General features: G+C 35.9%; 3 protein-coding genes and 1 pseudogene across 4 annotated transcripts in view; 2 read left to right on the forward strand and 2 right to left on the reverse strand.

The window, feature by feature from the left end:
- The window catches only part of LOC143566874 (protein disulfide-isomerase 5-3-like), a 6628-nt gene extending 119 nt beyond the window's left edge, over positions 1 to 6509 (forward strand). Inside the window, exons 2-14 of the mRNA XM_077053449.1 lie at positions 58 to 148; positions 2540 to 2634; positions 2871 to 2928; positions 3071 to 3258; positions 3340 to 3397; positions 3486 to 3601; positions 3679 to 3738; positions 4770 to 4839; positions 4921 to 5022; positions 5091 to 5315; positions 5482 to 5631; positions 5723 to 5800; positions 6432 to 6509. Coding sequence (XP_076909564.1) covers positions 58 to 148; positions 2540 to 2634; positions 2871 to 2928; positions 3071 to 3258; positions 3340 to 3397; positions 3486 to 3601; positions 3679 to 3738; positions 4770 to 4839; positions 4921 to 5022; positions 5091 to 5315; positions 5482 to 5631; positions 5723 to 5800; positions 6432 to 6509 — 1369 coding nt within the window. The remainder of the gene's footprint in view (positions 1 to 57; positions 149 to 2539; positions 2635 to 2870; positions 2929 to 3070; positions 3259 to 3339; positions 3398 to 3485; positions 3602 to 3678; positions 3739 to 4769; positions 4840 to 4920; positions 5023 to 5090; positions 5316 to 5481; positions 5632 to 5722; positions 5801 to 6431) is intronic.
- Positions 6510 to 6931: 422 nt separating this feature from the next.
- Positions 6932 to 7411, reverse strand: LOC143566871 (early nodulin-like protein 12). Its single transcript, XM_077053446.1, has one exon. The coding sequence runs from the start codon at positions 7409 to 7411 to the stop codon at positions 6932 to 6934; it is 480 nt and encodes a 159-aa protein (XP_076909561.1).
- Positions 7412 to 18601: 11190 nt separating this feature from the next.
- On the forward strand, positions 18602 to 24247 carry LOC143566876 (rab GTPase-activating protein 22-like). Its single transcript, XM_077053450.1, has 12 exons — positions 18602 to 18701; positions 20011 to 20106; positions 20253 to 20356; positions 21078 to 21250; positions 21328 to 21408; positions 21964 to 22086; positions 22169 to 22257; positions 22359 to 22464; positions 22558 to 22655; positions 23425 to 23679; positions 23757 to 23840; positions 24200 to 24247. The coding sequence occupies exons 1-12, from the start codon at positions 18603 to 18605 to the stop codon at positions 24224 to 24226; spliced, it is 1335 nt and encodes a 444-aa protein (XP_076909565.1). The 5' UTR covers position 18602; the 3' UTR covers positions 24227 to 24247.
- Positions 24248 to 26571: 2324 nt separating this feature from the next.
- Positions 26572 to 45168, reverse strand: LOC143566877 (putative multidrug resistance protein; annotated as a pseudogene). The gene is made up of 8 exons (XR_013141303.1): positions 44976 to 45168; positions 44816 to 44870; positions 35741 to 35928; positions 34750 to 35207; positions 32684 to 33223; positions 31563 to 32479; positions 27437 to 28448; positions 26572 to 26944 (listed from the first exon to the last, which is right to left on the reverse strand). The product of XR_013141303.1 is annotated as a putative multidrug resistance protein (transcript).
- Positions 45169 to 72089: the final 26921 nt, after the last annotated feature.

The following is a 72089-nucleotide window of genomic DNA, read 5'->3' on the forward strand; positions in this document are numbered from 1 at the left end:
GATCTTTCCGATAACTTATGTTTTTGAGATTTTGTTGTTTTTATTTATTTGATGCAGGAAAACTCCAAGAGATTTGACGGAGGCATCATTATCAGGTGCCGGGATTTCGATTATAGCCGCCATTTTCATTATCTTTCTGTTTGGAATGGTAAGAAGCCTTCGCTGGTTCAAGTTTTATATATTTCATGCATATTTGTGTGTGAGTCGCGTGCAATTGTAATGTATATGGGCACATATTGTACACAAATTGTTGGTGCATGTTTTGTAACAGATGATCTTTTGTGTTTGTTAGAATTGAGAGACACGGTCAAAGGGGAGTCTGTTGGTGCATTTTGTAACCGTCGCTATGCAATTCTGTTCAGCAGAAACGAAGTACGAAGTTAGAACAACTTCGCCATAGGCGAAGTTGTAACAACTTCTGCCATAGGCGAAGTTAGAACAACTTCACCTTAGGCGAAGTTATAACAACTTCGCCTACAGGCCCAAGCCCATGCCCGCGAAGTTGTGTATCTATATATAGGTGTGTCTTGTTTAGAGTTGGGCATCCAGAAAAGTTAGAGTGTGTTTTGTGTAGTTCAATTGTCTAGAGAGAAACAGGAAGGAGAGTCGTGTGGGACGACCCGAGGTAGAGCTCACCTCGGGTCGGCCGTGTCTTTGTTTTCGTGTTTCGGTTATTATATAAAAGATCTGCAGATGTGTTTATCCCATTCGTGTGTTTGTTCGTGTGTTTGTATGTGTGTAATCGTGTTCTTCGTCTTCTACACCATTAAACGAGTCTAGGAGGATTCCGCACTCCTAGACCTCGTGCGGATCTCGTATCGATCAGCGACGCCCCGCGGGAACCTACAAGTGGTATCAGAGCTTTAGGCTCTTATGCTATGGTTTGAGATCTGCGTTTTGGTGTTTCTGGCACGTTTCTGATGCGTTTTTGGCCGAACAGCCGCCGCAGGCGAAGTTATGGGGTTCAGGCGAAGTTGTCGCTTAAATTTTAGGGTTTAGGCGAAGTTATCAGTCAGGCGATGTTATGGACAGGCGAAGTTATGGATAGGCGAAGTTAAGGAGGGGCGAAGTTGACTTTTAGGCGAAGTTGACTCTAGGCGAAGTTAAAAAAAAAAAAAAAAATTGTTTGGAGTTTTCGTCTGTATGGCCAGGTGTACACGATTATTGTGAGACCGAAGACGTTGTTCCGTCAACGAGTGAAACTTGTTATCTCTTGGTCTTACGTGTGAACAAATACGTGTCAACTCTGGATATGGAGTTGAGGTTGTGAATGGGATATTGATTGAAACTGGATATTGACACATATTTGGGTGTTTGTGGGCAATGAAATAGTTGTTGTTCGAGGTTGACCAACTGAAGAAAGTCAAATTGAACTGAAGGTTTTTGTCATTACTGGATTGCGGTCAGAGCATATTATTTATGTTATTTTCAAGGCGTTCGAGAATTGGATCCTGAAACGTGATGCTTATTTATTAAAGTGAAAATTCTGGAACAAGTTGGATTTAATCGGGAATTAAAGTGTTTATGTTCTTGATCGTTATCCCTGGTGATTGAAGATGCTTCGGATTAATTAATGGTCATGTGTGTTAGATTCTGTCAAGGTGGTTTTGTGATGAAATTGATCACTTGATGTTGAGTAGTTGAAGATTAAACCTTATCGTATGCCGACGTGTTGGTGAAGTTGTGGAGGGAGCCCAGCTTCACGTGTTGGTGACTCACGTGATTGGTTGAGATGATCAATTAGGCACGGGGATGCATGCATTTCAAAGACCTCAATCTATATAGTCGGAGAAGCTTACACTGAAGGGGAGATCTGATATAGAAGACGCTGGGTGATTGGTAGATTTGTGAAGCTACAAGACAGTTTCAGACACGGCTGGTTGAAGAGCAAACAAAAGATCATCAGTTAAGAGGGAGTCTGTTGGTGCATGTTTTGTAACAGATGATCTTTTGTGTTTGTTAGAATTGAGAGCAACGGTCAAAGGGGAGTCTGTTGGTGCATTTTGTGACCGTCGCTATGCAATTCTGTTCAGCAGAAACGAAGTACGAAGTTAGAACAACTTCGCCATAGGCGAAGTTGTAACAACTTCTGCCATAGGCGAAGTTAGAACAACTTCACCTTAGGCGAAGTTATAACAACTTCGCCTACAGGCCCAAGCCCATGCCCGCGAAGTTGTGTATCTATATATAGGTGTGTCTTGTTTAGAGTTGAGCATCCAGAAAAGTTAGAGTGTGTTTTGTGTAGTTCAATTGTCTAGAGAGAAACAGGAAGGAGAGTCGTGTGGGACGACCCGAGGTAGAGCTCACCTCGGGTCGGCCGTGTCTTTGTTTTCGTGTTTCGGTTATTATATAAAAGATCTGCAGATGTGTTTATCCCATTCGTGTGTTTGTATGTGTGTAATCGTGTTCTTCGTCTTCTACACCATTAAACGAGTCTAGGAGGATTCCGCACTCCTAGACCTCGTGCGGATCTCGTATCGATCAGCGACGCCCCGCGGGAACCTACACAAATCAATTATATTACATCTTTATATTGCAGGAGTTACATAGTTATCTGACTATTAGCACCTCAACCGCTATCATAATTGACAAAAGCTCTATTGAAGACACCGTGCGCATAGACTTAAACATCAGGTATGGTTTATGACATTTGTGACAATCTTCACTATTTATAAGTTAATTAAGTACATAGGAAATAAGCATAATACGGAGGACGTATACTTAACACGCATATATAAATAGAGAACCAAGAACTGTGACAGGCTTAGCTAACGAGCCTGATGGCTTACGCTAATACATATTCTAACAATTATAATCAACATCATTTACTTTACTTTTGTTTCTGACATGTGTTGAATTATTTTATGCAGTTTCCCGGTCTTATCATGTGAGTTTGCATCAGTGGATGTGAGCGATGTCTTAGGCACCGTGAGTTCACATCATTGTAACCTATAAACTGCTAGTTAAGTATTATTTCACATGTGAAACAATACTTAACTATGGTTTAAATAATGTCCTTTGATCTTAGATATACACTTAAGGCCTGAAATTGTTTTTCTTGTATTTGCAGAACAGGCTAAACATAACAAAAACCATTCGCAAATATTCAATCAACCGACACTTAGAAGGTAGTGGCACCCAAGAGTTTGATGTTGTGCCAATTACGTACGGCATTAAGCATGATGAGATGGTTGAGGAGACATATGGTGAAGGATCTCTCGTACTAAATTCACATAATTTTGATAAACTCATTCATGAGTAAGTAAAGTAATAGCTCTTTAATAGTCATCATCAAATGATCACTTGTATTTTAGCTCATTATGCTTCGGTCAAACGCAGGCATCCGATTGTGGTTGTAAACTTTTTTGCTCCTTGGTGTCACTGGAGTAGGCTTCTGGTATGTTTATTACCAAAATCTTTTGGTTTTTGTTCGTTGTTTTTAATTATGTTAATTGGTTTATATTCAACTTTGTACTGTATTTTAGAGACCCGCGTGGGAGAAAGCGGCCAAAGTTATGAGACAAAGATATAATCCGGAGCATGATGGTCGTATAATTGTTGGATGTGTTGATTGTACTCAAGAACCTGACTTGTGTCAAAAGTGATTATCTAGTTTTTATTCTTACTTGTTTATAGTTCATTTAATCTTATGTTTTACTTAACTTCCACTGGTTTCAGGCATCATATACAAGGGTATCCATCAATTCGCATCTACCGTAAGGGCGCCGATGATGTTTGGTAAATTATCATTCTTGTTATACATGGCTAGTGCAGTTCACGAGCCAAGCCAAGCCAGGGCCCAGTCAGGCTTGGCTCGAATTTAAACCAAGCTGGCTCCGCTCAGATTGGAAACGGTGCTGAAAATTTGAGCTCGAGCTCGAGCTCGGCTTGGTTTTAAGAAGTTTAATAAACACCTTTAAAGTTAGCTACCATTCAATAGTTTGCTAAAAAAATATGCAAAAGAAGTTCAATATAATGCATAACAAGTCCAAAATCATGTTCAACGAGGCAACTAACGAGCGAGCCAAACCCAGTCAGGCTAACGAGTGAGCTACCGTTTGCTCGGGCTAGGGCTGAAAGAATGGATGATCGTCATTTTAAGAGGGGTTAATTTTCTTCAACATTGTGTGTGTGTACGGAGTGGTTCATTACAAAAGACTAAGTTATTGCGAGAACAGTAAGAACAACCATACTTCATTTAACTTTTTCTATTGTGGTTCATATTTTATAAAAATTTCACTTCTTACATACAAATGCCTATGTTATGTTCATAAAAATAAACTTCTAACTAAATTGTTTATAAGATTTTTTTACATCTTTAAACGCTTACCTACATGTGTTGGTTATGGGTAGGAAACAAGCCTACACATGATTTAAACGTGTGTATGTTCTATAAATAAACAAATTTTGTTTATATATTTTTTAGAATGAATAAACCTTGCATTTTAACCATTTCTTGTATTTTAAAACCAAAAACATGAATCACATATTTTGTTCTTTCTGTTCTCATTATTAAATTTCTTCTGCGTCGCCACCCTTGGCTTAGGCCCGACTTGTTTACAAACCGAGCCAGTTCGAGCTAGCTCTGAGCCTCAAGATATTGGTAATTCGTTTATCTTGGACCGATGCTTCTGAAAAGATTTTATATTCATCATGTTGCTGCTAGCTAGTTTAATCACGAGATTGTTTAGTTTGAGTTTTGTTTTTTCCCCTTTTTACTTTTAATTTCCACGAATTGTTTTACGTCACCTTATTTTTTGCTGCATCAGGAATAATAATCTCGGTATGAACGTTCATGAAACATATTATGGGGATAGAGATACCGATAGCTTGGTTATGGTAAGAAAACCAAAATTTATCCCAATTGTGTTTAGTGAAATATACTATCTAATTCTTTATTTGAAATTTATTTCATTTCAGAAACTGGATAGTTTGGTATCATCTATTGGAATTAATTATGCTATAGTTAAACATGTGCCTCAAGAAGGTTGCAGAATTGAAGGATTTGTATGGGTCAAAAAGGTAATTAAGCATGAACATAAAATCATATATTGTAAACCTTAATTTTTATGTGACATATACACGTACAGGTTCCTGGAAATCTGGTTATTACAGCAAGTTCACGGTCACACTCGTTTGATGCTTCACGAATGAACATGTCACATGTTATTTCCACCTTTTCTTTTGGTTCAGCAATTACTCCAATGATGATGAGTGCTATGAAGCGGTTAGGACCGTACCTAGGTGTAGGCCATAACAGGTTAAATGGTCAAACTTACGTGACCTATCCAAGAGGAGATCCTGCAAATGTTACAGTAAGATCTTGAATACTTACTATATATATATATATATATGGGCAAAGGTTGAAATACAAAGAGGGCTTAACCTTAAGAGCTCTTTTATAATAACATGTCCTATATATGCCTTTGTCTGTATTTTTCGGTTACAAAAATTTATGAATCAAATGAATGTATACTGCAGATAGAGCATTATCTTCAAGTTGTGAAAACAGAGGTGGCAGGAGTGTCACAGAAGTGGATTGAAAACTATGAGTACACAGCGCATACTAGTTTGATACACGCTCCTTCTATTCCTGCTGCAAAGTTTCATCTTGAGTTTTCACCTATGCAGGTCTATAAATTAATTAAATTTGTTTTTACCGTTTATTATGAGGCGGAGGCGGGTGTAGTTGGTTTTATTCTAATCTTTGGTTTGTTTTCAGGTTTTGATAACTGAAAACTCGAAGCCCTTTTCCCATTTCATTACCAACCTTTGTGCCATCATTGGTGGTGTATTCACGGTATGTCTTTGGTGAAAACTAAAACAGTTTAACATTTTGAGTCAATATTGGCCAAAATTAGGGTAGGGGTTGCAAACGAGCCGAACCGGGGTGGGGTCGGGCTTGGCTCATTTATCATGTTGAGCTCAAGCTCAGTTCATCAAAAGCTGAAGCAAGCTCATGGCTTGTTTATTCTTTTTAACTTTTATGTTTTGCACATACTGATTTATATAAAAACAAAAAAGTAATGTTTGTAACATACATATAATGCATCAATGCATTAAGCTACAAAATTCAAAATTTATATATATTAAAATTTTGGTTACAATTTATACAAACTGAGTTTTGAGTTTTCCTTTTAAACGAGCCAAACGAGAATTTTAAAATTATTTAATAACCAAAAATATTTTAAGAATTGCGAGAACCGCATAACACATTTGCAAATGGTATATAAGTACATAAGACGATTACCTAACTAGCACACTTTCTCTCTAACGCCACTTTAATTATCTTCAATGCACACTATCTGCAAGTGCATTATCATATATTTTTGGTTCCAAAAAGAACTGATTCCTATATATATATATATATATATATGCTATTTTACACATTGCCTTATTTGTTTTATTTTTTACTTGTGTACCACTTTCAGGTTGCTGGAATATTGGATTCGATTCTTTACAACACGTGTAAACTCGCAAAAAAAATTGATCTTGGGAAAAATTATTAGCTCAAACCCTGGTGTCTACGAGTTTGATAAATTAAAAGTCTGATTTTTCTAGACATTTTTATCATAGAAACCTACCTAGTGTCAGGTCAAGGACTTTAGTAGTTTGCCATTAGTCCTGACCTAGATCATGCAACAAAATGGTTACACTCACCACTTAGATTGACAGTTATGACAGTTATTTTTCCATTCATTCATTCATTCATTCATTCATTCATTCATTCATTCATTTTATATATATATGTTCAATGCACTACACTTTTGAAGTGTTCTTCTTGGACTGTAAATATACGTATCTTCTTGAATTGCTTCACTTACAAACATTGTTAACATACATATATAATATGCAAATAAACACTACACACGCGTGCGATATAATCGAACTTATTTGACCAAGTGTTTAGATAACAAACGAATTAACAAACTCAAAAATTGAAAATAACAAAACCAACAAATGCTCCAAAAAAGGAAAAGAAATTCACAACCATTGAAGATGCACCATTTGGAGTGGGAGATGGTGGAGGGTTTTCATCCGAATGGGCTGGAGCCGGGGCAGGATTGAGGTCGGGTTCTGGTGCACTCGGGGCGGGTGGAGGTGAGGCAAATTGTTCACTGGTGGGAGCTGGCGGCAAAGCTGGTGGAGATGCAGATGGAGGGCTGGAAGTGTGGTTGCTTCGGTCTGCCAGCACAACGATTACTAGTTTTTCGTTGTGTTTGCAGTGATCTACAACGCCGCTGATGAAATAATGAGGGCCGGATTGGTTTAATGTGATTAATGTGTGACCGTCGCTATATTTTGCGATGGGTGAAGCCGAGCTACAGTTTTTGTAGTCGGGCTCGATTACTTGAAGCACTGAATCCTCATTTGCCTTGTAGCTAAATACTGTATATAAACCCCAAAACATTTCAATTAGAAGCTGCAGTAGCATACAATGGGATTAGTAATGGTAGAAAGCATATTAATTTAGCTACTAATTAGCGACGGATATAAAGGCCACAAAATTACCAACTGTTTAAATTCCTTACAAACTAGTATGTATGGTCACTGCTTAAATTCGGTCGCAAAGCTTGTCACCGTTTAACACGAATAATTTAAAATTTAAATTTATACGTCCGATTTGTGATTGTTTCAATCCGGTTGCAACATTTAAAAAAATAATAAATTTATAGTATAAATATAAACGGTCAAAACAGGTTTTTTGCTTGTTATCTTAAGGATAACAGGTTTTTTCCTCGCAACAAATCCTTATGTTCAAGTACTTTTACTTTCACTTTATACAAGCACCTAGTCCCGATTACTAATTTGGTTACGAAATTACAATTGTCAATTTTTGACTAAAACATTCCCTCACCCACTATTTGTCCTCCTTGATTTCCAGTGAAACCGACATACCCTCCTCGAAAGATCTAACATTTTCGAGTAAGTGAAGGGTACCCGTCATGTGCCTTGAGGCTCCACTATCTATAATCCAACATGAGTCGTGGGATCTTGGAAGCCCCTTCACAATCAACAAACGGTATAGTGAAACAAGGAAACCCAAGCCTTCTTGGTCTTAGGTTGCTTAAATTTCTTAAACAACATTCTTACATCGTCTATATCTGATTCACTAGACAATAGATCACAATTTGATAAATGTGAATCAGATATCGGTGATTTTTCTTTTGACACGACTTTTGCCACCCAGTTCTGACCGACACTTTGTTTCTTGATGTAAAAAGTGGATGGTGGAGTTTTAACACTTTCTTTTCTCTCACACCCACTCTTTACAGTCTCTTCACATTTCAAAATCCAAACATGCTCGAATTTTAAAACAATCGATGGTTTTTCCACATGACCAAGTCCACATGTCTTGGAAACAAACTTCTGAGGCTGAGCGTGATCATGCCTGAATCTATTGGGACAAGCAAAAAATACATGCCCGACTTTAGTGTAGTTGAAACATCGCCTCCTATCAATGAACTTAGTGATCTGAGGTGTTGTTTCAGCACTTTCATGCTCGGATTTTAAACGATAGAATTCTTGGTTTGATTGCTTTCTAAAAACAGCCTTCTTCTCGGACTCAGAAGTTTTTAATCAATGTCGGTTTGTTAACACAATGAGATTGCTTATGGTAAAAACTGGTTTTAGCAAATCTCTTTGACTCAACAACATTCTCTTTTTCCGACACATGAACTTTAACCGGTTCCTAGGTTAAAACAGACTCAGCAACCTTAATCCCGGTTGAACCATCACAACCTGAACTTTCATTTTCAATATTTTTAGAAGCAACAATATCTTCATCAACGAACATTGTGGTATCATGAAGTGGAGTTTTGACTTCCACATTCAACGCCTTTTTGAAACCTTTCGGTTTCTTAGGAACATAAGCGTTCCACATGGGTGATGGGGCAGCATGATAATCCGCATTTTATTTTATGTTCTTAGTCACATCATCCTCAGTTTTTGAAGAGCTTCTAGGCATGATATGATCAAGAATATATGATGAGGCAGCGTAACTAACAAGTTTCAAGTTTACTCTTTCGGTCTCAATCTTGAGCGTTTGTAGCTCAAGTTTGAGAACTGCATTCTCATCAATAAGTCTATTGATGGCTATTTGCTTATCTTCAACCATGTGCTTAAGCATCAAGATGGTCTTTTCATCTTGTAGGATTTTCCCCCCAAAGCTTCTTTTCACACATTTGTAGTTTAGCATATGCCTCTTTTACATATTTAAGATCCAACAAAACATTATCATAATGTTTTTTTAATTCTCTAATTTCTAGATCTTTGAATTCACATTCATCACACGGTAACTCGCATTTTTCACACACATTAGAGTTTAGAGTTACCTGGTTGGCCATGAATGCATGTTCTGTTGGTAAGCTTTCTTCATTCGATATCTCAGAATCTTCATCTGTTATCTCTTCAACTTTTCCTTCAACAAGTTCCTCTTGAACCTTTTCTTCAGCTACCTCCATTAACTCCTCCACAGCAATTTGTTCCTCCACAGTAGTTGGTTTCTCCACATCTTCTTCTCCAAAGTCAATCTTACCGTGTGGTACTTCCTCGTCATTGAACCACCCTACAAAACTCTCAATAATGTCAAGGGAAATAAAGAAGTAAGGTAATCAGAGGGAACCATATGAATTTTGTCATAAGTTTGTGGAAGCTCATCGTCTTGATCTACTTGATCAAAAACAACTTGATCATCCTCCTCACATTGTTTGTCCCAGTAACAAACACCTCATTCATATCATTTTTCAAACCTTTATCCTCATTCTCAACCATCACAACCTTGTCCTCATCAACCATGACCTTTTCCTCTACCTTTTCCACCTTTTCAACCTGTTCACCAGAATCAACTACTTTTGCCACATTCGCTTGAAATACGGAGTTCCAGTTGAAACCTTCATTCATTTGAGCTGTAGCAGCTTTCAGTTGTGACGTGGACGCTTCAGTAGGTTTCTTGCCTCTGGATGTTTCAGTCTCGCTCTGTGTGGGACGATGATATATGGCCTGCTTGTAGTAGTCCCTACCAAAAGGATTTTCCCTGTTATCATCCATAATCTTTCTTGTACACTCCTGCTTGAAGTGACCTTTCTCCTTGCATCTGAAACATGTAACCTTTGATTTATCAAAGCCATGCTTCGAAGTTGAACCATCCAACACTTTTTTCCTGGTAATCTCTTTGAAACGTTGGGCTCTACAGATTACACTTGCCATACACCATCTAATGTCAATCATCTCCATTTCTTCTGGATCTATTTGGTCGTAATCTTCCTTAGTCATGTTATAGTTGCCTATCCTCTCAGCAACCAAACATTCATATGACTCCAAGACCGATCCCAGAAAAGCCATATGTTCTTTGACAGATTCAGTGGTTAGGCCTCTCGTATTCTTCAAATTCAAAGCGATATTGCATTGGAGAACATCAGGATTCGATGCTTGTGTGTTTAAAGTTGATGCTTGAGATACAGGAACAGTGCCAGAATAGCTACTACTGTATTGTGGAGTAGTGGGGACATTTGTTACAAAGGCCTGTCCTGTTTGTTCAGCACAGAAAGCGGTTGGTATCTTAAGACTGGAAGATACTACTGATTGAGAACTCTTGTAGTAGAGTCCTATGTCTTGAGAAACCGCAGTAGATTTCATCTTCTATTTCTTCCTCAACTCTAGTTCATGTGCTTCGAGCTTCTCGATAAACATTGCAAGATTGAGGTGAGCAATAGCAGTTGGATTTGATTGCTGTATCATAATGAATGTGCCTCATTCTTCTGGTAATGCATCAACAAGTTTATCTATATACTCGTACTCTGGCTTGTCAATTTCAAGTCTTTTCATCTCATTGACAAGAAGACAGTAACGCTCAACCAATTGAGCAAAGGATCTCCCTTCACCAGTGTGAAAATATCAAACTCTTTCTTGAGTAGAGCCATTTTTCTCTTCCTCATGTCGGGATTGCCTCAATCCTTTTTCAATAAAGCCTGCCAGATCGAGTAACATGAACCATTATGCTATAGAACCTAGAAGATTTCAGCCTTGATAGCTTGCTGAAACAGATTCAACATTTTCTTTTCCTTTAAGAATGAAGCCTTGTCACGCTCCTCGATTTGTGACAAACAATAGTTGCTTCCATTCTCATTTTTAGGAATAATGTACTCCTCTTCCACCGCAGTCCACGTTTTATAGTTCAAAGCTTGGACATATGTTTCAAATTTATCCGCCCACGATGGGTAATCTTCCATTCGGAGAAGCTTTGGGGGTTTGTTCGTGTAAGGCCCCGTTCCCGGTAACCCTACTTTGGTGTTGGATTTACCCATAAACACAGTTCTAAAATCAGAGTTAATTTAAACTTTCGCGGAATAATTTAAAACTTCAAACATCACATTACAAACATTCATTTTTCTGTCTTATCATACAAATTGTCTTTTCATAACATAACATAAAATAGTCTTGACACTTCTTCATAGATGCCAGTCTCTTTAGCTCGTGCCATGTGTCCCTCCTCAAGCCAGCTGCCTCAACCTATCTGCCTGCGTGCATACTAAAAGTCATCTACGCTGAGTGAGTTCTAGTTAATCAATTTAACATACAATACATTCCTATCCTTACTCATACGCGTCCGAAGATACGTATTCTTACCTTACTTTGCTATTACTTCTTTCACACATACTTTATATACATGCATATGTACTTTCATACTTTCTTTCATAAAACCCTATGGTATACCATAAGCTATTCTATCTTAAACATCTCAGATATTATAAGGGTCTGGTCCCTAACATCTCAGATATTATAAGGGTCTGGTCTCTATCATCTCAGATATTATAAGGGTCTGGTCCCTATCATCTTAGATATTAGGAGGGTCTGGTCCCTATCATCTCAGATATTATGAGGGTCTGGTCCCTATCGTAAGCGCATACTTTACTTGTCTTATGTATATAATATTTACATACACATTCATTCACATAACTATCATATAGTAATAACATTCAATGCACGATCATATACGTATCATATACCTATCACTTAGGATAAGCATTTTAACTGCCACATAGGAGTATGCACACAGCCCCGAAAACATAACTAGGAAATGGGGCTAGAACTCACCTGGAGTCGGTTTCTCTCGCCGTTAATGGTAATGCCCTTCCTTAGTTGTGCACGGCTAACTGTACAATACATTACGCGTGTCAATTATCCATTACTACTACTTCCTACATATAAGCTAATGAAACTCTCAACTAACGGTGGTCCGGGGGGCAGCGCCCCTGGTAGCGGGGTCTAGGGGCGGCAGCCCCTAGCAGGGCCCAAGGGGCAGAGCCCCTGGCTGGGGTTGAGCTGACCTGGGAGGAATTTCGCATAGAATTTCGCTTCGCATAACCTGTTTTGCTTCTCAAGGCTGAGCGAAGCGAAATGCCTGTTTCGCTTCTCATGGCTGAGCGAAGCGAAATGCCTTCATTTCTTCTTTTTTACCATTTTAAAGCCATTTTACTTCGTGGCTCTACCTCAGGACCTGATTTTTTTTACCCTTTCTCAACTTTCGACACATTCTGACCCCATGCACCTGATCCTGAACCCATCTCTCAAAGTTCAAATGCCACCTTTTTATCTTAAAGTGCACCCGAGAGGTTATAACTTACCAAGTTTATATTTTTCTTACATTTCACAACCCGATCTACCATTGTATCTGTTTGCATGCCGATTCTAACCATAAAACTTAACCATTTAAACCGAAACCTACCTTTTGCTTCGGGTTCGAGTTCAGATCCGGACAATACGTAGATCTGGACGTGATTCTTGTTATTTGATGATGTCTACACACGAGATTCTTCCTCTTTTTACACGGATTTGGATCCGGAATGTAGAGAGAAAGTGTGTGTATGTTCTTGAGTGTGTGTGTGATGAAAGGTAACGAAATGGTGAAAAGGGTGGAGAGGTTAGGCTTATATAGGGGGCCATGGGTCCCACAACCCACTCACAATTCCAAATCCAAATATTATCCAAACACTTAACACTCGACTAACTTAACGACACACAGTTAATAACAAAACTTTCCGTCATTTATTATTTAACAAAAAGTTGGATGTTACAGTTCGAAGTCCCCATTTCATTCTCTAGGTTGATGTTTTGAAGTAGAGCAGAGGGTTGAGACACAAAAGCACTTATGTTGTCCATGATAGTGAAATCAATGAAAGAACAATATAGTAATCAAACACCGGATATGTTTTGAAAAGAGTCAGCGTATAAGTGAAAGGCTTGGTCAACGTGTATGTCTGAATAGTCAACAGATACGTCTTAAGTCAATCAAGATTAGTCAACGGATATGCATCCAAACTTATATGTTTTCAACGTATAACATATACGGCGTATATGTTATGCGCCATATTTGTTATACACCAAGAACACATCCGTGAAAATAACATATGCGCTTAGAAAGTTCATGATGAAATTTTGACAATTTGGTTAAGCAAATGATGATGAAATTGAATGAAATTTTGAAGGGTTTGACACAAAGGTATAAGGAACACTTGGTGAAAAATTGAAGGAATTTGGATGGTCAAAATTGAAGATAGAAAGAAATAAGTAGAAAACTTGTGATATCCAAGTGAATAACGAGCCAAAATTCTCTGGTACCACTTGAAAGAACCGGTGATGTTGTTGTAAACACTCCTAAGGATCCGAATTGTTATCGCTTATATATCGAGGTGTGGAAAACAACGAGATTGAAAGATCACAAGTAACATTAAGTTTATCTTTCATTAATAAACTCAAAGGATTACAAGATATGACAATGTTAAGCACTTTCTCTCTCTAGTATCTGACTTGAATGACTAAAAGCTCTTAAATAACGCATAAGTTCACCTATTTATAGGTTTGACTTGGAAGCACACTTCGGGCGTATAAGATATACGGCCCATATGTTATGCGTCGCATAACATGTGCGGACCCAAGGACTTTTGCGTTATCATGATAACTAATAAATACATATGACATTTAAAGGCTACTTTCTAATACAAATCCTAGCTATAGACGTCTTGAATAACACATAAGTTCACCTATTTATCGGTTTGACTTGGAAGCACACATGGGGCGTATAAGATATACGGCGCATATGTTATGCGCCGCATAACATATGTGGACCCAAGGACTTATGCATTATCATGATTACTAGCAAATACATATGACATTTAAAGGTTACTTTCAAATACAGATCCTAGCTATAGACGTACATGATCTAACACTCATTTTTGATTGATTGTTACTGTTTTCTGCGTTCTCATGTTAAAATTATTTTGTACACGAACCCTCCCTTAAATATATATATATATATATATATATATATATATATATATATATATATATATATATAGGGTGGAGTTATAATAAGAAGTGGAATGTGTCTAAAAAGTGTAAGAAGTAATATAGTGCGTTAGATTTGGTGATTTGATGATCTAGATAGAAATTGTGTTTTGTAGGCTGTGTGTTTAATTTTAATACTTTTTTTATAACACTCCTGGGGCATAATCGTCTAGTGTGTTATATTATATATGGAAACATTATCAATCTATAAATATTATTTTTAATCCAAACTTAAAACACAACACTAAGAATATCACAAGATACATTACAGTGTGTTTTAAATCAAATAATAATCAAAATTAAAAAACAACACCAAATTATCAAATTCAAAACACAACACCAAGAACAAAAACACACTTTCATAAGTAGAAACACACTAAAACACAACACGAAGAACAAAAACACACTTGCATTAATAGAAGCACACTAGTAACCAACATTCATTAAAAAAGCTCGAATTAGAATGAAGTAAATCAGATATTGAAGCACTAATAGCGGTTACATTAATGGCCGGAAACACGTCAGAAACTTCAAAATCTCAATCGGAGATCTAATTAGGAATGAAATTTGACTCGAATTAATCCGTATAACAAAACTAAACACTCCTCAATATCAAACAACAACTGATTTTGATCAGAAAAGTGCGCCGGAAAAAAGTGAGTGACCAGGAAATTCTGTTACGTCATCGGAATAACGGTTACTCTCACCCGAAGTTTATTCTCCATGGCTCCTCAATCGTTTCACGCCTTAAGCCCATAACAAAGGCTCAGATCTAACCGTGGATTTGGTTTACGGCACCTTGTTCGTACCCAGATCTGGAGGTTTATTAGTTTGTTTTTATTTTTTCAAGCCATAATTGCTCGCTGGAATAATGGATTATCACGGCATGGAGGTGGTGATAGACGGTGATAGTGATGCTAATACGGCGCCTTGTTCGTAACCATATCCACTGACGTCTATAGTTCATCACAGGCTCGGATCTATCATGGATCTTGTTTGCGGCTCCCTGTTCATAACCATATTTGAAGATTTATTAGTTTATTTTTCTTCTTTGAAGCCATGAATCGATCACCAGAAACAATGGGTGGAAGATGGATGTTGATCGGTGATGTTGGATGATGAAGTTGATCGGTTAACAGGGTGATGTTGCCGGAGAAGTTGACTGGTGGTATTGAGAGAGAGAGAGAGGATACATAAATACATTCCAAAAAAAATAAAAGATTTCATTCCAAAAATAATAAAAGAATTATAGACGATCATACACATGTGTGCTATAATCAATTCAATGGTTCAGATCTTTTCTTACACTTTTTAGGAAAAATTCACTTCTTATTCTAACCTTGCTATATATATATATATATATTTATATATAGGGGATGAGTCAAAAGAGAAGTCATCTTAGTGTGAAAAGTGTGAGAAATAAGTTCTTACCATTGATTAAGATTGATCAATTACCTACATTGATTATGACATATTTGTAACTATTTGTAAATGATTTTAATGACTTTTAATAAAAAGGGACAGTGAAGTAATTTCCCAAGTATGCTAAAGTAACTTGGCTCTTGTCAACTATAATGCTTAATTATTTTTATAATTTTCCCTCAATGCATTTGATTTTTTAAAATGAGTAACTGTTTAAGAAAATTCAATAGGGAAAAGCAAGGTTGATTGCAGTTATGAATCATACACAAAGATTAATAACATCCTACATAAAGATTAATAACATCCTACACAAATTTGATGTCAAGCCTACATAAAAGGATAGATTTAAAAAAGTTGTTAGGCCATATGTAAACTTTAGCATGTTATGGTATACTCTATAGCGATTATTTTTTGTTTTCTCTTATAATTTTTTATCAACCATTTGTACCTAGTTACGAATCCTACATAAAGATTGATAAAATCCAACATAAATTTGGTTCCAATCCTACACAACTGAAATTAAGTAAAACAAGTTGTGTTGTGCATATATGAACTTTAGTATGGTGCGTTTACTGTGTAGCAATTGCTTTTTTGGTTTTCTCTTGCATGTGTTTGTTTGTATATTACTGTGTAGGGGTTATGCATGCCTGTGTAGGCCATTTATGTAAACTTTGGTATGTTATATTCTACCGTGTAGCAATTATTTTTGTTTTATTCTTACATGTTTTTGCATTACCGTGTAGGATGCTTGCCATGTATGTAGGTATATTTAGAATTTGTGTAGGATTGTTAGTTGTTAAAATGAAGTATGATTTATTTGTGTAAGTCGTTTACCATTTATGTAGCATTTTTTTAGAAATTGTATATATGGGTTATATTATACTTGCGTGTTTTTTTATGGTTGTATATTTATAAATTTTGTATGTTAATGTCTTAAAAACTAACTTGAATTATGTATTAGTTTATTTGAATTATGTCTTGGGTTATTTTTAAAAGAAGTCCATTTTTATATATAGTTTATTTTAATGATTTTTTGTATTAAAAGTTTAACATTAATTTAACAAAATTGAATGTAAAACCATATATATTTGTATATTTATATTATTATTTTTCCTATAGAGATTAATTTGTAAATATCAATAAAATCCTCAAAGTAATCAGTAGAATAAATATGCATTTTTTTTCAATCAGATTTATATTATATGGGTATTTTTGTCATTTAAATAATTTTGAAATAAAAAATAATATTAAAAAAAAAACACTATCAATGCGTAACTTATTTCCTTATTAATTGTTTTTTTTTTGATAAAAACAAACTTTGACTAAAATTCTAAAAAACATTTAAAACAATAAACAAAAATGACATTTACTCTTAATTTCCAAAGATAAAACTAAAATATATGACTAATGTACCCTTTGTATAAAATAAATCAGAAAACTAAAAGAAAAAATATGATTGATTAGAATGATTTCTCACACTTCTCGTACTAAGATCACTTCTCTCATGAACTTATATATATATAGGGAGAGTTATACAAAGTGAAAATTCGTACTAAACGTGAGAACTGAACAAAAACTGAATTTTGGATGATGGCATAATCGTAAATAATAAGAAATTGATTCTTCATCCTTCACAAATAGAAGTGCTTGGCATCTTCATCAATTTTAATCACTTCCATCAAATTGTTTCTCAAATTCCAACAAAATCGCCCTGCATCTTCATCAAATTAGTTTGATTTTAAAACCGGAATCATCAAATAATGTGATTTTAGAACCAGAATCATGAGTTGGACACTTCAATTTAAATTTTGCGATCGGTCAATTGAACCCACGTAATGCACTAACCAGACGATTATAGATTCAGAAGTTTTTATGGGTTTTAAAGGATGCTCAGGTATAGAAGAAGATAGGATAATTACTCTACTAGAGTAATTTTTTTATATAACTAGAGTAATAATGAAATCAAACAAATTACCATAAACTAATTTAGAATTGGCGAACGAACCACCAAGACACCAATAGAACCCCCTGTTTCACAAATTACTTTACTTATAAATGTTTATTACTCTAATTGTAATATAAAATTACTCTACTTATAATATAAAATTACACTACTTGAAATTAAAAATTACTCTATCTGTAATAAAATTACACTACTTGAAATTAAAAATTACTATACATATAATATAAAATTACAAATATTTTATTATACGGGTACACAAAATTTGACTACCTATAATAAGTTAAGTTAAATATCAAACAATGTAGATACATATAGCCGAAAAATATTGATGAGATGACTCCGGCCTTTGTTGGCCAAGTCATATAGTTGGTTAACCATATCAACAGGTCAACTCTGCGACTTATTCCAGTCTAGTCTGGTGACACAAACAAAGCACTTGTCAACAAGATCTTCCGGCTCTCTTGTTGCCTCTCCATCCAAATTTCTCAGTTTAATATTAATAATACAACCATCAACCATGCCATTATATAACAATAATGATAATAATAATAATAATATTAATGCCCACCAGACCTCACATTCCCACGTTTTTTTAGCTCCACACACACAACAAAACAACATTTTATTTTACAATCCTGGAAACAAATCAATATTATCACCCAAAGAATTAAGAGATCAGAAAATGCACCATACACAACTTTTATTAAGGTGATAAAGATAATATTTGTAATTGAAAAGGTGAAAAACAAGAAAGATCCCATCTGGGTTTTGTTTATTTGGGTGATTTAGAGGTGGGTTTGTGCAATCTTGAAGAAAGTTGTTTGATTGGAAGAGTTTTTGAAAATTTTAAAAGTTGGTTTTTGGAAAAAGGATGAATATATTGTGGAAAGATCCTGGGCTTCCAACCGATTCATTCTATGAGGTGAGAGCTGAATGCACAGATGTTCCTAAAACCAAGTTTAAGATCAAGGTGAGTCATCTTTTTCTACTTTTGATTTAACATGTGTGGTGGCTTTTTCATGATTCTAGACAATAATGTCGTTTGATAGAACATGTTTGTGTGTGTGAAAAAATTAGATATTTATGGGACATTAAGAATCTGCAAACCCGAAAAATTTCGGATAGGTATTTGGCTATGGGATACAGTATGAAATTAGTGCAGGTATGAAAAAGAAAATGTTTAAGTGCCGGGTTTCACCTAATGGCTATGGGATACGGTATGAAATTAGTTTTAAACGTTTTCACCGGTATGGGATTGTTATGGTATTACTGTATTAGCCATTAGGTGAAACCTGCCCGATTACATAAACGTACATACAGATTTTATCTGACAATTAAAACATTTTCTTTTTCTTTTTCTATTTATTTTCCTTTGTCTTATTAATTCACTGACTTTTACTTTATATGTATCTAACTTTTTTGGGTAATAAAATTATATAAAAGTTCAAAAAGTAAGAAATGTATCCGGAACTATGCAGTTGATATTGTCAAAATGTCGGTCACTTTGTAAAACAATATCGGTGCCGGCGATATTGAACCGGTATTTGACCGATATATCACCGATTTTCCCGATATCAGCTTTTTAAGTCTTAGTTGTTAATTTTAGTGTTTAATGTTAGTTTTTTAAGTTTTAATCAGTTCACTTGCTACAACTGTTTGTGTTTTGTAAGTGGCAAAAGGTTAATTTGTTAATGGTAGGAGAGTAAACTAAATTTTTAGTGTTAAATTGTTACATATATAAATTCCGCATGATATTAAAATTACCGATATCTCACCGCGGTAACCGATATCGCAAATATCGGTCCTTGACCGGTCTCTGATATTTTCTCACATTAACTGCATAGATCTGGAAATCCAGTAGGTAATTTCTAACAAACTAATAGACATACCCAATACTCGACTACCTGGGTCGGGTATGAAACTGGGATTACTAGTACCTGTCCCATTGACATCGTCGTCTCAAATACCACCGACGCGTTTTAGGCACATTGATGATAGATATACACTATGGCAACCAAAATTAAATTTTTGAGCTTTTTGAGGGCAAAAGAGAGAATATTGATTGGTATGAGGGGTCTTATATATGCGGCGATTGGGGAACCTTTTGTATGAAATTAACACCATAAAAAAGTCAAATTTGTTAGTAAAGTGGTCCAGAAACAGAAACAAGTATGTTAAGGTTTGTGGAACAAATATGTTTTATCTGTATTTATTGCTCTTTTCTTCATCATTTATTAATGGTTTCAGAAACCTTAATAGTTTCTAATATGTTTATGCAGTCTGGCAAGACCCTTAGTGTAAGGAAGTGGCAATCTGCATTCAGTGCTGAAGGTTATCTTGATATAGGTCAAACCCTTGGTCGAATTTATCGAGGGGTAAGTTTTATATTCCCATCATGAATGCCAATTTTTAAAATTTGTATGTTGTTCTTTGATTAGTACTACATTTGACTTTTAGATTTAGTTCATTTTCTAATTCTAATTTTACTTATTTTCTGTTATGAATATTATTGATAAACTAGGGGATTCATCCAACAATTAGAGGAGAGGTATGGGAATTTCTACTCGGTTGTTTCGATCCGAAAAGCACATATGAGGAGAGAAAAGAAATCCGGCTAACCCGAAGGTAATATATGTTTCAAAATGGTGCTTAAGAAAGGCAACGATTTCAACTTGTTTACTTAGAATAGCTGATTTCTTTTTTAAACGGGTCGAAAGTTATCAATTTTAAAAGCATGCATGCTCCTAATTTGTTTTAGTCGACTCTTTAGAATATTATTAGTGTAAATTACAAAGAAAGCCATTTATTTGAAAAGTTGTAAGACATTACGTCCTTTTCACTAACTGGTGTTGAAAATTCTGTTACTTTTTTACAAAATGACTGTTTTACCCTTACAGCTAAAGGACAAAATGTGTATTTCTAACAGTTTAATTTTTTATTTTCTTTTCTTTTACTTTTATTTTCTTTTATTCTTTTTATCTTATATTTATTTTATACAAAAGAAAATAAAAGTAAAAAATAGTAAAGAATTGTGAAAAAATTATACATCTTTTGATGCCAGGACAAAATAGTCCTTTCGCATCAAAATATGTAATATGTTACAACTTTTCAAATAAAAGACGTTTTTTTGTATATACCTAAGTTATAGGATTGAACTTGCAATTTGGGGTAGATCTAAAGGACGAAAAGTGTAATTTACTATTATTATTATTATTATTGTGATAATTATTTTTATTAGCATAATTATCTACAATAAAAAGGATTTTAAAGTGTTTGCGGGTCAACCCAACTCAACAACTCCATTTCAACACAACCCGTTTGACATATTTGTTCTTTATGATCTTAGAGAAGAGTACGTACGGCTAAAAGAGCTATGCACATATATGTTCCCTCTTGTTGGAAGTGGCAAGTTTATAACTGCTCCTGTCATAACAGAAGACGGTTCTCCAACTCAAGATCCTATTGTCCTTCTAGAAGCAAAGCCCGAAACGCTTATGACACCGACAACTCAAGCAACTGGTAATGTTATTTTATTTTTCAGATTTAATAGTCATTCACTGATTATTACTAATATAGTACATTTCATGCTTATGCAGTTGGTTCAGATTCACCCATGACTTGTCCTAAGGAGGATGACAAGAAGATAATCCAATGGAAACTTAACCTACACCAAATAGGTTGGTTTATAATTAATTTCAACTTGTACTTGTATTAAGTCTAGGGGTGTAAACAAGCTTAGCTATTCGTAAGCTACTCAAGATTGGTTGCCTAACCACTCGAATCGAGTCGGGCTTAAATGAGCCTGAGCCCATGTTTTGGATATTGAGCTTAAGCAGTCTCGCGAGCCTAAACAAGCTTTTATTCATATAATTTTTGTTTGATGTATTAACTATATATTTACATAATAACATTTATTATTATTATTATTATTATTATTATTATTATTATTATTATTATTATTATTATTATAGAAAGTAATGATAAAAATAATTAAATAACATATACTATGTTACATATAAAAATTATAATTACAACTTATAACTACAATAATTATGAAATATATAAATGAAATAGTTAAATAATAAACGAGCCGAGAATGAGCCTGAAAAATTAATCATCAGCCGAGCTCGAGCTTAAACGAGCTCAGGCTCGCCTCATTTACACCCCTAATGAAATCATACAATTTATCATTACCTTTTAACTTCTTATACATGGATCATTATCTATGCTAGGTCTTGATGTGGTTCGCACGGACAGAACACTTGTATTTTATGAAAAGCAGGAGAATTTATCTAAACTTTGGGATGTTCTTTCTGTCTATGCATGGTTTGACAAAGAAGTCGGCTACGGTCAAGGTAGATCTTAAATGTTAATATAATAAAAGCTTATTTATTTCTTAAATCTTCATTTTGATATTAATGTTACTATGCCAATTAGGGATGAGTGATCTTTGTTCTCCCATGATTATGCTTCTTGAAGATGAAGCCGATGCATTTTGGTGCTTCGAACGTCTAATGCGCAGATTGGTAAATAATTATACAAATTCTTGATGGATTATATTCTGCTAAATTTATAATCTTTATTGGTTTTTGCAATAATTAAATGTGACTTTTTTTATGGTTTGAAGCGAGGGAATTTCAAATGCATAGGGAGTTCTGTGGGAGTGGAGTCGCAACTTTGTAATTTAGCGAATGTTATTCAAGTTGTTGACCCGAAACTTCATAAGCATTTGGGTATTTTTTTTAATTACTGATTATTTATGTTTCTTTTATATTTTATTGTTGCTATTAGAGACTATGAATTAAATATATGGTTTATGAACACAGACTACATAGGTGGTGGTGATTATTTATTTGCATTCAGGATGCTTATGGTGTTATTCAGACGGGAACTTTCTTTTGGTGATTCGTTGTACTTATGGGAGGTAATGTTAATAACCTTGATTCCTTCATGGCGGGTCGGTCATAGTATGGATTTAATAGTTTGGACCAAAACTGGTTGCCCCAACTACACACCTTTTGGTTTTTATGAATAATTAACGTAATAATTAACGTGTTAAATATGATCACAGATATTTAAAATGTTTCATACATTTGATTACATTTTGGATCAACTCAAACTGTTTGACACAGTTGACCAAATTGACCACCTACGGGTATTAATAGTTGAGTTGAGCCTGAGCTCGGCTTGTTTAACTTATGAGAGCTCGAGCTCTGAGTTTAGCTCGGCTCATGAGTAGTTTTTCAAGCTCAATCTAAGCTTGGACTCGGCTTGTATATTGTTTATTAATTAATTTATATACGCTAATTATAACTATTTTTATATATATTTTACTAGCTTGAGGCCCGTGTACTACACGGGTAATTGATGAAAAAAATAATATTTAATTATTAAGCGAAATACAAAAAAAAAAAAAAAATTATCATGCACGTTAAGAGACAACTATTGTGTTTAAAACAATCTAGATATTTATTCAGTTATTTGCATCCTTTAAATTAGTATTTAATAGTTATCAATTAACAAATAAATGGTAATGAAGGATTTTAGAGATTTAGTTGGTTTTAAATTGCGATGGTTAACGTGGGAGTGACAAGTGACAAAACATTGTAGGTTTTTATTAGAGAGTATTAGATTAGATTATAAATATCATAAGTTGGTTAAAAAACGTCGGTTGATTAATGAGTTTTAAACAGATGATGTGGGCTTTGGAGTATGATCCAGATCTATACACTTTATATGAGGAATCTGATCCTGATCCTGATCGACCCGAAGATGCAAAACCAAAAAAATCATCGCGCCAATGTGGCAAATTTGAAAGAGAATATTTGAGAAGTGGGGCCAAGAATGAAGAGCCTCTCCCCATTTCTGTGTTTCTTGTCGCGAGTGTGCTCAAGGATAATAGTGTCAAATTGCTCACCGAAGCCAAGGGACTCGATGACGTTGTCAAGGTCAATATTATTTTTTAAAATATGTAGAGAACGAATATTTTTGAAACATTTTCATGATTCATGTTTTTGTTTTGCAGATATTGAATGACACTTCTGGTAAACTAGATGCTAGAAAATCTTGCTCGGCGGCTATGAAACTTCACAAAAAGTATCTAAAAAAGGTACATTTGTCTAAACTTGGCGGGCTGTGTGTGTAGTATAGGTCAAAATGGGTTGGGTCAGGTCAGGTTGACCCACAAATATACATTTTATTATATAAACAATGAAGTGTTAACTACGATTACAAATGTAGCATAATGACATTAATAATCCAAGTCTGTAGATAAAACTATCGGAGGTTGTATTCTTTAAAATAGAACTGGAAGTCTTTCAACATGTTTAAGTTGTCAGTATGAATTAATATCGGCAATGAGTTATGGTTTGGATTATTAAATTCGTATTTTCAACAATATAATATATATAGTGATTCTTAAAATGCGAGAATGTTAATGAAATTTGGTTTACTTGTGGGGTGTTGCAGATGAAGTTGGAGAAGGCAGCTTCATGAATGAGGCTTTGAAAGATAAACAAAAAGATGTATTGAGCAATGTTGTATTATTGTATTTGTGTACAGTCATATTTAATTCTTTTTCTAGAGGATGTGCATAAACCGTTAATGTATATAAGTGATGCTTTTTCTCGCTTTAAGCTTTCTTTTGAACCAAACCATTTTTTTAGCGGTCTTGCCTGTTAGGCCAAAGGCCTTTGGTATTGGATGATTAATTACTATTAAAAGTTTTATATCAACACATGCAGATGTATTTTCTAAATTTTTTTCAAAAACGCAAAATAATAAAAAGATTGACCGTAAGGAAAAACAGTTTTTTGAACCATAAGAACCATTACTAGAAAACTAATTGGACCCTGTCAATACCTTGCTAGCAAAAGGATCATGTATCAGGTATATCCCATCTTTTGTTTGAACAACGGACGTTCAAGAGGTTATGACTTATGATATGAAACAATATAATCAAGAATATAAGATGTGTGCTAAAGTGCAATCACCAACCAAGTTGAAATTAGTCCACTATACATACACAAATCATTTTATACTCATAGAATTGGGCTTGTAAAATGGTCCGATACTCCTATCTCCTATTACCCGCCTAATCTGAAAATCTGATGCTAGGCTTGGACAATAATCATGACATAATTTTGGATTTATATTTCAGTTTGATTTGAGGCCCAGAAGTCCCTTTATTGGGCCGAATGACTAAAATCGCTTTGGGCCCAACAGTTAACTAAATGGGCCTCAAGGCCCTCAACAACAGGATAGAAATTTTGGGATTGCAATCTTTTTCGGTTATGTATAGGCGTACGAAATAAGCCACTTCAAATAGATTTATTGATCCGGCCCAAAATACTATTAATCCGGCATGGGCTACATGAGCCCCTAGTAGTTTACCGGATAAATTGATAAGCCGGGCTTCCGGCCCACCAAGCAAAATCGGTGGTTTCTTGGTCACGACCAGCTTAAGCTAATGTTCCATTAAAGAGCGTTTTCACGAGGTAGTCACTCCTCAGGGAACATAAGGTTTTCATGAGGCTGATCTTGAGCTGCCATCCAAGTACGAATACCTTCGTTTAAGAGAATATTTTTGGTGTAGAAAGTCTCAAATTCAGAATCTTCCGTCGCACGAATTTCTTGAGAAACAAAGTCATAGGCTCGTAGGTTCAAGGCCAGACCGACTACTCCAAGAGCACTCATCCATAAACCAGTTATTGGTACAAATAACATAAAAAAAATGTAACCAACGTTTATTGGAAAAAGCAACTCCAAAGATTTGGGACCAAAAGCGATTAGCAATGACCATTGAATAAGTTTCTTCAGCTTGAGTTGGGTTAAAAGCACGGAATGTGCGCCATCACCATTTTCAAATAAAGTATTTTCTACGGTAGCACCATGAATAGCGCATAGCAAAGCAGCGCCCAATGCACCGGCAACTCCCATCAATGACTCGTTGATTATTGATTCAGGAGCAACAACTCACATCATATCTAAATCTCATGTAGCTATAGACTATGGTTAATCGTCCAACTTTATATCTCGGTTTAGGAAAAAAAAAAGGCAATGCTCAATGTATGATGCTTGACATTTCCAACATCGTGCTTTCACACTCTCATCACACACTTACGCTAAACTATAGGAGTGACAATCTATAAACGAACCCGACAACAAACTCGAAACCTGAATATTTCAGGACGGGTAATGGGACACGTGTATATATTTTCACAGGTATGATACGAATATGATATTAAAAAATATACACACCTTAGCCAAATGATGCATGTAAATATTTTCTATCTAGTTATTCTTAAATAATAAAATAATCTTCTAGTTATTATTTCCATAATTTTTTAGTTTCAAACACACATATAGTTTTTCATTTGTTATAACATTATTATCAAATCAATGATAACCCATTTATTTTGATATATTCATACACTTCTCATAAAAAGTCTTCTTTTCACTATATATCCATGTATACATACATATAGGCATCACAGAAAGCTTTGTTTGAATAACTTATATTTATTGTTTGATAATAACATTAACTATTTTTTACATCATTGGTTCAAATGTCACAATTAAAGTTCACAAAATATGCCAACAACCATTAGTGTTCTTAATAAAAATTCCCTTGCAAAGACCCTTACACAAGAAAAACAATTATGAATGTGATCATGCTGTTAATTACGATCATTATGGATTCATATTACATGAAAAATCCAGTATTTTAATTTAGGTAATTATTCATTAAAATATATATATATATATATATATATATATATATATATATATATATATATGACATAATCCATTCTACTCTATAACCAACCCACAGTGTTCAATCACCGGTAAGGCGAGTTAGAACCTTGCATTTTCATAAGACTTGAGTACGCTCCACCGCGAACAGAAAGTAGATCTGAATGGGACCCTTGTTCCGCCACCTTACCATCTTGAATCACTGCAATAGAGTCTGAGTTTTGTATGGTGGAAAGACGGTGAGCCACCACAATGCATGTCCTCCCATTCATCATCTTCTCTAATGCTTCTTGAACCAGACTCTCTGAAACCGTATCAAGGGCACTTGTTGCCTCATCTAGCAGTAGGATACTAGGGTCTTTGAGCATTGCACGAGCCAATGCTATTCTTTGTTTTTGACCGCCTGATAGTTGCACTCCCCTTTCTCCGCAGTATGTCTCATAACCATCTTTCATTCCACTGTCAAAAAGTTGTATAATATGGTTAAGTTATGACAAGTAGCATTAATAAACAAGGAAGTTAAATACGGAATGTGTCATGAAACAGAACCATATAAGTATCAATTCCACTAGATCACAAAATTTTGCTATTTGGTTCCTTATAAAACAAAGATACATAAACTGTTAAACCCCTGGATTTGTTTAAATTAATCATCTTGATTCCCTTGAGTAATTTAGGGTATATTACTGAATTGTATAAAGTTAATTAATTGGAAAAACAAAACAAGCAATTAACACCAAGTTGAAAGGGTATTTATTAGGGTTGGCCGGTTGAATAGATTATTATTTTTATGAATTTACACCTAGTATTTAGGGGTGTTATGGTCTAACTCTTTTTTTTTTTTTTTTGTGGAAAATTTGTCAAAATGGGACTCATTTGTAAACTTTAGTGACTAGGTGTTATCCTTTGATGAGGATATGAACTAAATATATATATAGTGAAGTTTTGTACCTTATGAATTCATGAGCATTGGCTTTCATTGCAGCCTTCCTGATCTCAGATTCTGTAGCACTTGGTTTCCCATAAGCAATGTTTTCGTAAATGGTGCCAGCAAAGAGGGTTGGTTCTTGACTCACTAACGCAATATGCAACCTCAAACTTCGTAAGTTATAGTCTTTAATATCTCGCTCATCAATAAAGACTGCACCTTTTAAGGGGTCGTAAAACCTTTCAATCAACCCTATGATAGTAGACTTACCCGATCCACTAGGGCCAACAAGTGCCATTGAAGTCCCTTGTCTTATTTTAAGATTTAGTCCTTTAAACACCATTTGATCCGGTCTAGACGGATACGCAAAGAACACATTTTTCAACTCTACACGGCCACGGATGCTGCCTTTGATAAGATCACGACCCCATGAAGTATCCGGATCGATTTCACTTCTCTTGTCAAGAATTGCAAAAACTAAACCAACTGCGTTGCTTCCTCTTGAAATATCTTTGGTCATGCTCCCGGCATCGGCTATTGTGTATGCTGTGAACAATAATAATAGAAATGCTTGAAATAGCCTCTCTGGAGCTATATCACCTTGTGTCAATAACCTACCACCATACCAATATGCCAATGCTGTTGATGCTGCTGCTAGAAACTGGGAACTAAATAGACCAATACCCGAGAAATAAGATTGTCTGATGCTTTCCTTCCTAGGACCTTCTAAGGTATCCTTGAACAACCCAACTATTCGTTTTTGAGACGAGAATGCGGTTATTGTTCTATGGTTAATAACAGCTTCACTCGCTAACTGACTACCTTCCTTTTGTGCCTTTTGAGATTTTTCAGATAAACTTTTCATTAGAACACTTCTAGCATAGAAACTACCAATGAGAAGAGGTTGTGCAGCCATCAACACTAAAGCTAGCCTCCATGAGAGTATTAGTCCTAGCGTGTAAGCGAAAAATGCCCCGAAAAACGCTTGTGTTAGTAAAGATAAACGGTCTCCAACGAGTGAACGAACCATGTTAGCTTTGTTAGGATTAAACTCACACACGAAACCGAACACACACACGAAAGCAGTAAACGAACACGAGGATTTAACGTGGTTCGGTCTAAACTGACCTACGTCCACGGGTGGCAACTAGGTATATCTTTATTGAGTGACCAATATTACAAGTACATAATGTTGTTTATATAGAGACTGAACTAGGGTTAGTAAATTATTATGCAAGAAATCTAAACCGGGCCGGGCTTGGGCCCGACCGCCCACACCCGTCTCCTCTTTTGACTTCATATAATAAACCGGGCCAACAAGGCCTACGAACCCAACAATCTCCCACTCGGAGGCCTTGAGTACTCTCGTCTGCACTCCTGATTGTACTTCTGTAATCTGAACATTAAACTTCTTCTAGTTGCCACCGCCTTCTCATCAATTAACCTGAAGGCCCGTTGAAGCTCCCCGGAGCTCCAATACGTCAGTCATGGCTGAAACTGCCCCTGACCCGTTCTCTGTCCCTACCGGCTCCCACTGTAACGAACTACCGGATCCTGAGATAACCTGAGAACAAACACTCTCCATATTCAGCAAGTAATTCATTGGAGAGACTTTTACAGCTGGAATACTGGTTTTCTTAATCCACTGTCGACCTGGAACTGTAACTGAAACACGACCTGTGCTCCCACTGTCACGATGTCCCCCAACTGATTTAACCTTCCTAGCTCGTTCATCCTGAATCTTCACTTTGGCTCTGGGTTTGTTACTTGCAAAACGAATCTTCTTCTGCCCACGAGATTCTGTGAACCGGACTTTGTCTTTCACCAAAACTGGATCCACTCCTTTCGGTGACATATCGACCATATACAACGAACCCATTTTCTTGCCACGAGCAACCACGAGATTCCCTTTGACTACTTTCCACTGCCCATTCCCGAACTTAACATCGTGCCCTTGGTCATCCAACTACCCAACTGAAATCAAACGTTTCTTCAAACTTGGAATAACCCTCACGTCTTTCAAAGTCCAAGAAGTACCGGCTGAAGTTATCAAATCAACGTCTCCCATACCCGTAACCTCTAAAATATCATCATTCGCTAGTCGAACCTTTCCAAAATCCCCAAATTTAAGATTCTTCATCGTTTCACTACAGTGAGTGGCATGAAACGATGCACCAGAATCCATCACCCAAGCATCAACGCTACTCTCAACACTACAAACCAAAGCCTCATCACTACTGATCCAGTCATCTGTGTCGTCTTCTGTAACGTTCACCTCTTTCTTACCATTCGGACACTGATTCCTGAAGTGTCCTTTCTCTTTACAACCCCAACATTCAATATCCTTACGAGTCTTAGACTGACTCCTCTTCCTGCTCCCACTGCCTCGCTGTTTTCCCCTACCTCTACCTTCTGTGACTAGCATATTGCCTGATGATTCACCTGAACTTCTGCGTCTTGAATCTTCTCCCAGAATCAGATCTCGAATCCCATCGAAAGTAATATTTGTAGACGAACTACAAACTGCAGTCACTGTTTGCGACCAACTGTCGGGCAAAGAGGATAATAACAAGAGACCTTGAACTTCATCATCAAACTTAATGTCAACTGACACTAAGCGGGACAAGATCGAATTAAGATTATTGATATGAGTTGTAACTGACCCACCCTCTTTCATTCTTGTTGTCACTAGCTCTCGGATAAGATAGACTTTATTCGCTGCCGAAGGCTTCTCATACATGTTGGATAGTGCCTCCATCATACCACGGGCTGTGGTTTCTTTCATGATGTTAAACGCCACATCTTCCGACAACGACAAAGTAATACAAGCCCTAGCTTTCTTGTCTAACTTCTTCTAATCTGCTTCTGACAACTTTTCTGGTTTTTCATCCTCAAACACTACATCCAAGTCTTTCTGACAAAGTAGTGCCTCAATCTGCATCTTCCACCAACCGAACTTCTGTCCGTCAAACTTCTGTATCGAAACTTTTCCGTCTTCTGCCATAACAATGACTAAAACGAAAAACTGGATAAAAAAAACAGAGACAGACACAGCAACACGAGCCTGAACTTAACGATTGTTCTACTGAACTCTGTTAAAAAATCAACCTATTTTAAACGTGCAGCGGAATAACGAACTGTAAATCAGAAAACAGAAACTTTAACCGAAACGATAAAACCTGACAAACGCGGTTGGCACTGGTTCTCCGTTTCTTTAACGCTTCTTCTGACTTAAAACTGTTCTTCAATGAAAATAGGAATCGATTCAACTGTTCTTAGCTCGTACTTTGCTAAACCGAAACTAAATAACTCATGCACCTAATCCCAAAAAAAAATTGCCCAAGGATTATTGCACCACAAAATAGGCTACTGCCTTTTTCAGCCAATAAAAAAGGTCAAGCCCCTTTCTTTGTCTTCTTCCTCAAAACTAACCGAACCAAAAGGAATAAACAAATCCTTTTCTTTCTTTACTTTTTGAATGATGCACAAATTCAATATTATTTAATTGATGGTCACAGCATGCAAACTGACGATGTAGCTAAATTGATTTTTAAATCACAAGTCTTCAACCGTCTCCTGCTAAAACGCACCTACGATTTAGCCTCTTGATCTGGTTCTTTGATTCTTATCTCAAATCCTAACTACTGATAACGTGCTTGACTGAACCCTCGTCGTTATCGTCGAGCTGGGTTAGCGGCGAAACAACAACGCGGTAAACCCTAATGACGATCGGAAACCGTAGCGACTGCGGAACCCTAGCGCAGTAGGGTGGCGGCGGCGGAAGGTTTGGGGGCGACTCGGCTGGTTCCCGTGTTCTTCGTGTGATCCCAACCTAAGCTCTAGATACCACTTGTTAGGATTAAACTCACACACGAAACCGAACACACACACGAAAGCAGTAAACGAACACGAGGATTTAACGTGGTTCGGTCTAAACTGACCTACGTCCACGGGTGGCAACTAGGTATATCTTTATTGAGTGACCAATATTACAAGTACATAATGTTGTTTATATAGAGACTGAACTAGGGTTAGTAAATTATTATGCAAGAAATCTAAACCGGGCCGGGCTTGGGCCCGACCGCCCACACCCGTCTCCTCTTTTGACTTCATATAATAAACCGGGCCAACAAGGCCTACGAACCCAACAAGCTTCGGTTGACAAACGCGCGCAAATGGCTGCACTAGTGTTCTCGTCTTGATCAAACCACCCAATCTCAAAAGTTAATAGTTTTTCAAGTAGCATTTCTCTTATTCTTCTGGTTAACTTTTCTCCCATTACTACTAGTGAAGAAATTGAACACTCCAAGTGCCAAGAACACAAATGAGTAGATTCTTGCGTGGCTCACAATGGTGGATTTATCAGGCCTGAAGTAAACATTGATCATTGCACCTACACAATACGCATTGATGGGTTGGACCGCACCTGAACCTACAGCCCCTATGCACCCAAACAAAGCTTTTTTCCATTCGGGTGCATTCATTTCCAGTAGCCTGAACTGTGAAGGGGCCAGGTAAGATCGTTTGTTTGAATAATAATCTTCGTCTTCACTGTCATATGAGGGATCATATTGGACAGAATAAGGTGCACTTAAAGAGAATGCTGGACTGAATGGGTTTAGAGACGGGGTGCCTGGTGCACTTGATCTAGTACTTGCTGGACTCGGTGCAACCATGTGTCTATGATGAGCCTGATGGCTAGGGTGAGGGCTAGACCTCTCAATGACTTGATTTTCTGGAGCGGATTGCTGTAACTGCACCATTTTGGAGTACTCCTTGTTCATTTGCATTAGCTGATCATGTGAACCGGATTCGATAACTTTCCCTGACTGAAGGACGTAAATCAGATTAGCCTTCCTGATTGTGGAAAGGCGATGCGCGATTGTTATAGTAGTCCTCCCAACTGATGCTTGATCTATAGCCTATTGCACAATTCTTTCGGATTGTGTGTCAAGTGCACTTGTAGCTTCATCAAGTAGCAAAATTTTGGGATCTCTTATTAGAGCACGTGCGATTGCAATTCGCTGCTTTTGCCCACCTGATAGTTGAAATCCAAATTGTCCAACCTGTAAAGATAAGTATGCAAGATGATATTAATGAGCAGATGATCCTAGAGTTGGTATTTAGTTTTATTTCAATTTCTGTTGAGATTCCTCTTTGTTTATTTTCTTACTTCTGCTCTAGATCAGATCTTATTGCAGTTTGAACCACAAGAATAAGATAATTATTTGTCAGTTTAATGCCAAACAGTACTTGTAAATATGACTTACATTGGTTTCATATCCGTCTGGCAACTTAACGATGAAATCATGCGCATTTGCACCCTTAGCTGCAGCTACAACATCATCCATGGATGCTCCTTCTTTCCCAAACAAAATATTCTCTTTGATAGATGGTGCGAATAGAATTGGCTCTTGATTAACCAAACCCATTTGAGATCTTAGCCATTTGAGATGAAGTTTCTTTATCTTGTATCCATCCAAAACAATTTCACCCTCTTGTGGATCATAAAATCGTTGGATTAACGACACAACGGTTGATTTCCCGAACCACTGCCTCCAACCAGACCGACAGTTTTACCAGCCGGTACTCGTAGATTCAAGCCTTGTAGAATTGTAGTATCTGGCCTTGATGGGTAGCTAAAATAGACCCCCTTGAACTCGATTTCTCCTCTTACATATGATAGCGCCTTGCCTTTCCTATCTTCAGAATCTATAGTTGGATTTCTGTTGATCATTTCATTGATTCTAGTAGCAGCCCCTTGTGATTCCGTTATGGCAGTAAGGTTTGGAAGTGCTGTCAAGATGTTCCTACAAGATTCGAAAAACATATGAGCCGGATCTACACGTGAATTAATATAGAAAACCGTGATTAAACACCATTTACTTGCTTTTCTTCTACATCATACACCATGTATGAGATTTGAAAAAACTGAAACGATATTAGTGAATTATATATTTATATAATGAGATTATATTAGTGAATTATATATTATCTGTATTGAATAACTGAAAAACAAATATATTTATATAATGAGATTACAATGAAAAAAAAGGATAGTTATAAATCTAACTAACTAATAATAAAACGCTAATGACAATCCTAGTGATATATAAAATGCACACTCTACTGTGACATTTGCTCTGCTTTTGGAATCACCTTTCAAGGATTAAATGATGCATTTAAGGAGGAAGTACTTTATGGAGATAATGGTAATGCTCGGTACAAGGCATACGGGTGATTGGATGTACAAGTATGAGTTGTTTTCTTATAGTGATTGCCTTTATGTTTACCCGAGTGGTCGTGTTTGGCTATGTTGCCTTATTAATTTAAGTCATGAGCTTCGTTTAAGTGACTAGGTTATCTTGTTTCCTTATGGTTTTTTTAGCATTTCTTCTCCATGGACCATATTTCTAAGCCTACTTTTCTCAAAAGGATATTTTAACTAGAGATAGAATCATAACTAGCAAACTTAAAAATAAATGACAATTCAAATAATCACAAGTATATATAACAGAGGGTTAGGTTATAATAAGAAGTATACTTTTTGTAGGAAGGATAAGAAGTAATCTTTTCCATTGATTTTGAATATGGAGGGTTGAGATTAGTTTAGGGGAAAATCAAATGTAAACACAAGGTAAAGGGCATAAAAGGAATAACACATTTGTTGACTTTCTCTCTCCACATGCAAGGCACATGCCAAATTCCCCCATCATTTTTAAACGTCCATAACCTTTTTTTACGACGTTTTTATTGAAAAACAAATTCACCATAATAACGAGTGTCTTTTTATCTTTTATACGAGTACCATATTGTAATATAAAAATTAAAAAAAAATTAGTGGGTTTTTTACAAATTGTGTTTTACCGAATTGTGCTTTACAAAATTGCGTTATACAATAGTATTTTTCATTGTGTTTTTTTTTCATTGTGTTATTTACATTGTGTCATACAATTGTGTTTTTTATTGTGTTTTTTTTTTCATAGTGTATTTTTCCATTGTGTTTTTTTCATTGTGTTTTTCATAGTGTTTTTCATTGTGTTTTTTCAGACTTTTCCGGTGAGGTGGTGGCGGTGGGTGACGGTTGTGGTGGCGGTGGGCGGTGGAGTGGTGGTGGTTGTAAGAGATGAGTGAAGATGTAATTGGGTTTTATGTAAGTGAGTTTTTGAAATTAAAGTAAGTGTGTTTTAAGATTAAAGTAAGTGGGTTTTGAGATTAAAGTATTAGACTAAAATACCCTCTTTCCTAGTATTCTTAAGAAAATCAAACTTCTTAGAACCTAACCCATATAATAGATTATAAACTCAGCTAAAGAGTATGAAAGTAAATAACTTACAATCCTCCCATGAGCACATTGAATCCCGCCACGAAAATATCTCCACCCTTTTCGCCATGTTTAGTGACAAGAAGAGATCCAACCCAAGCCTGAAAAGCCCAACTAACATATATGGTTCCCATGCTTCCTAGCATTAGTCCTCTAGCCAAACCTTGTTTGATTCCTAATTCCATGGTTATTTGAAGGGCATTGCTGAACTTTTCAAGTGTTTGATTCTCTCCAACATAAGAATAAACAGTTCTTATGGATGAAATTGCTTGTTCTGCAATACTACCTGCAGTGCCATATGACGTAACCATCTCCATTGCTACATCCATCATGTATTTACCAAGTCCGAGAGCTGGAACAAGAAACATGACGGAGAATGGAAGAGCCGCCAATGTAAGCCGCCATGAGAGAACGAATGCGAACACGTGGCAGAAGAAAAAGGATGACCAGTAGGCAACACAATTCGGTATCTATATTTACAAAACAATTGAACTCCAATTAGACAAACAAATAATAATACATTTATACATTCATACTTCAAGAAGTATATGACTACTTTATGGTTCATAAAAATAGGTAAGTTAATAAATTCATATCACTCTTATGAATTAGAGTATAAAGATAACCTTATAAGATTTTAAAGCATAATAAGTGCCCACTAGCAAGTGAGTAAATATGAGACACATTGAATGTAATAATCCAAAGTACAATCTATTGTTCAATGATAATCTATATTAATAATGTGACTAATGGCACTCGTAACTACTGTGGTTTTCAAGGGCAGTCTCGCTCTAACAAAAAGAGTAACTCTGTTCTCCCCCTTTGAACAATTTACTAATATTTTTTTATTCCCGATTAGTAATGCTTCTACACACTTAAGTCTAAGCATATTATTTACAAAAATGTTTAAAATTGATCCTTATGATTTGTTGCACATTGTCAAGATGCTTGTTTATCAGTGATCATTTCTATTATGAAGGCATAATAAGTTAGGAAACCCAACCTTTTCGCCCATGGTGATTTGAATTGTGTTGGAATCAGCTGAGATAGTCGAAATAACTTGATATGTTGTAGATGATCCAGCTTCTTGAGTGTCAAAGAAACCGACGTCTTGTTTAAGGACCGATTTCAGGTACTCTAATCTCATTCGTGAAGTTTGTCTCTCTGTGGTCCTAGCCCAACATAGTCCTTCTGTAAACACAAACACAATCAGATATTCAAATAAAGCATGATGTAGCATAATCAATGTGGGAAAATGGTAACTCTTCGCCTCTTTCACCATATAAAAATTGTTGGAATTACGTATGCCCGAGACACATACTTATACTAATGTGGCTAACTGTGTTTGATCCAAGTCGGGTCATACCCAATAACAAGCTAGACAACACCAAATGTATTCTTTTATGATTTGATCATTTAAACGAATACCGAACACTAAGTGTTTAGAGAATTGGTTTTCTAAACAAACACACTTGATAATTTAAATAAATTATCTGGATAATTTATTTATATAAATTAATTATTTAATTGGTTAAATAATTAAGATAGCATGTATGTTTTATAAAATTAGTTTTATAAAATAAATGGAGATGGTTTTAAATGGTTAAAACAAAATAAGAAACAAAAAAAAAAAAAAAAAAAAAAAAAAAAAAAAAAGGAAAGAAAAGGGAGCCGTCCACCCCATGTGGGTGGAAGGTTTTGGCCCAATCAAATCCTTTTGGTCCATGTGAAGCTCTTTATGAATCTCCACATCCAAGACATGCAACTAATCTTTCATTTTTGAATTTTCAAGTGAATAATCAAGTTCACATTCTCTCTCTCTTTCTCTAAAAACCCACGGCCAAAGTGGGCAGATTTTAGGGGTTTTGTTGAGCTTGTTTAAGTGTTCTAATCCTAGCAATCAAGTTGGGGTTGTCACAAAAAGCTTGGGGTATTACTATCTTGAGGTCTTCTACTTTGGAGGCTTGCCATTGAACCACCATCCCCTTCAACAACCTACATCTTCTTATAAGGTATAAGGAGGTACTTTTACATTTCATAAGTATATTGTTCTTGTAATATTGATCCTTGTTCATTGGGTTTTTAGTTTTAACATATTGGTATGTTCATAACAAGATTTAAAATCTAAGCTTCCGTTGCGTTTTCTAGTTAAATGTGGTTAACTTGACTTTGATAAACTTGTATAAAACCCAACAATGGCATCAAGAGCCGGTTACAAGGACTTATGCTTCTTTTGTGTTCATAGATTTCGGGTTTTTCATGGGTGAAAAAGGGGTCCGAAATTTTGGTGGATTTTACCCCTCATGGTTTTGTAAGATCTTGACATGCATGCAAAGATCTTAGGAAACCATTACTAACATTTGGATGTTGAAAATATCAAAATTGCAAAAATTTTGGGGGGGGGGGGTTGAGCCGTAGCCTTCTTTGGGGGGGGGGGGCTGCCCTTTTTTTTTTTTTTTTTTGATGTATTTAGGCATTGGTTGCTTAGGTTGCATGCTTAGAACATTTGGTATGTTTGATTGTGTCATAACCGAAACCTAGACCTTGGATGTGTTGATTGTTGTTTGTGTATGTTGATTATGTTTATTATTCAATATGGTTGTAATAATTCATAATCTTAGGCTTGTGTAATTTATTTATTCATAAATTGGTTTGTAATAAATAGATTAGTTGCATTTCTTTTTTTTAGAAAAATATGTATTAGGATACATTTTGTAAAAATTGAAGATGCAAGAATTGGTGGATTTGGGCCTTGGACCGAAATTTTGGGCTTGTTGGGCCTCACCGGCCCATCATGGGATTCAAGCCCATTAGGCCCATAAATTTCACTCTTGGGCCCAAGAAGACTTTTGGAAGTTTGGAGCCCATTTACAAGCCCAACAAGAACACAACAACTTGGAAAGGATACTTGAAGCATTTGGATGCAAGATCAAGTGGGAGTCAACATTCCATCCTTGTGTCATGTTTTGTCCCTTAGGTGTGACTTATGACCTATACTTGTTTCGGCTAACAAGTATGGTCAAACTTAGCGGTTCTCGGTTATGACTATATTTTGCATGTATGCTTGGTTGTTTGTTTTACTTTATGTAATGTGTGGTTGATAGATATTAGGATATCCAAACCGTCACATAGGAACGACAACAAGCATAAAACGGGTTCTAATATATATTTGGTAATATCGCGTCAATTAGTTTAATTAAATGGATTTATTAAAACTAAGCGATTACTCACATATAATAAAATTGGTTTTATTATAACTAGAACCTTGAAAATTGGTTTTCAAAATCGCCATATTACTAAATGCATGTTAGGATATGGCATAATGTTTTTCAAACTAGAATATTGGAAAACTTAAAAAATCCCTTTTTCATAATTACCATGGAAGCAAGTCTAACACCATCCTTTTGTAAGACACTTAACGTATTAGGGAACTTTAAATGGGATAAAGGTCACCTAACCATTTTGAGCAAACTAATATACTTAGGGTAATATTAACATATTTGTGGGATAAAGGTCACCTAACCACTTGTATGTTAATCTTACATGTTTATACAAGTAGGACGACTTGAATTGGAAACCATGTGATAAAGGTCACCTAAGCATGGGGTCCAATGGTGTTGATGGGATAAACATGCCAACACGAAATAAGGATTTCGAATGGTCCCATACCTCTAGAAGTTGCAAAGGGTTGCAATTGTCAAGGATGACTACCTTGTTAAATCAAATAACGGGATAAAGGTCACCTAACCGAAATTTGATTTATCGTTGGATTCTAGAATTTAATTATTATTTTAAAAATTTGGAATAAAAGGGTATTAATAATTAAATTGTTTATAATACTAAAATAGAACTTTGTTAAATTTTGTAGATGGCCGCTAACAATGCAAACACCTCTACCCATAACACCCGTAACCTATCCTTAAGAACCATCCTTGAAAAGGATCGTCTAAACCATAATAACTTTATGGATTGGTATCGCAACTTGAGAATAGTTCTCAAGCAAGAAGAGATATCATATGTCTTAGACGATCCCATTCCCGACGAGCCTAACGTGGAAGATGAGGAGGCTTATTACGATTGGGTCAAGTACACCAAAGATTCGGTGCAAGCCTCTTGCCTCATGTTGGGAACTATGATTCCCGAAATCCAAAAGGATTTCGAGCATCATGGGGCATACGACATGATAACTCAATTGAAGGAAATGTTCCTTCAACAAGCTAGAGCGGAACGTTTCGAAACGGTTCGAGCGTTTCATGCATGTCGTATGGAGGAAACCCAAAGCGTCTCATCTTATGTCCTAAAGATGAAAAGCTACATTGAAAAACTTCGTAGGTTGAATTGTCCCGTCTCTAATGAGTTGGCTACGGATTTGATCCTCAACTCTTTGACCAAAAGGTTTGAAACCTTTGTCATGAACTATAACATGAATGGGTGGGACAAAAGCATTGGAGAGCTTCACGCAATGCTAAGAACGGCCGAAGCGGGAATGGGTAAAAGGGTTTTACCCGTTCTAACAATCAATGAAGGCAAAAAGGGACATAACTCCAAACCCAAAGCAAGTGTTGCTAAGGGCAAGGGCCACGTCCAAGGAAAGGGAAAGAGGAAAGCCATTACGCCCTACAAACCGAAGGAAAAGAAGCAAAAGGTTGCGACGCAAGATCCATGCTTTGAGTGTGGAGAGATAGGTCATTGGAAAAGAAATTGTCCGACCTATCTCAAAGCGTTAAAAGATAAGAGGGATGCGGAGCAAACCTCAGGTACTATCTTTACTATATATGTTGAACTAAATGTTATTTCTTCAAATACATGGGTACTTGATACCGGATGTGGAACTCACATTTGCAATTTGTTGCAGGGGTTCAAAAGAAATAAACAACTCAACAAAGGGGACATTAGTCTCTTTATGGGCAATGGAGCAAGAGTTGAAGTCCAAGCTCAAGGAGACTACTTGTTAAAGCTTCCAAGTGGTTTGGAAGTAATTTTGAAGAATGTTTTGTATGCTCCTAAGTTAAGGAGAAACATTATTTCCGTGTCCCTTTTGAAACAATGTGGCTTTGATTTTAAATTTATGGATTATGATATTCATGTTTTGATGAATGGCATATTTTATTTTAAAGCTATACCCATGAATGGTATATATGAAATAGATCAAAGTGGTATGTCACATAGTAGTTCAATGTATAATGTCAACACCAAGAAACTCAAGAAGGACTTGGGTGATCCCTATCTTTGGCATTGTCGCCTTGGACATATAAGCAAGAATCGCATGCAAACTCTTCGCAAGAGTGGTATTCTAGAAACCAATGAGTTTGATTCATTTGATGTATGTGAATCTTGTTTACAAGGCAAAATGACAAAGCAACCCTTTAATAAGACTTTTGAAAGGTCAAAAGAATTATTGGGTATCATACATTCGGATGTATGTGGTCCTTTTAGACCAATGACTAGGAATGGTGAAAGATACTTCATTACCTTTATTGACGATTATAGTCGATATGGTTATGTGTACTTAATGAAACACAAAGATGAAGCTTTTGAAATGTTCAAAGACTTCAAAACTGAAGTAGAAAGACAACTTAAGACAACAATCAAAGTACTTCGTAGTGATAGAGGAGGTGAATACCTAAGTGGTGTTTTTCAAGATCATCTTAAGAGTTGTGGAATTATTTCACAACTTACTCCACCTGGAACACCACAACATAATGGTGTGTCTGAAAGGAGAAATCGTACCCTATTAGATATGGTTCGATCGATGATGGCTAGAAGCACTTTACCTCTATCATTTTGGGGCTATGCTTTACTTTCCGCTGTTCGCATATTGAATATGGCTCCAACCAAGAAAGTGGAGAAGACACCTTTCGAAATATGGCATGGAAAGGCTCCATCGCTATCATTCTTAAAAGTTTGGGGTTGTGAAACTTATGTAAAGCAATACACCCCAAACAAATTAGAAGTCCGATCCACTAAGTGTATCTTTATTGGTTACCCTAAAGATGATATAGGATATTACTTTTACGATCCTAGTGAGCAAAATGTTATTATTGCTCGAAAGGGTAAGTTCTTGGAAACTAAGTTCCTTAAGGAAGGAACTAATAGTAGAACAGTGAAATTTGATGAGGATCAAGAATCACAAGATGATACACAATTGGCTGATACTAGCACTCAACAAGAGGTTGTTGAAAGTGATCAAGTGGTTGATCAAAACACACAAAACGTTCGCAGATCTGGTAGAGTTAGCAATCCACCCGAAAGATATGGATTTTTTGTAGAAGGTTGCTACGTGGTAGATTCGGATGAACCAACCACATACCGTGGTGCAATGTCCAAGAATGATTGTGACAAATGGCTTGAAGCCATGAACGTTGAGATGCAATCCATGTATGACAACCAAGTTTGGGAATTGGTTGAACCACCACTTAACACCAAAACTGTTGGAAGTAAGTGGGTTTTCAAAAGAAAAACTGATATGCATGGAAACTTGGATACTTATAAAGCAAGACTTGTAGCTAAAGGTTTCACTCAAACTCAAGGGGTTGATTATGATGAAACTTTTTCGCCTGTAGCAATGCTAAAGTCTATTAGGATATTATTTGCCATAGCTGCACATTATGATTATGAAATTTGGCAAATGGATGTCAAGACCGCTTTCCTAAATGGATATCTTGAGGAAGATGTCTATATGGTTCAGCCTGAAGGTTTTGTCGATCCAAAACATCCTAATAAAGTATGCAAGTTAAAGAAATCAATCTATGGATTGAAACAAGCATCTAGAACTTGGAATCATCGTTTTGATGAAGAAATCAAAAATTTTGGTTTCATCAAGAACGCTGATGAGGCTTGTGTGTATAAAAAGGCTAGTGGGAGTATAATTACCTTCTTAGTATTGTATGTCGATGACATTCTACTATTTGGAAATGACATTCCAACCATGGAAAGCGTTAAGGCTTGGCTTGGAAGTAGATTTTCCATCAAGGATCTTGGTGAAGCTGCCTATATTTTGGGAATAAAGATCTATAGGGATAGGTCAAGGCGCTTGATAGGTTTGAACCAAAGTACATACATTGATAAAATCTTGAAAAGGTTCAAGATGGAAAACTCCAAGAAAGGTTTTGTACCTATTCAAAGAGGGACCATATTGAGTTCAGCTCAATGTCCAAGCTCAAAGGGTGAGCAAGACATGATGAAACAAATCCCATATGCTTCTGCTATAGGATCCATCATGTATGCGATGATATGTACTAGACCGGATGTGTCATGCGCTTTGAGCATGACAAGCAGATACCAACAGAATCCAGGAGACAGTCATTGGATGGCTGTTAAGAGCATATTGAAATACCTTAGGAGAACTAAGGATATGTTTCTGATATATGGATCTGGTGAGGAGGAACTCGCTATAAAAGGTTACACAGATGCGAGCTTCCAAACTGATCGAGATGATTCTCGATCACAATCTGGGTATGTGTTCACTCTTAATGGAGGAGCTGTCTCTTGGAAGAGCTCAAAACAGGAAGTGGTAGCATTGTCCACTACAGAATCAGAATACATCGCCGCTTCATTGGCAGCTCAAGAAGCTGCATGGTTGAAGAAATTCATTACTGATCTAGGGGTGGTCTCTTCCATTCAGGACCCCCTAGAAATCTTTTGTGACAACGAGGGTGCGATTGCACAAATCAAGGAACCTCGTTCGCACCAAAAGACAAGGCACATAGAGCGGAGATTCAACTACATAAGGGATGAAGTTGAAAAGGGAAAGATATGTATTCGCAAAGTTGGAACTGATCAAAATCTTGCGGACCCATTCACGAAGCTCCTAGAAAGACCGAAACATGAGCGTCATGCGAGTGGCTTAGGACTTCGATATTCTAGTAATTGGATTTGATCTATTTTGTATTAAAGTTTAAAAGACTTTTGTAATTTAACTCTTTTATATGATTATGGAATCTTGAGTTAAATTCTAATTTTGCATGTTTAATCCATGAATAAGTTATCTTATTCTAAAAGTCCGTAGTCGATCACATTTGTGGGAACAAATATGAAGCAAGACTATTATGAACTAGGATTGGTGGTTATTCATAAGGAATGAATATGGAGCATAGGTTTGCTGCCAAAGTTCATAGATATTTGTGGGATACAAATATTGGACTGACCCGCTCTCAATATTACTACATGGAGTCGATTGACTTGATCATTAGTAATCTTGAGTAAAGGAGAATTTCATATTATCCTTAGACCTGAGATGTATATTGGGTCTTGATTTTCACCGAGTATTATACTTTGACTCTCCCCTTCGCTATTCGTAAAAGATGGTACATAAGGATGAGCTCGGGTGGAGTATAAAGTGATAGTGAGAGGCGTATACAGTCAAGACGGAATTTGTTCCTCTTATGTGTTGAGAGTTTAGATGTCTAAGGCCTGATAAAGTTGAATTGTAAAGAGAATGATCACCTATGTCTCTTAGATCCAACATGACATCTAGCAACAAAGGGATATAATGATAGATTCACCTAAATCATATCAAGTAAGGGACTTGAAGGGATGATGTTATTGAATGGCACTTCGTCAAACACATTGGGGGTGGTGAACTGTTGTTAGGCGGTATTCACCACTTACATTAATTTTCTATGTATCTCGTGCAAGTGGGAGATTGTTGGAATTACGTATGCCCGAGACACATACTTATACTAATGTGGCTAACTGTGTTTGATCCAAGTCGGGTCATACCCAATAACAAGCTAGACAACACCAAATGTATTCTTTTATGATTTGATCATTTAAACGAATACCGAACACTAAGTGTTTAGAGAATTGGTTTTCTAAACAAACACACTTGATAATTTAAATAAATTATCTGGATAATTTATTTATATAAATTAATTATTTAATTGGTTAAATAATTAAGATAGCATGTATGTTTTATAAAATTAGTTTTATAAAATAAATGGAGATGGTTTTAAATGGTTAAAACAAAATAAGAAACAAAAAAAAAAAAAAAAAAAAAAAAAAAAAAAAAGGAAAGAAAAGGGAGCCGTCCACCCCATGTGGGTGGAAGGTTTTGGCCCAATCAAATCCTTTTGGTCCATGTGAAGCTCTTTATGAATCTCCACATCCAAGACATGCAACTAATCTTTCATTTTTGAATTTTCAAGTGAATAATCAAGTTCACATTCTCTCTCTCTTTCTCTAAAAACCCACGGCCAAAGTGGGCAGATTTTAGGGGTTTTGTTGAGCTTGTTTAAGTGTTCTAATCCTAGCAATCAAGTTGGGGTTGTCACAAAAAGCTTGGGGTATTACTATCTTGAGGTCTTCTACTTTGGAGGCTTGCCATTGAACCACCATCCCCTTCAACAACCTACATCTTCTTATAAGGTATAAGGAGGTACTTTTACATTTCATAAGTATATTGTTCTTGTAATATTGATCCTTGTTCATTGGGTTTTTAGTTTTAACATATTGGTATGTTCATAACAAGATTTAAAATCTAAGCTTCCGTTGCGTTTTCTAGTTAAATGTGGTTAACTTGACTTTGATAAACTTGTATAAAACCCAACAAAAATAACAAAAACTCGGACTGTATCTGGGATTATTGATCAAAATACATATGATGATAATTATACAGAAAATCTAAATATAAATATATCTTTTAATAATAATAGTAATAATAATAATAATAATAATAATCATTAACCTGATAATATATTATCTAGTATTTGGTTGAGGGTTACTTCTTTGTTCATTTTTATAATTTGCTTTTAATAGCTATGTTTACATTTGAATGTGAAAAGAGAAAAAGAGTATGTCGTATAGATTCAAAATAAACTTTTAATTACTTTCAGGAAACTCTTCGTCTTTTAGTTAGTCTGTTAAATAATGTTCTGGGGTTGGTGGGTAAAGGTCCTGGTTCCTGGGAGAAGTAAGAAATTTTGTGTTAAAAAAAAAATGTATCCTTTTTATTTGTCCTATTGAATCCAGTTAAGATAAAACACAATCAAAATCGACTCACTTACAACTTACAAGTACATGTGTTGAAATTGTCACATCTATCAAGAATCATTCAAGTAATGGTAGTGAACAAACTTACCAACAAAAGCAGATAATCCAACTAATATTGCAACATAGAGCAACCTGAGAGAATACTGCAGAAACAAAAAAATAAAAACAAAAAGTTATAGACTTAACAACAACACTAATGTAAACAAATGAATACAGAAATATGAAATGATCATGTTGTCATGAGTTACCTTATCAACAGTGGAACTAGAGACGCGAGTATCCATAATCGTTGATGACATCGCTAAGAACATACATCATTAACGGGATCTGCAACCCATCTCCGATGCTCCCTAACGTCCCGAAAAACATTAGAAACTTGTCGTAGCCTTTGGCATACCTGAAAAGACCATCTTTCTAATTATCTCCACCGGTTTCTTCCATTTTCAATGGATAAGTTTAGTTGTTTAACTTAAATTAAATGATCACCAGAATTTAAAAAGGATGTTAAATAATAAGCAAATATATGTAAGTTGCTAATAACGATGGTATCTCATTATGTCATGTTCAAAAATTAGTTAACGTAACAATTTAAAAATAATAATAAGAAGAAGAACAAATGTAACTGAAAATTACAATGGGCAATTTCTAACAAAATTATCGTTATATTTGATATCTGTGGTTATATCCAATAACGATGCTAATTACCCAATATATAACCGGTACGAGACTGGGATTGCCAAAATCTATCGGAAATAAATTTTGTTGTCATCCGGTAGTCTTATTAGAGATATGTGTTTGCTTGTCCTTTATATTTTGGAAAGTTGTGCTAAAACTCAAATTAAACCTTACCGTCTTATAAATCGCTACAAACAAAGTTTACCTTTATGAACATGAGTTTTTTTATCCTAAATAGATGTCTTCTTTATGATTGGGGTACGAAAAGTCCCAAAATTCATCGTCTCACATGTGGCTTCGGTTTTCAGTCTTACATCGTACATACCCTAGATTAACATACCTCTCTTAACACAAGTTACACAAAATTGAAATATAAAAAATGCGGTAGCTATTAAGCACAAAATAATAAAAATAAGTCTTTAATCTTAAAATTGGAACATTATGTAATGGCTTCCACTCTTACATTATATTTGGGAAAATCTGTTTTTTTTTTAAAGTTGACAAGTTCTTAAAATTTAAAACTAAGGTTTGGATCAAATTCAAATTAAGTTAGCAAGCTAACTGTGAGAATCAAGTAATGCATTTATATATGCAACGTAGTGTAATTATAGTGTAGTGTAATTACAAGAGTTTTTTTTTTTTACCAAAATAGCGTGAGAGGAAAAACTAATTACTAAAATAGTTTATTTAAAAAGTATTTACCAAAATGAGTATTATCCGTCCTTTCCAATGTGGTGTAGTAGTAGAGAGTTTGGGTTTCTCAATGGAGACCCAAGTTCAATTCTTACTTACAATGGGGAGGGGGGTTACCAGTTCGATCTTTGTGATCTCCAGTTCGACCCTGAGGGAGTGGGCCTTCGGGCGGGTGTGTTTTTCCCAGAACTAGAGATAACTTGGAGGCGCTTAAGGGTTTCGTACGGCTAGGTTGGGCCAACTGGCAATGACCTTTAGCCATTGAGACACCCCGTAAGGAGTACCTAGACATTCTATACTTGTTGGCAGTTAAACAAAAAATGGGTATTATCTTAAATACTCCACCTTCTCACTCCTAATCTTATTTTTAAACATTTTGTTGATTATTATAATTTTATCATAAGTTATCTTAAACATGTTTAACTCAATTAGTACTATTGATATTTTAATTCCTCTGCTTTATTTTATCTAACACAAATTACGTTCATATATAATACCTTTTGATCTCCTTAATAAAAAATCTTAATTATATAAATGATTGTGATTTTTTTTTGTATCGTAAATAATATGGGTGTCGCCGTGTCGGTATTGTACGAACTGAACTGATTTTGACCAAACAATAACAGTATCGATATTCGTTTTTGATCATATCTCAACTTTATTTTTTGATTCTTTCTTTCGATTGTTATAGCGAGTCCCAATAACATAATGTTCTGAACCAATAGCAACCAAATTTTCCATCTGCTATATTTTGCAAGTTCTTTTGAAAATAACGTTATAAAATAAGTACTAAATACTAAAAAGTAAATATTTTTGTATCATAGTTTTTTTACTACATTAGGTTGCCAAATGCTATACACGCATTTTTTTTTCCACCATGTAAAAATCTCTCTATTATATACAACTAGTTTTTAACCCGGCATATTGCGCCGGGCAGGTTGGTAAATCTGAACGTTGGTAAGACACAAGAATTACCGGTCCTAAGTATTGAGGCGGTAAGTTGACGTGAATTCGGTCAATTTCTGTTACATGTGTTATTGTACGAAAACTAAAACAAAAAAAAGTTATAAAAATTGAGATGGAACATTGGGATAGCGTTGGTCAGTGAAACTCGAGCGTTGGTAAAACCCGAGCGTTGTTGGTCCATTGCGGTGAGTCTATGCAAATTTGGTTAGGTTTTTCACGTCCGTTATAAAACCGGAATAAAAAGAAGGAATTGTTATTCGGTCAGTTTCGTTACGGTATTATAACTAAAACAAAATGCGCTAAGTCTACGCAAATTATGTCAGTTTTTATCACATCCGTTACGGTATACTGGTATTGAAACTAAACTAATAAAAAACAAATATAACAAAGATAATTAGAAATATAATTATCAAAGTTTAAAACAAAAAAGAAAAACAAAAAGAACAAAACAAAACTTGGTCCAATGAAATCTTGTAAAATGGACCAATCATAGTCCAGCGTCGCCAAACTTCTCTTTTATATATATTAGTAATTATTATTATTATATAATTTGTGTTAATTGTCAAACAACCAAACGAAAAAAAAAAAACTTAGTTACATTTAAAACTAATATAAAAATTATAAACAAAAACATTTATAAATATATTCTTAAAAAATATTTATAAAGACAAAAAACATTTTCATTTAAAAATACTTATTTAATGTTACAGTACGTTTGCAAACGAATTAATAAACATTTAAATTTTCTATTGATATTACCAATATCCAACCAAATGTTTTTTTTTTCTAATTATAAACTTTTTTCTTAGTTTTTTTTAAGAGAATACATTCTGAAAATATAAAAAAAATTAAAAAAAAAAATTATCTCATAAGATTAGGTGAAAATATTTATTTTGGTAAATACTTTTCAAATTACCCATTTTGGTAAATACTTTTTCCTCCCGCCTAATTTTAGTAAAAAACTCGTGATTATACTATGATGTAATAACATAATTACACTAATTGGATATATAATTAAACTACTTGTTTTTCACAATTAACACGTTAACTTTCCCCAAACTAATAGCTTAGGATTGAAAATAAGTGCGTGCATTTAACCGTTGGCATATTTATTTTCATACTTTGGTCCAATTAGGTATGAACTACCGTTGTGGTATGAGGGTTGGCCGTTTCCTGTGAATAAAATTTTTAGTACTAATATAGTGTAAAATTTCTGAACGATCAACCCCTGTGAACTTATAACCATAATCAATTAAGAAAATTGATGACCCCTATGTAAAATTTCTTGTGTCGGTCACAAGGTAAAACAACTCCACATGTAACCCAAGTTATATATCTCATTAAGTTGAGGCCTTTTATGCACCGTTTGTGAATTTGTTTGGTACAAGTATGAATTAATTAGGCATCTCCTCCAATGCAAATAGTAACTTAAAATAAACTATTACACCTATTGTATTAATAAAACTTTGTTACAACCAATTAAAGATAATTTATATATTGGGAATTTGTATGCATATATACTTGTACATTTTTTAATCTATTTTTTCATTTTCATTTTTGTCTCTACATTTTTCATAATTTACAAATGTATTATAAAATATTTTTTACTTTTAGCCCCTAATATGTTTCCACTTTTAATTTTGGTCTCCTATACTTTTCATTTTTTAAAATTATTTTAATGTTTCCCTATTTATCGCCCCTTGTTAAGTTGACTGAGTTATTTTTTTCTATATTTTTTGTTTCGGTCTAACTTTTATGTGCTAACACGGCACAACGAGCATGTGTGGTTCAATGTTTTTACATATGTTTTTTGTTCGGTATTCTTAACGGTTAACGATAGTTACTGGCCACGAAAGAGAGAATGGTGCCTAAAGGTGGCGGTGGACAGTGGTGGTAACTTCATGCTTTCAAGTGAAGTGGATGTGTAAATACATGGTTTTACACCCTCCCACCGCAACACGGGAGTCGTTAATACTAGTTGCTTACTATTTTCGTATGTAGTTTATATTCATATCTACATCATGATCATTCTCTTGACCAACTCTGGGACATGCAAACATGCCAAATGGCGTAAAACAAACACATGTTCTTTATTTTGTTAACATAATTGCATGTATGACTGATTCATGCTCAACTTATTCAAGATTATGATTGTTTTGGATAATATATGTCATCACGTTTCGTTATCTTAGGGACCATTCAAGTTTATTAAAATTGATCTTTAACTGTTTTCAATGATTGCGAAAACAGTGCTCAATGTATAGGGAGATTAGGCGGTTTTAACCCATTTTCTGTCACTGGATCGCTTGAGGGGTGCTATCACAAGACAAATCATGCAGAATGCGATGATATCACAAGCAAAAGACACTATTGTTTTTACTTCTCAAACAAACTACAAAAACCAAGAAAACCTGGTTAGAGCACATACATGCAAAAACTCCATCAATGGAGAAGAATTTAGTATGGTTAATTAATAGCATGTTAGGTATCAATAAGAGCATTCAACATAGCGGAATAATATCACATCAACAAACGAAAAAAGTAAGCAGGAACACAAGATTTAGGTCCACAGGCTGCAAAAAAAGTAAACAGGAACACTAGATTTAGTTCCGCGGGCTGCAACTAATGTTTATCTTTTATTACAATACAGGGGAGATTTCAAATGAGAACTCATTTGAGTTTTAAGAACTTGTAAGAACTCAACGCAACGATTTTTTTTGTCGAATTTTTTTACATATGCGTAATATGTGTAGGTTACGTCATATACGTAAAAAAATTACAGAATTTTTTACGCACCGAGTCGACATTTTACACATGTGTCACGGACGTAAAAGTTAGTGTAATCACTCACATCTTCATTCTCTCTCCTACTTTGACTTTTTGGTCAGATTTAATCTCAACCACATATTTCAATCCATTTATTTAAATGTGTGGCCAATAATTAAGTTCTTAAGTTCCTAAAACTCAACATGTTTCTCAAAATATCCCTCCCCTTATAATACAAGGACGGAATACATATAGATATAGAGTACAATTAGTTTAAACATTTTAGGGAACAAAACTAAACAGGGCTTCCACCCCAAACCAAAATAAGACCAAAAGGTTTTCACAAAACCCAACATAGTTACAAAAGCTTACTAATTAATAATAATAATAATAATACACAAATCAAGTGTGGGAATGGCTCTATCCAAGCCCTATAGCATGACAAGAACACTTTGGCCGGCAAGTCGGCAACACCAAAATTATTCTTTCTTATAGATAGTTTTTGATGAATATATTAAAGTTGTAAAAACAGGACGCCTGAGATAGGTTACTCAAGGCGGAATGTTTTATTCATTAATTTTTGTGTATTTCTTAAAATATATAGTTTATAAATACTTACTTTATAAAATATTATTTTAAAAGCATATTGTTAAACAACAATGTGATTTTTTTGGATAGTTAAACCAGGAGCGTAACTACAATTAAGGTTATTTTCATTTTGGTAACTACAATTAAGGTTATTTCCATTTTGGTAGGGTAGTAAGATGGTTAAGATATAAGATAGAAGAAGACCAAAGGTTTAATCTCTATAAAACGTAAAAATTTAATCATTAAAAAACAGAGCTTAATTACTAGAACGAAACTTTAGTTCGCAATGTTTCACCTTTTATTTTTAACTAAATTTAACAAAAGATATATTGCTTCTGCTGGTTAGAGATAACTATAAAGCAAATCAACTCATTGTAAATTAGTTGATATCGTAAAATGTGTTGGTGTTGTAGAACTATATATATAATGAATTTAAGAAATCAAGTATATATATGTTTGGTTAAAAAAACATTGAAAACTAACAAATCAATTCATATGTTTGGTTAAGATTAATGTAAATTTTTTTTATATTACATATTCTGACCCGACCGTCCTAACCTGACCACTTTTTGCCTTTATTAGTGTCTAATGAAACTCCTAATTCCGTCACTGATTATACATGACCCTCAACATGATTGCTTGGGTCGTGTCTAATATTCTTGTGTGTTTCATGCTTTCCAGTTTAATTGCAATTTACATTAAAGTTAGTTTTGTTAGAAAAATAATACCAAAATATATGATACTAGAGGGGATAATCTATTTTATCATTTCTCAAATTAGAAGATTTTGACAAACTTTTATTTGATCATTGGAAGCTTGATTCATGGGCTATTTACCATCTTTTGCACCATTTCCTTGTAAAGGCAAATTAAGTCTTAGTACTTAACTTCTTCTCATTCCCTTTTGTAAAAGAAGTAGAAATCTCAATAATATAAAAGTGTTCAATCCATCTCTTCTTTATTGTATTCTGATTATCATAACCATTATGGTATCAAAGCAGTGCTAACGATCATAGGATCTTACTTCTCGTCATATACATCGCTGCCCAAATAAACCAACCAACCAAACCGTGGACAAGCGGCCATGTCTGATTCAGGCGGTAACCTGTCCGGTAAACTCGAAAACCTTACAGTCCAAATAACCATGGCTGATTCGACCTCAAAACCACAAAAACAACATTACCAACGGGTCGGGCCAGGGGTGGAAGCCAGCTGATTCATCATATCCGGTAGATAAAAGAAAGAAGGAATCAGCCGGCGGCGGCTCTGAAGCCACCCACACCGGCGATGACCAGCGAAAAATTGGTGAAAGAAAGAGCACCTTTGGTGGATTAGCATATGCCAGAGAAGAAGAAATCAATCAAGTCACCACTGCAGATGCTGTGTTAAGCAGCGCTAATGGAGGTAACAGGTTTGAGATGATAGTCTCAAACCCTTGCATTTGTGATCTTAATTTTATTAACCCTCAAGTTCTAGATATTCTAAATGAACCCCTTAAAAACATATTGATTCCAAGATATGCCTTACAGAATTTGATATGAGTAAAACAGCCATGGAAGATTCTGTGTTTTATAATAAAACCCCTATCGAATCCATTAACTTATAATAACATGAAAGAATCAGTTTTTTGCGACACGGGCCAAAATTTGGATTTATTTTCCTCGAAAACTCTCAAGATCATGTTTTATACAAAAATAACTTAAATATGGGAGAGGTTAATATGGTCGATGCACGTAAAAAATAAAAATAAAAATCATGGATTTTTTATTGTGGTGCTACCGACATCATGACGTTTGAATTATCCGACATTGTTTCAATTCTAAAACTATAATTGATCACATAAAAATCGCCAATGGGGAAATAGTTCCTGTTATGGGAGGGGCAACTATTGAAATATCGCCCACATTAAAACTATCAAATTGTCTTTAAGTTCATTGTCACACAAATTATTATCCATTAGTCATGTGTCAAAGGAATTAAATTGCACAGTTTTAATGCATCCAATCTTCTGTATTTTACAAGCTATTAGGACGGCATCGATTATTGGGCGTGACACTGAACGCTATGGGTTGTATTATGTGGATGAAGTGGCTCATCATGGTACTGCGATGTTAGCCCATGGAATAATAAATAGAGAAGCGTGGTTATGGCATAGGAGACTAGGACATCCATCTATCGGTTATTTGCATATTTTATTTCCAAAATTATTTCCTAGTAATGAAATATTAAGTTACGAAACCTGTATCATGGCGAAAAACCATAGACATACCTTTAAACCAAACAACACAAAAGTTGATTTACCTTTTTCACTTATTCATTTAGACGTTTGGGGACCAGCAAAAATTATTGGGGGCAACACTTTCGATTTTTTGTTTCATTTGTTGACGATTGCTCCCGTATGACATGGATCTATTTTTTAAAAAGTAAATCTGAAGTTTTTGATACGTTTACTATGTTTTATACCATGACACAAACACAATTCAAAACTAATATCCAAGTTCTTCGGTCCGATAATGGGGGGTGGGGGAATTCGTTAATGATTATATGAAACAATTTTGCCAAACAAAAGGAATTATTCACCAAACATTGTGTTCCCACACTCCAGAGAAAAATGGCACCATTGAACGGAAAGATCATATTTTACTAGAAATAACCCGAGCGCTTCTGATCGAATCCTAAGTTCCAAAATCTTTCTGGCCCGAAGCCCTTGCTACCACTACATATCTTATCAACAGACTACCAACAAAGGCCCTTGACCTAAAAACCCCTCTTCAAGCCCTTTCAGAATTCACCAAATTGCCTCCACCCCTAACACTTCAACCACGAATATTTGGATGTTCTGTTTTTGTCCACATACCCAAAATCAATTATAGAAAACTTGACCCATGTGCTGAAAAAATGTGTTTTTGTAGGCTATGGGGTCAACCAAAAGGGATATCGATGTTATAGCCCAACAAAGCGCCACATATACACTACCATGAACTATGAATTCTTGAAACAGAGTACTTTTATACCTCCCAACACAGTAGTCAGGGGGAAAAGGAATTAAATTGCACAGTTTTAATGCATCCAATCTTCTGTATTTTACAAGCTATTAGGACGGCATCGATTATTGGGCGTGACACTGAACGCTATGGGTTGTATTATGTGGATGAAGTGGCTCATCATGGTACTGCGATGTTAGCCCATGGAATAATAAATAGAGAAGCGTGGTTATGGCATAGGAGACTAGGACATCCATCTATCGGTTATTTGCATATTTTATTTCCAAAATTATTTCCTAGTAATGAAATATTAAGTTACGAAACCTGTATCATGGCGAAAAACCATAGACATACCTTTAAACCAAACAACACAAAAGTTGATTTACCTTTTTCACTTATTCATTTAGACGTTTGGGGACCAGCAAAAATTATTGGGGGCAACACTTTCGATTTTTTGTTTCATTTGTTGACGATTGCTCCCGTATGACATGGATCTATTTTTTAAAAAGTAAATCTGAAGTTTTTGATACGTTTACTATGTTTTATACCATGACACAAACACAATTCAAAACTAATATCCAAGTTCTTCGGTCCGATAATGGGGGGTGGGGGAATTCGTTAATGATTATATGAAACAATTTTGCCAAACAAAAGGAATTATTCACCAAACATTGTGTTCCCACACTCCAGAGAAAAATGGCACCATTGAACGGAAAGATCATATTTTACTAGAAATAACCCGAGCGCTTCTGATCGAATCCTAAGTTCCAAAATCTTTCTGGCCCGAAGCCCTTGCTACCACTACATATCTTATCAACAGACTACCAACAAAGGCCCTTGACCTAAAAACCCCTCTTCAAGCCCTTTCAGAATTCACCAAATTGCCTCCACCCCTAACACTTCAACCACGAATATTTGGATGTTCTGTTTTTGTCCACATACCCAAAATCAATTATAGAAAACTTGACCCATGTGCTGAAAAAATGTGTTTTTGTAGGCTATGGGGTCAACCAAAAGGGATATCGATGTTATAGCCCAACAAAGCGCCACATATACACTACCATGAACTATGAATTCTTGAAACAGAGTACTTTTATACCTCCCAACACAGTAGTCAGGGGGAAAAGGAATTAAATTGCACAGTTTTAATGCATCCAATCTTCTGTATTTTACAAGCTATTAGGACGGCATCGATTATTGGGCGTGACACTGAACGCTATAGGTTGTATTATGTGGATGAAGTGGCTCATCATGGTACTGCGATGTTAGCCCATGGAATAATAAATAGAGAAGCGTGGTTATGGCATAGGAGACTAGGACATCCATCTATCGGTTATTTGCATATTTTATTTCCAAAATTATTTCCTAGTAATGAAATATTAAGTTACGAAACCTGTATCATGGCGAAAAACCATAGACATACCTTTAAACCAAACAACACAAAAGTTGATTTACCTTTTTCACTTATTCATTTAGACGTTTGGGGACCAGCAAAAATTATTGGGGGCAACACTTTCGATTTTTTGTTTCATTTGTTGACGATTGCTCCCGTATGACATGGATCTATTTTTTAAAAAGTAAATCTGAAGTTTTTGATACGTTTACTATGTTTTATACCATGACACAAACACAATTCAAAACTAATATCCAAGTTCTTCGGTCCGATAATGGGGGGTGGGGGAATTCGTTAATGATTATATGAAACAATTTTGCCAAACAAAAGGAATTATTCACCAAACATTGTGTTCCCACACTCCAGAGAAAAATGGCACCATTGAACGGAAAGATCATATTTTACTAGAAATAACCCGAGCGCTTCTGATCGAATCCTAAGTTCCAAAATCTTTCTGGCCCGAAGCCCTTGCTACCACTACATATCTTATCAACAGACTACCAACAAAGGCCCTTGACCTAAAAACCCCTCTTCAAGCCCTTTCAGAATTCACCAAATTGCCTCCACCCCTAACACTTCAACCACGAATATTTGGATGTTCTGTTTTTGTCCACATACCCAAAATCAATTATAGAAAACTTGACCCATGTGCTGAAAAAATGTGTTTTTGTAGGCTATGGGGTCAACCAAAAGGGATATCGATGTTATAGCCCAACAAAGCGCCACATATACACTACCATGAACTATGAATTCTTGAAACAGAGTACTTTTATACCTCCCAACACAGTAGTCAGGGGGAGGAAAAACATGACACCTTGAGTTGGTTAAAATAGGTTCCAAAATGGGTCTCATCATCTAAAGAAATTAATCATATATAGTAACCAAGATGAATCACCTAACTCACACCAACCTAGTGGGCCTTCAATTAGTGTTCCATACCCAAATGCCCCTAACCATACATATGGAGAAAGTAATTCTCAAATACCTGAAAATATAACTCATGAAAATGTTGATTATATCTAACAATCATGAACTAGAAAAAGAACAAATAGTGCAGGAAATAATGCAGGAAATAGTGCAAGAAGAACAAGTGTAGGAGGAACAAGAACTTATACAAGAGCCTATACAAGAAGAAATAAGACAAAAAACGACCGAGAAATATGTCCTCCCACCAAGAGTCAACAGAGGAATACCAGCAAAAAGATACTCCCCAGATAAACAATCCAAATCCTCTAGATAACCAATAGCAAACATAGCTGAAGCAGACCTATCCGAAGAAGCTAAAGCTTTTAACGCTTCCTTATACGCTGAAAAAATTCCAAACTTTGTAGAACAAGCCTTACAATCCAAGAACTGGAAGGACGCTATGGAAACAGAGATAAAGGCATTGATAAAAAAATTGATACATGGGAAAAATGTAACCGTCCACCAGGGAAGAAATCGGTAGGATGTCGATGGGTCTTCATAATTAAACGCAAACTAGGCGGACTATTGAAAGATACAAAGCACGGTTGGTAGCTAAAGGCTATACCCAAACGGTATTGACTACCAAGAAACATTCTTTCCGGTGGCCAAAATTAACACAACAAGGTCCTATTTTCAATCACTTCCATGAAGGATGGCCTTTTCATCAATTTGATGTTAAGAATGCCTTCCTTAATGGGGAATTAAAAGAAGTCTACATGGAAGCTCCACCTGGGTTCACAAAAAAAATTCAAAGCAAAGGAAGTATGTCGTTTGAAAAGAACTATCTATGGGCTTAAACAATCTGCTAGAGCTTGGTTCGGCAGATTCACTTTAGCAATGAAGGGATATGGCTTTCTTCAAAGCAATTCCGATCATACACTCTTCCTTAAAAACAGAGGTAACCTTGTAAATTGTTTAATCATATATGTTGATGACATGATTATTACAAGGAATGATGAAGAAGAAATGAAGAAATTAAAAGCAAATCTGTTCAAAGAATTTGAAATGAAGGACCTAGGAAGACTAAAGTACTTTCTTGGAATTGAAGTACTAAGGTCTAAAAGGGGGATCTTTATATGTCATAAAAAATATATACTAGATCTCTTAACCAAGATAGGAATGATCGATTGCAAACCGATCGACACACCAATGATAGTAAACCATAAACTCCATATGGAAGAAGGAAGGGAATTGGCAGACAAAGAAAGATACCAACGCTTGGTAGGAAAATTGATATATCTCTCACACACTCGTCCAGACATTACGTATGCAGTAGGGGTAGTCAGCAAATTTATGCACCAACCCAAATCACTCACATGGAAGCAGTATGGAGAATTATTAGATATCTCACAGGAACAACAACTTATGGGATTCTCTTTCAACCAAACAAACAACTAAAAATCCAGATATACACTGATGCAGACTGCGCATGGGACAAAGATGATGGAAGATCAACAGCAGGATATTTCTCATTAGTTGGTGGAAATCTAGTTACATGAAGAAGCAAAAAACAGAAAGTAGTAGCATTATCTAGTGCCGAAGCAGAATTTAGAGGAATTACACACGGTGTGGCAGAAGTTATATGGATACGTAAACTTATGACAGAAATTGGTTTTCTCCGAACTCAATCCAGAAGAATCATGTGTGACAACAAAGCCGCAATACAGATTTCAGAAAATCCAGTTCAACACTATCGTACAAAACATGTGGAGGTTGACAGGAGCATCATCAAAGAAAAGCTCGAAGCAAGGATTATAGAACTACCATTCGTCCGATCAGAAGACCAACTGGCAGACATATTAACCAAAGCCGTCAATGGAAGAATATTCAGCAGGTGCCTTAGCAAGTTGAGCATTGGAGACCCCACTACTTAACTTGAGGAAGAGTGTTAGAAAAATAATACCAAAATATATGATATTAGAGGGGATCATCTATTTTATCATTTCCAAAATTAGGAGTTTTTGACAAACCTTTATTTGACCGTTGGAAGCTTGATTCGTGGGCTATTTATCATCTTTTGCACCATTTCCTTGTAAAGACAAATTAAGCCTTAGTATTTAACTTCTTCTCATTCCCTTTTGTAAAAGAAGTAGAAATCTCAATAATATAAAAGTGTTCAATCCATCTCTTCTTTATTGTATTCTGATTATCATAACCATTAAGTTTAATTGATAATCAATCAAATCTTTGTGTTTTATTATTTTCATAACTGAATGAGACGTGTAATGCTAACTGCATGCTTGTTTGGGTTATTTGGGTTTTTGAATCCCGACTCGCCAAATTTGATGTAGTAGAAGCTTGTCATTATACTTTCATGAACTTTCACATAGTTCTAATATTTTGAAACAGATTGGGGACCATTGTTTAAGATAGGTTCTTAAGGCCCACTTCACATACGTTTTTATGCCTTCGATTTTGGAATTCGTTTTTATAGAGCCCATGAGTAGTATAAATTATTTTTCTAGTTTTATTTAAAGGGTAAATGTATATTTGCCCCTTCCAAACATTTTAAATGCATATTTACCAATCCATTAGGACTGCCACTTTTACCCGAAACTCGAAACCCAACACGAGAAAACCGGTACCCGAACTAACCCGACTCGAAAAAACCGAACCCGAGAAATTAAACCTAAAACATCACATAATCACTTTACAAATTAAACCCAAAACCAAATACCCCAATAATACGAAGAAAAACTAACCTTAACGGATAAAATGAAGAGCAACACCAAGCAGAAGCTTTTGTGGTAAGGGTTCAACCGTCATTCCGCAAGTCTTCTTTTGCAGTGTTATGTGTCATAAAAACAATGCTAGATTAACAATGTTAGTACATGCATCATATATATAACTTTCAAAAATAAAAAATAATATGTAATTTAATAAAACAGATTAAAATACTAAGCATCGCATGAAGTATAACACGATCTAAAAATTTTGATTATACCTTACGGTTGTAATAAGCATATTATCACTAATTACTTGAACAACTCACCAATTTCTAATGTCATCTTTACATAAGGCCCCCAATCATCTCGATCAAATGAGTCCTCTGTGGATACATTGTTTATCGGAAACAAATGACTTGAAACACTTTTTAAACTGTCACCTGATATCATCTCAGACCATCATTGTTCTGCAGCATATAAGTTTGTTTATATTTAGTTTCATTTTTTTTATGTGTTTACAACCCTATATCAATTTAACAATTTTCAAGTATAAATGAGAAGTCTGTGACAGGTCAACTAACCTGTAGGCTTGGTTCAGAAATAGTCCATGGAGGTTATTCCAAATCGAAAACCACTTCCAAAAGCAGGGGCAGACTTACATGATGCTACCTCTCAACTTTCTGTCGGTGGTGCAATTATTTAGTCGGTTTTCGTATTTCGCTACCCCTGAAAAAATATAACGTTACCCCTAATTACTTAAAGCCCGACCAAATTAAAAGCTAAAACCAATTAAATTTAAAGCCCAACTAAATTAAAGACCAAACCAAATAAAAGCATTGTTCGTTGTTCCCTCATGCTTGGACACGTGGACCAGACCGAGCATCAACACTCAACAAAACAAAGTTTCATTCAGCCACTGTCCACCCCACGTTGCCCTAAATTAGATGAAACGCACTCACATCCGCAGTAAATAGTCTTTGTCGGGGGTCAACGAAGTCCAAAACTGCTGCTATATCCAGCCATCGTCCTAAACATGTAACAATTCAAATCCATCAATTTACAAATTCACCAACAGGTGACAAAAACTGTGATATGGCATTCGGTGTAGGGTGAAAAAATAATCAACACGTTGTATTAGAGAGTGTGAACCAATTTACAAATTCACCTGAAGAGAACCGAGTGAAAATACTTGAGAGCCTAATAGTAAAAAATGCACCATTCTGTAGGGTTCTCTATAGAAATGAGTGTGTGACGGGCGACCCGTAGGAGAGCAACTAAGTGAATTAAAAGATATAAATATGCTTTCGGGATTAAGTTAATTCCATGGAATTAGTTGACTACGGTTGTTCGTGTGTTTGCAGCTTTGAGGAGCTAGAGAGCGACGTTACGAGAACACAGGAGAAAACGGTGAAGAAAACGGAGCTGGAACGCGAGAGATACGAAGAAAACAAGTCGCGGGAATGAGCTCCACCGTGGCCCACGGTCCAGACCATGGACCACGGTCCACCTGAAGCAAACATTCCAGAGTCCACCGTACCGTGGAGAAGAAAGGGCACCGTGAAGGTGACCGTGGCCCACGGTCCTAACCGTGGCCCACGGTCTGGCTAGGAAGACTGGTTGACTTTGGTCAACCGTGGACCACGGTTGACACCGTGGCCCACGATCCGGGGCAGAGACTCACATGCATGTCTTTTAATAGGCCGATTTGGAGTGACTCTTGGACTACTTTTTCACTTAGGACGGCTAAAGGCAATTTTGGAGGAACAAGAACACTATTTTGGGTCTTTGTATCATTGGTTTTATGTCACACCCCGACTCGCACAATGCGGAAGTGTAAAACGGGAATGTAACAGACACCTTTGGTATCAACCACATTGTTCATAAAGAACAATACAAACTAGTTTACAATATTTTACACCGATCTAACATTGTTTACAACTAGGTGATATAACTAAATCCAGCTCATTAAACGACTTTACTTCTTACTAACACACTTGCATCAATTCACTCAGCATTGATCGCAAGTCAAACACGTAGCACATTGACTTTCTAATCCAATCCAGTACCTGAAAAACAAGTTAAAACGGGTCAACTACAAATAGTTGGAGAGTTTCACGAGTTTCAAAAATCAGTTGTGCGTACATCAATCACAGTTGCAAGTACGCAAGTATATATATATATATATACGTTCACAAGTACGTTTGTTTGTATGTTTATTATGTAATTATGCTAAGCTACAGTGAAGCCTTGATTGTCTGTGCTGCGTGCATCCATTTCCCACGCTCAATCAACCACTGTGGCTCCCCTTCCGCCCACAACATGCCCCGGTAGCTATGTCTAACACTACATAGCCTATTTGTATAAGTATGGTCATGTGCAAACGGCGCTATATGACACGGCAACCAGGCCGATTCCGTTTGGGTTTGTCAAACCAATAGTACTATTCACAAGCCACCGGCTCGAAGTTAATCACTGTGTTCGTGGGGACTTTCGTGTGTTAGCACTTAGATAATTCCCATCATCAAACAATACATGGTATATATAGATATGTATCAACATGTTTCACCCCAAAAGTTTGTAAAAGCATTTTAAAAGTGGGGTCATGAAAACTCACCATTTAATCAGTAATCAGTAGTGTAACAGTCAGGGTTTGCTCGCCTCGTAATTACCTGTCCCTATAATCAATATTATAATAATATTAATATTTTAATATTATTATAATCTCAATACTAAACTAGACTGTATAACTAATCTGAGTATAGCTGGAACGCCCAAAAAGTGTCAATAGGCTTAGGTTGTCATGTTGTTCAATGTCTAATACTTAAAACTGAACTTGGCTCAGTTTCCCGTTTTCCCAGCTGGGCCAAGTTGTTCGTTTATGCGTTCAGAAAACAGTTATGGGGAAATAAGTTTGGGTAAATGTGTTGGTTAATAAAATGATTAAGTTATAAAGAAAGATCACATATTGGGGTCCCGGATTAGCTACGGGGCCCGTTTTCGTTTATTCAGTTTGATTTGAGAAGAAACGCGCACAATCTATCCAGATTGTCCAGGTTTCTCATAAAAAGGTTCGTTTTTACTTAATTAATCCAAAAATATGATTTTTGATCACTCTTGGTGTTTTGATATTCCCGTAGGTTTATTACTCGCGAACTTGCCGGTTTTTATTAAAATTGAATTTGTTTAATCTTCAAATTAGCATAATTAATTAACCATTAATCATTAAATTATGAAAATTTAAAAACTTATCAAATAAAATATGTAGATTTTTATAAAAATATTTCTGGAATTATTTAATGATTTATTAATTTATTAAAATTCATTTTATCAGCTATATTTCGCCTTAAAATCGTCCGTTTATCCCAAAAGATTTCCAAAAATTCCACAAAAATTCCTGAATACTCAAATTATATCCCAAAACAACCTGTATCAATTCCAGAATGCAATAAGCTTGTTCAATATTCTTTTCGGCACAAATTCGGCTATAAAAATTCGTATGAATGCATATGCACAAAACACTCTTAAACTTTTCCAAATGATCCCAAATTTTATATGTGATCAAAATACCAAATAGGGGTTCCCCACAAAATTTCATAATTTTTTAAGCATTTTAACTATTTTTCCCAAATAAACTTCCCAATTCGGTAATAAATTCGCCAAATATTCTTGGATGGTAGAAAAATTACGAAATTTGAACAGGGACTCAATGATATGGTCCCTGATGTCCCTGTAAAATTTTAAGACCTAAAAAAATGCACATCACAACCTTAACCTAAACAGCCCGTAAGCGAGTGTTTCGGCATTACCTTAGCGGTTTTTGGTTCGTTTCCGCCTTTCTAATCAAATTTTCAAGCTCTTGTGCTCCTATGTAGGCTAGATAAAAGTCCTATATCACAAAACAAGCAATTTTTCATCAACATAATAGCCCTTGATTTAGGGTTTCGGCTAGTGCACAAAAACGAACTTTTGAACCGTAAAAATGCCGTTTCAACCCTTTAATCCGTGTTTATGGCCAAAAAAGATCATGATTCTGATTTGAAACTAGGTTTAGCATCAAATTATGTTTTTGAATGATTTTTGAGGGTTTTACATGGTTAACTATGATTTTTAACAATTAAAACATGTTTATATGGTATTAATCAAGGTTAAACAAGTGTAAAATTTGCTTATTTAAGTTGTTTACCTTAGGGTTTGAAGAGTTTCCTGATGAAGAAAGGTTTTTACAGAATTTTCTTGTGGATGAATGTGCAAAAATATCTTTGAACTAGTTTATGTGTGAAAGAAATCAAAAATTAGGGGGGGGGGGGGTCCCATGGTTGCGGCCGGAAGGATGTTTGGGCCCCCTTGGGCCCATTTTGGCCCAAATAACTGATTCTAAAGGCCCAAAAACGAAAAGCCCAGTCCAAATTTAGTTCGGGTTCGGTTTTTGGCGCGAAAAACTTATCGGGTGCGTTAAACAGTGCGAAAACGAGTGTTTTTTGGCTAGTTTTGTGTAAAATTATAAAAACATACTATATGTTTGTAAAAATCGAAAATATTTTCACGGATCGCTTAAAACATTTCAAATAAGTGTTTGGTAAGTCTTTTTCGGCTTAACGGATGATACAATGCTTGGTTTGTAACTATTTTTCGCGTTTAAATCTATAGTGGGTAGTTAAACGAGCATGTTTTCGTTTAACTTGTTTGCAATCGAACTAAGACCATATTACTAATATATTAGCTATATTAAACATATATCACTTATAGATGCCCCCCCGAGGTATCTGGGTCATAACCAGACCCGTCTGATTATCCGTTCGTTCGATACGCAATAAGCGGTTTATCGCTTATTTGGTTTGTGAATATTGAGGTGTATCCGGTTTTGTCACGAATGTCACATTTTATGTTTGGGATTGCTAGTAACAAGATTCTTGATACAACAATGATCTCCCAAGCCATGAGTGGCTAGTTTCGTGGTATTTCTCTCGGTAAGTAAGGTTCTTTGCAAAACACTTTTGTTATTGTTCTTGAACTTGGATTGATTATCTAAAATGTTATGTTAGCATAATCTTGTGTTTGTGTGATTGTTTGTAACTTGTCCATATTGTTTCTATCTAGCTTTTAGCCATATGTTCTTGGTGTCGTTGGCAATCGAGATTTAGTGGGAAGAACTAGAAAGAATAGTATTGATTGATTGTTAAGTAACAACCTCGCTTTCTAGGAATCCGAGTACTTAGTTCTTGATTAATCACAAACAATTGCATGTACACAAAACCGAGATATTACGGTTTATCCATTGAATGTTAACAAGAGTGTTGAGCAATAACCCGAACCCCGAGAGGAATACTTGTTTAATTATTCGTTTACAACTTTCTCTTAGTTTAATTTAGTGTTAAAAATCAAATCAAAACCAACTTGGAAATTACCTTGTGTCATTTACATTTATCTTATTTTAATCGTTAAGCTACTTGATTAACACATTTTCCACAAACTCTTCGTGTTCGATACCCACTTACTGCTATCTATTTAGTTGTATTTGGTTTAAGTTTGAGTGAGCCTTCGACGTCACGTCAAATTTTGGCGCCGTTTCCGGGGAGTAGTGCGCAACGTGTGTTACTCTTGTAGTTGTTTGTTTAATTGTTATTGTCAGTTTTACGCGGGTTGTGCTAGTGTGTAGGTATCTACAGGTATATGCATATGCGAAACTCTCGGTGTTATCACCGTTAGTTTTTGATCTGGAAATTGAACGAACTGCGCGTCAGAATCAGATTCTTCAAAGGGGAGAACAAGATTCTCAGGTCACCAAGCACATACAATCGAACAACTAACACCACAAACATGGCTTCGGGTCAATATGTACCACCTATGCCACCACCCATCAATCTAGAAAATCGTCCGCCCAATGAAACCGTTACAACTACAAATCCTACTAATGAGCCCACTTCGAACGTGTTTAGCTTTCAACCACCAACTAACCTTCCGCCCTTAACTAATTTCATGCCCACTCAAGGACAATCATCGAACTCACAACAACAATCACCTTTCCAATATCAACAAAATCCGCCTTATAATCAACCGTATACGTTACCACAAGACCCACCCATCATCCATATTTCACCGGGTCTTAGGCTGCGCCCGCAAGGTCAAATTGGTTATGGAGATAATAGCGATAATAGCGAAGGGTATGAAGAGGGATATTCGAGTGGGGGCGATGGAAATCAAGTAAGGATGCAAGGTCAAATTGGTTATGTTCCGCAACAACGAGTGCAACAATGGGGCGGGCCACATGTCATTCAAGCATCATTGCCACAACCACAACCATTGCAACAAGTTCCTCCACAACCCCATTATCAACAACCTCAACAACCAATACTTCAACCTCAATTCCAACAATATCCACCGCAAAGGCCCGTGTATAGGCAAATGGGTCAACCGAGAGTGCCAATGGGGGTACCAAGAAGGTACGTGAGAGAGATGGCGAGGGGAATTGAAGCTCACTTTCACCCAATCATTACAAACAACCCATCTCCGGTGGTTATCCCTCAAAATCAAAATGGGAGAACATTTGAGTTTAGAACCAACGCACTCCAAAGTCCAAAGTATAAGGGTTTGGCAACCGAAGAACCCTATTTCCATTTGGAGGCGTATGATTCGATTTGTAACACGATCGGGGGCCAAGGTTTTACACCTTGCCTTCCGCATCAATCTATACTTGGGCCGAGATGCAACAAAGGTTCTTGGAAGAGTTTTACACGACCCAAAAGACAAATGATGCAAGACAAAGTTTGAGAAGCTTCTAACAACAATCGGGTGAGATGCTTCATGAAGCCTTTGAGCGATTCAACATGATGATCAAGAATTGCCCTCACCACGGTATTGCTCTTTGGGAATTGTTGAACGCTTTTCATGAGGGGTTGAGTACGGAAGACGAACGGGACTTAATGTCAATCACAAATGGTACATTTGGTACAAATTATGAACAAGATGATTGGGCATTCTTGGAACAAATGTCGGTTACATAGAAAAGAAAGGCTTAAACCGCAAGAAGAGCAAGACCGTCCACCACAAGGCCACAAGTGCATGTGGTTAACAATGAAGAACCTCAAGTCTCCAGTCAAGTGTATGATGTATTCACAAGTTGTAACGCATTGGGACATGCAAGTGAAATGTGTCCCGGTGTGGATGGGCAAGTTGAAGAGGTGAATGCAATTCAAGGTCAAGGGGGTGGTTGAAATAATAACATGAATTCAAATACCTACCACCCCGGGTTGAGGAATCATCCCAATTTTCGATATGGCAACCAATCGGCTCAACTCAACCCTAACCTTCAAGGGACTTCGCAAACCCACTTTGTTCTTCATCAACAATATTTCAATCAAGCGAGTGCTCAAGGTGGGAACAATCAAGGAAGTCAAAATCACTTTAAAGGAACGGGTGGAGGTCAAAGTGGGTCTTCGGGTCAAGGTTCATCAAGTGGAAATGAAGTAATGGATATGTTGAAGTCAATGCAACAAGACATGCGAAAAAGGAATCAACTTGATGAAGCCCGAATGCAAAAGGATGAAGTCCGTGATAAAGCCATTCAATCATTGACCACTCAAATGGGTCAACTTGCAATCGAGGTAGCGGAATTGAAGAAAAACAAAGGTAAATTGCCTAGCGACACCAAGGTAAAACCTTCTCATAACTCGTCTCGTAATGTTCCTATTAATCATGTTAGCGTGTTGAGAAGTGGTAAAGAGTATAAGGCAAATTTGTCACCGGAATTGGTTGATGGGGAAGTTGAGGATATCACGGGTAAGGAAAGTAATGATGAAGAAATTTAAATTAATAAACCCACTAAACATGTCACTTTTGAGAAACCATCCTAAGCCTCGGGTCAAGCCTAAAATTTAAATGACAAAAACAAGGAAGTGGAATCAAATGTAATTCCATTTCCTTCGGCTTTACTTGACCCGGGTAAGAAAAATGTTATTTCAAAACGGGGTCCTCAAAGGGAAAAAATGTGGGAGGTGTTTAAACAGGTTAAAGTAAACTTACCTTTACTTGAAGCAATAAAACAAGTGCCCGCTTATGCAAAATTTTTGAAAGAATTATGCACTCAAAAGAGGCAACAAAAAGTGCCTAAACGGGTGGATTTAACCGAGCCGGTAAGTGCGGTTTTAAAAGGTGATCTCCTTCCTAAGCTTCAAGATCCGGGAACACCCATAATTAACATTCAAGTAGGTGATTTTCAAATGTCTAGGGCGTTATTGGATCTTGGGGCCGAGGTGAGTATTCTTCCGGGGGTTTTGTATGACCAATATGACTTTGGTCCCTTGAAACATGTGGAGACCATGGTTGTATTGGACGATTTGTCTCATAAACTCCCCCGTGGAATCGTACGGGATGTGATTGTGAAGGTAGAGGATTTTTATTATCCCGTGGATTTCTTGGTTTTGGATTATTCATCGGGTGACTCAAGTCAACAACAAAATGTTATCTTGGGTCGACCATTCTTGAACACGGCTCATGCCATCATTGATTGTAGGTTTGGTACTGTTGACATGGCATTTGGCTACTGGAAAATGCGTTTAAATGTTTTTACTAACGTTGCTAATTCTTTGAGTGGTGAAGAATGTTTTTTGGCAGATGTGGCGGATCATTGTAATCCTCTTGAGTATGATGAAGCTTGTATGGAAGCTTGTATTTGTGATGATTCTGAACAGGTACACGTGTGTGCTTTGCGGATGGAGGAGCACAAACAAGATGCTTTAGCTTTGCAAGAGAAGAGACCACCATGGACACATCAAATGGAAAGTTTGCCAAGGGAAATCAACTCGGACACAAAACCATCCTTGGAATGTCCACCTAAGGTGGAGTTGAAGGAGCTTCCAAGTCACTTGAAGTACGTTTTCTTAGGAGAATATGAAACCCTTTCGGTTATCATTGCTTCTAATTTGGAGGAAGTTCAAGAGCGGGCATTGGTGAAGGTTTTGGGAGCACACAAGGCGGCCATTGGATGGAGGCTTGCAGATTTGAAAGGTATTAGTCCTTCTATTGTTATGCATAAAATAATTACAGATGAGGAGGCTAAACCGACACGAGAGACTCAAAGGATATTGAACCCGAACTTGTGGGAAGTGGTGAAAAAGGAGGTGATCAAGTGGTTGGATGCGGGGATCATTTATCCCATTTCAGATAGTGCGTGGGTGAGCCCGACACAGGTAGTGCCCAAGAAAGCCGGCATCCAGGTAATTAAAAATGATAATGTTGAACAAATCGCCACCCGACTGGTAGCCGAGTGGCGAGTGTGTATCGATTATAGGAAATTAAATACCGCCACCTCAAAAGATCATTTTCCGTTACCATTCATTGATCAAATAATTGAAAAACTTGCGGGTCAAAAATATTATTGTTTTTTGGATGGGTATTCGGGGTATAATCAAATTGCAATCCATCCCGATGACCAACACAAAACCACTTTTACTTGTCCATATGGCACCTTTGCTTTTAGACGGATGCCATTTGGATTGTGTAATGCCCTAGCCACTTTTCAAATATGTATGATGAGCATATTTTCGGACATGGTCGGGGATTCACTTGAAGTTTTTATGGATAACTTTTCCATTTTTGGCTCAACTTTCGAGTCTTGTCTCAATGATTTAGAAAAATTTTTAAAACGATGTGTCAAGACAAACTTGGTTTTAAGTTGGGAGAAAAGTCATTTCATGGTGCAAGAAGGTATTGTGTTGGGTCATGTGGTGTCAAGTAGGGGGATGGAAGTCGATCAAGCAAAGATAAAAGTAATTTCATCCTTGCCACTCCCGAAAAATGTTAAAGGGGTGAGGTCGTTTTTGGGACATGCCGGCTTCTATAGAAGATTCATTAAGGGTTTTAGTGTGATTTCAAAACCCTTATGCAATCTTTTGTTGAAGGATGTCCCTTTTGAGTTTACTAATGAGTGTTTGCAAGCGTTTGATAGTTTGAAGGAAAAGTTAGTGCAAGCACCCATTTTGCAATCACTGGATTGGTCAACACGCTTTGAAATCATGTGCGATGCTAGCGACAACACGGTTGGTGCGGTTTTGGGTCAAAGGGTGGACAAAAAGCCGGTGGTGATTTATTATGCGAGCAAGACTGTATCCGAGGCTCAATTGAACTACACCACCACCGAAAAGCAGTTGCTTTCGGTGGTGTATGCCATAGACAAGTTTTGCTTGTATATTTTGGGAAGTAAAGTTGTGGTGTACTCGGATCATAGTGCGGTGCGTTATTTGATGGAAAAGAAGGATGCAAAGCCACGTTTGATTCGATGGGTGTTATTGATGCAAGAGTTCGATCTTGAAATTCGTGACAAGAAGGGATGTGAAAATGTAGTAGCCGATCATTTGTCGCGAATTACCCTTGAAGGTGTTGATGACCCGAAATAGATAAACGAGAGGTTCCCGGATGAACAGTTGCTTGTTGTATCGACCGCACTGTGGTATGCCCATTATGTCAACTATTTGGCCACGGGTGCGATTCCGGAATATTGATCCAAGAAGAGAAGGCAACAATTTGCGGCCCAAGTTAAGCAATACATTTGGGATGAACCGGATCTTTTCAAAATTGGAGCGGATCAAGTAGTTAGAAGATGTGTGGCCGAGAACGAAGTACAAGAGATCTTGAAACACGCTCATTCGTCGGCATGTGGGGGCCATTTTAGCGGCTCTAAAACGGGGTACAAGGTACTTATGTGTGGATTCTATTGGCCGACGATCTTCAAGGATGCTAGTGATTACGCTCGGCATTGTTTAAATTGCCAACAAATGGGGGGGGTATATCGAAACGGAATGAAATGCCTTTACAATCCATTTTGGTTGTGGACATTTTTGAAGTCTCGAATCGACAAAAAGTGAGATTGAGCTTGAGAGGTAGGTGTGGGATATGAATGGATAAAGTGGTTGTGGGTTTTGAGAGGTAAGAATGCGACAGAAGCATGCAGTGTGTGTGTGTGTGTGTGTGTGTGTGTATTAGAAGTTTGAATCAGCAACCACAACTCTTGAGATACGCGGGATATGGTGGGTTTGAGAGAGATGCATTATTAAGTTATACATTGAGCTTCAAGAGTAGTAAAACTCTTAATTTTCAGCATTTTAACAATCTCTCTCCGATATCTAATATATATCCATAGTCATCTAAAACTAACAAACACCCCTAATTGAGATTTTTAATCGGTTTTATAGGTTTATTAGTTATTATGTCGGTTTAGTTTGTTTTATTTATCAATTATCACATAGAACTGATCCAAGTCCATAAAAAATCATATCGATGTGTTCGTCTTTACCTGTAGAATAACACACAATAAGTTAGAACTTGAAATATGGAGGTTTGATGATTTAGGAATTTTTGACAGAGTTTGGTTAGGAAAATGGATGAAATAGTGAAGACGAATGAGGAATTCATTCGTCTCCTAGGGTTTATAAACCCCTTAAATGATTACATGAATACCGATGTCATTCATGAGTTTAAAATAATGAATGAACCTTTCATTTGTTAATTTTAAATCATCATTCGTCAAACTCAGACGAATAACCCAATCATTCATTAAGGTCTGAACGAATAACCTAGTCATTCGTTAGTTTTGACGAATAAGTTAAATTATTTTGGTCATTCGTTATCACAATACACGAATGAGTTGTTCATTCGTTATCATATAGCGGAAGCGAATGTGTTCTCATAACGAATGAGTACATTCGTTATGATTTTAAACGAATGGCAACACATTCGTTACACTGTAGTAACGAATGTCCATTTCCCTTACAGAATGGGCTTTTACCACTCAAAGGTAATTAAATAATCATTAAAAACTAGGGTTTTTAATGAAAATACATTAAAATATTTACTTTAACGGTCAAACATTGACCGTAAAAACATAAATTACGCAGATATATGTTAAAATATGAATACTTTAGCACGACTTAACTTAAATTTTTGGGGAAAATTTTTCTTTTTCATTTGAATAATTCGCACGCTTAGTAATCAAAAATAAAAAGAATGAAAATTCTTGAATTTTCTAAAATTTATATTAATACACACCTAAAATCTTTTTGTAATTTTTTATTTTTCAATCAAAAAGCAACAATGAAGTATAAAAATGTAAATACAATAAAAGTAAAGGCAATAAAACAGTACATATTTTTGTGAGTTCGAGCAGAAAACCATATTGACTTCTAACGTCCTAATCAACACTTCAATTTCGACCTATTATGCACATAATCCAACGAAGATTGTAGATATAATTGTCCTTTTAAACTTTACACAGACTTTTCGGTAACTTTATGATATGATTTAAGGTTCAAATAAGCGCGAATCATATGTGGACCCCACCTATCAGATATAATCTTTCTATCTCTTATATAGTGAATTATCACATGTATGTTTTCTTCTTTATCATAGAAATTGATTTACTGTGACTCATGCAAAAATAATAAAATGAAAAATAGAGCAGAAGGTTAAAATGTTCCCTTAAGATCGATATCACTACACGCAGATAAGGTTTTTTTTTAACAAAATAAGAGGATAAAAATAAGTTGAAGTTGTACAAGGCCTTAACAATCAATTCGGATAATACCGTATTATCGCCCGGAGAAAGTCCAAGGCTTTACACGAAACACCAAGAAAATAAAGTAGAATATTCAAATCTTAACCCTCAGGTCGGATATGACTATCACACAGTAGAAAATCCAAGATTTGAACAAACATAAAGAAAAAATAAAGTTGAATTTCTTTGCAAAATAAAATAAGAAAATAAGCTGAATTTCTTAGCAAAATTAACGCATGCATACACAGTAATTGTTAAACCTTTATGTATTTAAAATCAGATATATGACCATGCTTCTAGATGTTATACCACTAGATTCGGCAAGCTTTATGTTTATATCTTATCAGTACCTATATAGTCTGTCAAGCCTATCTTACATATCATATAGCTGGTCTTACGACACTTTTCGATCTAATTTATTCAAGTGCTAGGTCCGTTAGGTCAATGCACTATCATTTTCCTTTTATGCTTTAAAAACTGATTTTGAGGAGCAATTTTTTAATATTTTTGGATTTTTGAATATCTGAATGTTTTTGGGTTTTATCTATACAAACAGAAAACACAATATTTTTGTATTTTTCTTGATTTTCTACTCTTAAAAACAAAAATATTAAGAAAATAGAAACAAATGAAAAACTGTACAAAATAAAGTTTATTAACCAAGCGATTGAATCTCTTTTAAATTTTTTAAACTGTTTATACCAAGCAAAAATTGAAAATGTGTTTTGTCAAAGGCTTTGGTATGAAGGTCAGCTTTCTGAAAATCCGTGTATATCTTATCAATACTAATCAGTTTCTTTTCAAAACATTCACGGATGAAATGATATCGTATCTCGATGTGTTTCGTTTTAGAATGTTGAACGGGATTCCTGGTGATGCTTATTGCAGCAGAATTATCAATATAAATAGGAGTAGTAAGAAACTTCAAACCGTAATCTCGCAAGTGTTCCTATATCTACAAAACTTGTGAATAGCAACTCGAGGCTGCCACATATTCGGCTTCGGCGGTTGAAGTGGAGACCGTTGTCAGCTTCTTACACTGCCAGGAAACAAGCCGGTTTCCCAAAAAATTGATATCCTACTGTAGTCGATTTAAAGTTGATCTTGCATCCTCCATAGTCC

This window comes from Bidens hawaiensis, unplaced genomic scaffold, assembly GCF_021521415.1.
Source record: "Bidens hawaiensis isolate Kalapana, Puna unplaced genomic scaffold, B.hawaiensis_p1.1 tig00023057_1, whole genome shotgun sequence".
Lineage (NCBI taxonomy): Eukaryota > Viridiplantae > Streptophyta > Magnoliopsida > Asterales > Asteraceae > Bidens > Bidens hawaiensis.

What these genes read in the sequence shown, in the direction of transcription:
- LOC143566871 (XM_077053446.1), bottom strand. Translation starts at nt 7,411, where the DNA reads ATGTTTTGGGGTTTATATACAGTATTTAGCTACAAGGCAAATGAGGAT.
- LOC143566876 (XM_077053450.1), top strand. Translation starts at nt 18,603, where the DNA reads ATGAATATATTGTGGAAAGATCCTGGGCTTCCAACCGATTCATTCTAT. An exon ending in ACCGACAACTCAAGCAACTG is followed by an intron (nt 21,251 to 21,327) that starts GTAATGTTATTT and finishes ATGCTTATGCAG; the next exon opens with TTGGTTCAGATTCACCCATG. An exon ending in ACTTAACCTACACCAAATAG is followed by an intron (nt 21,409 to 21,963) that starts GTTGGTTTATAA and finishes TATCTATGCTAG; the next exon opens with GTCTTGATGTGGTTCGCACG.